The sequence below is a fragment of the Lycium ferocissimum genome, chromosome 10 (genome assembly GCF_029784015.1).
Source record: "Lycium ferocissimum isolate CSIRO_LF1 chromosome 10, AGI_CSIRO_Lferr_CH_V1, whole genome shotgun sequence".
NCBI classification, from domain to species: domain Eukaryota; kingdom Viridiplantae; phylum Streptophyta; class Magnoliopsida; order Solanales; family Solanaceae; genus Lycium; species Lycium ferocissimum.
Genome location: NC_081351.1, coordinates 887,484 through 959,572, shown reverse-complemented (window position 1 = coordinate 959,572; position 72,089 = coordinate 887,484). Strand labels below are relative to the sequence as shown.

Here is a 72,089-nt window from a genome sequence, read left to right as displayed (position 1 = left end):
AATTTTTGTGAAGTGGGGATTTTTTGTTTTCTGTATTTTGCATATAAGAAGGTATGCATATAATGATTATAGCGATTGATGATGCAGAGAAATTGATGCATTTCTTTTGTTCAAGTGAGTGCTACACATAATTACTCCTCTTCTATACGAATTAGTCTTTTGAATTACCCTATATATAAGGTTTAATCTCATATCCCTCAACGCTTAACTAAAAAAATTCACGTTAAAGCTCTGAGAATGAAGTCGTTTTTAATAAGAAATATATACATCACCTAAAGTGATATTACCCTGCATGAATTCAATTAACCCATCCAAATATAAGTATTAGTACTGGATGGATAAAAAAAGATAGTATATTCTCTAAACAATTTTAATTTGGTTCTAGTGTTACACCGCAACAATGCAAAAGTGATATTTCTAAATCAAGAGGCTACCAACAAGGTTTTACAGAGGCTCCAATAACACTCATATCTTTTTTGTTCCCCCTACTGTAAGGTTAATTCTCCATCTCTTACTATATAAAAATATCCTCATTATGGGACTTCGGTCTCACTTGTAAATAACGGTGGATTAAAGAGTTCAGATGAAGGTGCAACATTTTTTATGTTTGATTCTGCTTACATGGGCGCATTATGTTGAGACAAAAGCTTAAATACTAGGAGAGGAGCCAAAGATTCGAAGAAAGGCGGTGAAGGGTAAATTATGAGAAGGTGACGAGTGATTTGGAGGAGACATGAACGGAAAATGGTAAAAAGGGGGAAACACATGGAATAAAGAAGATAAGATAAGTTTTACAAAAAATCTTCTTTAATGAAGTGGTACAACATTTCTAATATTGTCGATAGGGAAAAAATTTAATTTTCTTTTCATAAGAATTCTGAAGTAAAAGAAAATAGTTATTGTGGTGATTGTAATGTCATGGCTACTTCTTTTTATTTTTCCTTAAGATTATGTTGGGTTTTATTTTTTAGTTTCGATTTTAAATATAAGTTTGTGAAATACTTTTGAGTTGAAATTATATACTTCACTTTTAGATAATGTGGCACCTTTCTATGGACAATATTGATATTTTTTCTTTTATAAAAATTATGATATTTATATTATTTAATAGATATTTATGTGTTTTTTAATTGGCGAGGACAAATACACTAGTGCATTATATAGTTTGAGAAGTTGTATACGCCTAGAGATGAAAGGCCCATCTATTTGACTCATAGTTTGCCGAGAAATTTGCATTCCTCGGGAATGGGACTATGAGTACCTTTATACTTTGTTTGCAGGTATGCTACCTTCGTTTTTCATATTTCTGGCACTTGATACTATTTTGTATTTCTGTTTTGCATGTAATCTTTCTCTTTTAACGGGGGTCTGGGGATGGGCACTAACGAGTTTTAAATAATTTCTAAAGAGTATACTATTGATCATATAGCTATAACTCAAACTTACATATATTTGAGTTTGTCAAACATTGTAAGACATGTAATTTTATTTTGGATTGTGGTTTAAGATGCCTTTTTATTGATAGATTTAATAGCCGGGTCTTTTGGGCTACTCTTTCGTTCTGGATGCATCATGCATATGATGTATTTCAAATACATATCGGAGTATGGGTTTTTGTTATTATTACACACAAGTAAATCAAGAAATCTTTCTTCAGTATTTAGTTGATTATGTTTGCCCTATATGTGACCATCTATTTCAATAAAACTATCTACCTCTTTTTTGCATTAATTTTTATGCTATATTAAATTTGTAACTTTTCATATCCAAGACTGAGTTCTAATGATTGATTGACCTTCACATATTGCTAGTTGTTTCATTTCTTTGGATTCATATGATTTGTACCTTATGGAAGCATATCATAGTGGGGTCAAAACTCAAATATGCATGGCCTGCGAGTTATTGGAAATTATTGATTTGCGTTCAGTCCATCCGCACAATCTTTAGCTTTCTTCATCATTTTTTGTAAAGGTTGTCGGTTCCTTTGTTCATCTTTCAATTTTATTACTCCCTTCGTTGTTCCTTTTACGTGACATCTTTCGGATTTTGAGATTTAAATAAGTCTTTTTTTACCGTAATTTTTTCATATATCTTTTAAATATTTTGAATTGTCAATTTTTGTGACTTATAGTACTTTTCCGTAGTTTTCAAATATATAAATTTTATTGTAAAAAACTTAAAGATTTCATGCCCCAATTTATGGTTAAAATTTAATTGTTTGACTCTTGAAATCTGAACCGTACCACATAAATTGGAACAAAGAGAGTAGTATGGTTTGAAGTCAGTCTTATCCTTCAGTGGCCATATTGTTTGACATCAAAGTACCTATATTACATATATTTACTATATTTTAAAACCTCACGCACTTATATTGAGAAGTGAAATGTTCCTCGAAATCTTTTTCTTAAACTTTTCCTCGAAAATCTTTTTCTTTTTTTCATTTAAAAGAATATATGATACAGTAAAAAATAGTGCAATTCATCTTAGCTCAAAATCTGAGATTTTTAATATATATTTTGTAATTTCATCGATCGATAGAATTAAATCAGATTTTGTATGCATACACATGATAATTTTATTATTTCTATGGCGGCTACTGAATTTACAATTTTTTTTTTTCTAAAACTCACTAATCTACCGTGTGGATAAATTCACTAATTGTCTATTAATTGTATAACAATTGGAACAAAAATAGGAAATACTACAAGCATGGGCGTTTCCTTTTTGTTTTCTTCACTTTTAGTAGACATGAGAACTGAGAAGGTCAAAGTCCAGATCTAGACTAAGCCGTAAATATTGAAGTCAATGAAAGCCCTAGATGAAGTGTCTGTCATTCTCTTAGAAGATCTGCAAGTGACATGCACATGAAGTTAAATGATGGCCTAAATTATATGAATACAACTTATCACTTCATATGCACATGAAGTTACACTAGATATGTGTTGAAGAATGAAAAACTCCCACATCGGTGGTTAATGAGATGGGTGGTCTCCTTACATGGATTTGGGCAATCTTCCCCTCATGAGTTAGTTTTTGGGATTAAGTTAGACCCATAATCCATTTCTTTACATGGTATCAGAGTAGAACCATTTCACGCGATGTTGGGCCCCCAAATTAAAGTTGCCCACACACCAGATGTCCAGTCTTGGGCGTGAGGCGGGATGTTGAAGAATGAAAAACTCTCACATCGGTGATTAATGAAATGGGTGGTCTCCGTACATGAACTTGGGCAATCCTGCCCCATGAGCTAGCTTTTGGGGTTCAGTTAGGCCCATGATCCATTTCTTTATGATATGAACATGACCTATCCATTCTACTGTAGGAATGGAAAAAGAAATAGTCAGCGTACACAATTAATTAGGAGTTTCAAAATCAATGATATTATGTTGAAATTTCACTTCTAAAATTCGAACTTCACTATACTGCTAAAAAAATTGTGTTTTAACCAGGACTCTTAAATTTAAAATTCTATTTTCATATTAAATAATAATTATATCCCACTACATTTCAAATGGTAAAAATATTAATAAGTGGACCAAAAATTGTTCATCCCAGACTACTTTTACTAGAAGACAATGGAAATGGAGTACACCGACCTACAGCCTTAAAAATGATGCATCCGTTCGCATCTTGTGACCAGAAAGAAACAAAAACGAATGAATATAGATTTTTATAGTGCAAATACAACAAAATAATTTTTTAAATATTTTTTGCATTTTATTTTTCATATCTTTTATATATAAAACTAAAAATTATTTACCCTAAAAAGAGAACAGTTAAATTTGTTTAGTCGTTTAAAGAATATGCGATTTGATTTTGTTATAAGCAGTGAAAATAAGCTAGTTAAAATGATAATAGATGAATTAATTGGCTAAAAGAAATTAAATATAAAGCAATTGAGCCTGGGCTTGAATGATCCTAAAAGCAAATCCTTTTGATAGGCTTGCACCGGTGGAACTGTAAAGCCCTTAAACTTTCTAAGAACAAGTATACAAATCCGGACCAAAAGAGCAATTCAAATGAATAAATGTGAACAGTAAAACTTGTAAGAATAGTGTGTAATTGGTGTTATTCGATGATTCTCCTTTTGGGCTGTTAAGGCCCATTTATAGTACAAAATACATGAACCTTTTAACCAGTAATTAAATCCTAATAATGAGTAATTAATATTGCCTTTAAAACTAAATCATAACGTCTGCTTGGGATTCGGTCCGGTCTTATAACGTTATTCCGCTATTAATTATCTGGTGTGACTTTCCCCGGTAACCTGACTCCTGATTCAACTGGGGCTTCTTACTCGTATTGAATGTTATAACTGGAAGCATTTCATCTTCCTCCGCCACGTGTCTTATTGCCATCTTGCCACGTGCCAGGTCATATTTTACCATGTATACAGTTAGTCCCCCCACTTTCCAGTGGAAAGAAGTGATACCGGGGAGCGGAACTGAAACATATCCGGAAACATTATCACCCAATGGCGGGAAAAAGGCTTCTCTTGACTTTTGATACGATGTACGTCTCTTCGATTCAGGCATTTCCACCCACATGTCTCATCTACATTGGCAGCACTGGGCGGTTCAGAAATTTGAAACGATTTAGTAATTATGTTGGTTCGTGCAATAAAACTTCAAGAATTTCATCATAATCTTTTTACTTAATCTACTCTTCTTTTGTCATGACCCAAACTAGAGGGGTCATGATGGGCACCCGGGCCTTACCTGTCGAGCACCGCTGAACATGCTTTTCTACCATGACCATAGATAAGAATGGACCTCGAGGGTCACTAGGTGTAAATCTGCTAAATCATACAGGAAATATGCTAAAAAGGAATGAGCCCAAGAAGATATGTTATACAACTATGCTGGACGCACTATACAAGCCAACTAGGCTGTCATGAAAAACTAATACATCAAAATATAGACCGAAAGGGCTATACCAAGCCTAACCAATACCATGACTGTCTATAAGCTTCTACTGGAGTATCTAATAACATAAAGAGGTCGGGACAGGGCCCCGACATACCCGTATGTACACAAAAGAATAACATACCAAAAGTACAATGGCAACTCCGGAACAAGAAGAGTGCTCCAATGTCAACTGAATGGCAACCTACGAGGGCGGTCACTAAGTTGTCTATCTGCACCTGCGGGCATGAAACGCAGCACCCCCAGAAAGGGACGTTAGTACGGATAAAGTACTGAGTATGTAAGGCATGAAAGTAACATGAAAGAGACATAAGAAAAAAATAGGATGAAATAAATGCAACCTGTATGTCTGAACTGCCTCTGTGGCCCAATGATGTACATAAACACTATGCATGAATGCCTGAGTTCATATACATATGTGTGTGTGTGTGTGTGTGTATTTATATATGTGTATATATATATATATATGTGTGTGTGTGTGTGTGTGTGTGTATTTATATATGTGTACATATATATATGTGTGTGTGTGTGTGTATGTGTGTGAGTGTGTGTATATATATGCGTATATATAACTTGTCAAGCCTACGTGGGCATCCCGTCATATCGGCCTTTGTGGGCATCATCATCATCATGTGACAAGTCGATCGGTGGTAGTGTGTATATAACGCCGTCACCCTCCCCATACCCCATATATATATATATATATATATATATATATATATATATATATATATATATAATACATAATATACGCGTATATAATACACGAGGGGTCTGGTCGATCCGTACATGCATATATATAAATGAAATGCAATGGATAAAAAAGATAAGAGTACATTCTGAATCTGTCGGAGTGACGTAAGGTCGTTATACCTCCAAACATCACTATAGGAAAGCATTTTCATCAACAAGTACTCTAGAGACCATACTGAAGCTAAAGAAAGGCTTTCTGAAGACAACATTATAGAACGGGAATCAAAATGAATTATCCCTAGCTTTTAAGAATAGAATCATTAGGGATTAACGTTATGGGTACGTCTTGTTCGTAAAGATCATGCCAAAAAGAAGGAAAGTTAACCTTAACATACCTCAAGTCTTCCAAATAATCCAACAATAAGCATATAACCTCTAGAGCGCCAATCCTATAACAAAGGAATACATATACAACTTAGAGGGCGCTAGTATATCACGTATATCAGTGATAACTCGATTCAAAAGTGAAACGGGCAGCATTTCCCCTATTCCTCAATCATTACCACAGAGTCCACAATCAACAATTAACACAACAACCTCATATGATCTTCTTTAAACTCATATTCACAACATTCAAAGATATACAATTAAGCAGCCCCATATACAATTATATACAATACTTTCCTTCATCCAAATACACCACGTATAGCAACTATTGACACCTAATTTTCACCTCATAAGATGCATATTTTAATTTTTCAAATTTCCCGAGTCAAAGACGGAGTAGGGATACACCCTCTAAAGCTTAAAATTTTAAAAATCCCGAGAAAACTGCAAAAAATGACGTTTAATTATTATTTCATGAAAAATTGACAACTACGAGAAATACTAGTTATTTTACTCTTATCCCGCTCCGTCTATTCTGGAAAAATTGTTAATTTAAAACGACGTACGAATTACGGCTCATTTTGACCACACTTTTCACATTTTGAATTATTGCTCGGAAGTATATCAATATTGTGCTCGTTTTGAAGCTTGTATTTTAAAACGACGAATTATAATTTTTATTTCGTCAAAATATTATTTTACGAGGGTGTTTTAAGCTAATTAACTTAAACTATATGTTATATTTTTAAAGTATGTGTTATATTTTATAAAGGGAGTGAGTAAATAATATACTTACACCCCCGCCCCCCCTCCTTCATTTTACGCGTCATTTACATTCACTTTTCCCTAACTTCATCTCTCTCTTTTGAGAGAAAACCATGGCCGCTAGGGTTTGTCTTCATCGCCAGCATGACACCACCACTTTCAGTGTTACCCCGACGATCTTTAGGGGAGGAACAACTGCGTCATTAGGCGGTGTGATATGCCATGGGCGGGGTTATGGAACCCTTAGCCATCTTGTGCTATCACTCCAAGATGCCAAAATGACGATTAAGGTTGTTATCCCTGTGTTGTCCTTTTTTCCCAATGTTTTGATTTGGTACAGTGTTGGTACGATTTATTTTGGATTTTTCTGGTTTGTACTATTTTGATCCTTGATGTTGTACGATTTAAAAAATTTAGGGATTTTAGTACGATTTAGTACGATGTGTTGTATTTATTTTGTCATTACTTGTTTGAATTTGATTTTTGTGATAAGATTGGGAATTTAGGGGGACATTCGGCTAGGGAAACCTAGAATCTTCCATTTTTATCCCTAAATTGATTTTTGCATGCTTTAACTAGAAAGAGGTTGTGATATTTTGGGGGTATGGATTTTTTTTATTGAACTTATACAACTCAACTGCTAGGTTGAGTTCTTCATAATAATTTGCCCAAAATTCTACTACTTATATACCTATACTACCAAGTTTATACATATACTACTATAATATATAAGATATTAGTCGAAAATACTATATTATATTTTGAAAATCAAGAAGAAGAAGGCTTTGCAAAAGATTTTTTGAGTGATTGTTGTTAGAGAACATTGATTCAATCTCTCCATTTGATCTTTGGGTTGCCTTTGCAAGAGGTAATATCACTACTATTCTCTTATTTTATTCAATTTCAGTACTTATATGAGCTTGAATAACTGTCTTATTATTTAAATATGTGCTTTGAGACTTTGGTTAGTTGATTTGAATACATTTTTGCCTTAGTCTAGTTGATAATATAGTTTTTATAATGTTTAAGTTGGTATAATGTGACTGAGTTGATTTGAATCATGTTTGAGGTTCTCTTTGTTTTTCTGGATTTCTGAAACTTAAAGGATAAGCCATGGTTGATTGTATTGTGAATTTAGTCTTGTTATAGTAGGTTGTTTGAGATTCTGGCTTTGTTATGTTGATTTTTGTTAGAACTTGGTCTTTGTTTCATTAGAAATTTAGGCACTTAGCTTTGTTCTTACTAATTTCTGCTCATTATGCTATGAAAATGATCTTGTCTTGTTAATTTTAGACTGAATCAGTTTTTTTTAGTTGCTTGTTTGGCATTGTTCTTGACCTAAATGATTTTCAAAAATCTAATACATGGCTTCCAACTTGGTTTCATTATATAGAACTTGAATTTTCCAGAAAGTTACTAAGCTTAAGTTTATAGAAATTGAAACTGATCCTGTGTCTCTTATTGTTCATGAATCACCTTAAGCAATCTAATATTTTTTTGGGAAAGGTAGTTTGAGTTCTCGAAACTTTCTTGCTAATTAGAGTTTTGAAATCTTGAAGCTTATTCCTAAATCTATATGTGTTGGTTAGTATTTATCTGAAAATTGCCTTAAAAAAAGAAAAAAAAGAAAAGAAAGGGAGGGTGTTTTACCTAAACTATTGTGTGTGGGTCTCATTCTTGTGATAACTTGCCTTCCTTGCTTTTACTAGTCCTTCACCTAGATTGTTATGAAAATTGTTTATGTCTTTGTTTAGAATTTGAAGTGTTAAATAGGCAGACTTCATGTATTCTTGTTGTTGAATAAGTAGAAGTGTAAAAAAGGTTTAAACTTAACCTAGAAAGGAAAAAAAAAAAAAAGGAACTTAGTAGTAGCTTAGTTTCTTTTTCTTTCCCACTGTGTGCTTGATTCTTGGAGACTTGATCTTTGATTAAAATTTCTTTTCTGAAACTGTGCTATGAGTTGATTAAGATTTGAACCTTGTTGAGCCTACTATCATGCTAAAACTGAGACCAAAATTTGCTTTTAAAAACAAATAGGGTGCTTGCTTGCTTATACTTGCCCTACTAGTTGTTTGTAATTTCAGACCTATAGATGCATATGGTTTTACTCTTTCTTATGTTGTCTAGCCTAAGTGTGATGTTTCTGTGACCTAGGATAGAATCATGATCCTTTACGGCCATAGTTCAATTTTCTTTGAACTTGTAAGTGTTTCCATGTGAACTCCCTATTGTCTGTGACTTACCGTGACCTTAATTGATCCATATTTACACCTAGGATAGACTCATACTCTCCTGATTCTTGTTTCTTTGTTTGATCTTGTCTTAATCACTCTTTGTAACTTAATAAGACCCCTGTTGATTGCTATCTTTTGTTTTGGACTTTTGTGTGTAAATTCTAAATAAGAACAAGTGTAAACCATCATTTGGGAATCTTGTTGATGCTTCATGAAACTGACTATGAACTAAAATGATCTTAGTGATTAGTTGACACCCCTCTAGACTTATGTGTGTATTAGTGTTTAGCTTGGTATATTGATACCCCTATAGACTTACGTGTGTATTAGTGTTAAGACCTCAAGATGAATCTAAGTAAATATAGCAGTCCTTTAGGTGTTGTATGGACACTGACTAGCAGGAATTTTCTATGCTTTAAAACCAATTGGTAGTCTAAAGTGCTTGCTTAAAAAATGAAGTTCTTGGGGATTTTACTCTAGTTTTGATTTCTGGAAATTGAAATGATTAAGTAGGATGTATATCAAGTATATTTGGAGGGTATGCCACCAAGATTTTGCTCTCCATAAAATATATTCTTGGTGTATATGAAGTGTATAACAACTCTCGACACTTAGAAAATTTCTGGGCATTTCTACTTGGGCCATTACTATTACTGATGGGCCAGTTTCAAATCCGGGCTACCTTATTATCCTTCTTAGCTACTGTAGTTGACCATCATATTTGGGCTAGGCCCAATAATGTTGCAATTAAATTTTTGGCCTTGTAATAATTATTGTAGCCTTTTAATTTTTGTACTTAGTTTAAAATCATTGATGTATCTAATGTTGTGTATACCCTTCATTGTCTTTGTCCACCTAAAATCCGTTAGTGGGCCCCAACGGGGTTCACCAACACATCTAGATCGAGTCACCTACTTCTTGGAGCATAAATATGGAGCGTATGCATTTTGGACCCGAGGTTACCCCGTTGCATAATACTTTTTCTATTGGGCTTGGTCGGCCCAATCTCTCTATCTCATATATTTGTGTACTTCAATTTATAATTATTTTCTTATAAAAATTGGGACTCCTTAAATTGGTTATTAATCAATTAAAGTCGTCAAAACTTGATTTTCATACTATGCAAAAAACGATTTTTGAAGAAAATTGATATAACGTGAAAGGGGACTGATTTTATAAATGTTGGACCAAAAATAAATGGTTTTCATAAATTATGGGACTAATTTGGGCTCTTTAAAAACTTTTGGACAGTTATAAAACTTGGACAATTTAAAAATTTAAAAGGACTAAATTGAGCTAAAGTATGGTTAATGGTGATGAAACGTGAAATATGATTAACAAACGGTTATTAATAGTATGCTTAAAACTATTTTCTACACTTAATAAAAAAAATTTTAAAAAAACTTTTTTCTAATCTCGGCTGGGCTTACATAGTGTTCTACTTAGGTTGATGCCTTTGGGTTTTAACATAGGTGTTCTAGTTCGAAACCCAAAACGCCCAATTTTGGACAAAACTCTACCATTTTTATTTCTTCAAAAATGAGTATTTCTTGCATAAATGACCAATCTTTATGTGCGAAAATATAAACAAAAGCAGTTTTATCCTAAAACAACTTATATCTACAAGGCATACTATTAGAACCTGTAGGTCAACCGTATTTTACGAATCCTTAATACCGGGGTGCCTAACACCTTTCCCGGGGGATCGCCAGAACCCTTACCTAGACTTTGGTATAGATTGGGTTCTTTTAAAACTTAGCCATTTTAAAAGAACCCTTTCGAACTGGTTTTCCTAACTTATCTATAAGTTCGGTGGTGACTCCAAAAGCGATGTCCATCTGGAGCACATCCACATAGAGGTATATTTTTTCCTTTTTCCCGATACGATTGATAACCGTACTTTTCCGGGACACTTTTCTTTTTAAATGAGGCAAGTGCAAATACGAATCGGAAAAAATAGAACCGCTACAGCAACCTCAACACATTCTCAGTACTAATTATTATCCTCCATAGCAAGATTTTGCTCACAGTACACTAACAATCCTAGCTTAAGTTAGATTACAACTCAAAATAACATCAAATTCATGTTTGAACCTTTCCTCCAATTTCTTTCCCTCAAACCTTAGTATAGCTCATCACATAAACTCTTAATCATTGAAATAAGATGAAATCTTACCTCAAGAACTCAAGAACACTTCAATTCCAAGACCACTTCACATTAAAATATCCTCCAAAACTCCTACAAGAAGGAGAGACAAGTTTCAACAATACTTTTAAAATCCTAGGCATTCAATTCTCACTTTGATCTTAGATTTTCACTTGGAAGAGTGATTGAATATGTTGAAGGAGGTTTCTAGAGCTTTCACGAACTTGAGTTTATGTTAAAATGACTTAAAAATGAAGAGGGTTCGTAATATATAAAATCAGAAAAATTCCACCGCCTCAGGAAATATGGTCGGCAATAACGGCCGTATAAAATTGTACGGCCAACTCACCGACCGTATAATTTATACGGACCGTATAGTGGTCCGTATTTTCCAACTCAAAAACTTGCCTTCTCTGTTAAATTTTTAGATCCTTAAATATGTCCAGTATTTTAAGATATGGTCCATATCTCAGAAATACGGTCTGTATAAAGCAATTCCAAATCCAAACTTTGTTGAAACATATTTTCTTCAATTCTCTTATTCTCAAATCCTTCCCTTATTTACCAAACATGAACTTAAACGCTTATAAACATAAGATAAGCATGCCCCACCTCGCATAACCTCGAAGAAAATCCCGGTGTCCAAGACTAGGGCTATTAACATATGACGAATCTCAAGGTATAAAACTACGAGGTGTAACATCTTCAAACGCAGACTGCTCTCCATCACAAAAATCACTATTGCCTTCAGTCCTTAATCCACTTTACCTTCTCCACCATTTTTAATTAAAACCTTTAATCACCAAGCATCATGGCTAAACCCAGACCTCCATCTTCTACTGCTTCTTCTCCTTCGTCTTCCTCACGACCATCGTTCGGCAGAAATGGTGACGGCGGCAACCATCCACAGGCTCCGGCTAAAGAAACTGCTTATCCTTTCATTCCTAGTATATTTAACTTTAATGACGACTTTACCCCTAAGAAAAAACTTACTGAAGCCGATAGGGGTGAGTTCGTCAAAAATTATCCTTCCTCCATCACTAATGCCAATATTAAGACAGTTATAGCCGATTGTAACTAGGGTCGCCTTTCTAACATCATCATCCCTACTCCTGAGGATGACATCACCATGCACCGGCTGGGTTTTTTCAAATGTTTACACATACCCATTTACATTTGGTTTAGACCCGGTGATTATTGAGATGTGTAAACGCTGAAACGTTTGCCTCGGATAGATTGGTCCGTCTATATGGACAATCTTGGCTTGTATCCATTTCCTAGCCAATAATGCCAACAAGCCTTTCACCTTGGATGACTTCATCAGGGTTTACGCCCCTAAAATATTCAGGGGTGGAGTTATGTCTGTGTCCAAGCGTGGTAAATCTTTGCTAATTACCAGCTTAGATGATGACAACGATCCAGGATGGATAGAGAGATTTATCGCTTTTCTACAACAAAAATCATTGATGGGGAGGATATGCCTATTCCCGAGACGTGGAATCCTACACGTAAGCCTCACTTCTTTTTCCTTTTGCTTTAACTCAGTGTTTGCTTACCCCCTCTTCTTTGTTTTATCTTGTGACTTGTGAAGCCAACAAAATCAGGCTTCCAGGCCACCACGGTAGCAGATTCGCCCTCTGTCCCGAGAATAAAGAAGAAGACTTTCGAGTCTTCTAAAAAATAAAAAATGACTGCTTCTGTTCCTGCTTCCTCTACTCCTCTAAAAAAAAAAAAGAGGAAATCTAGAGGAGAAACTGCTTGTGAGGCCAGAAACACCTCAAATTGCCTCATATCCTCGCTTCTGACCCCATCAATATTGATGACGATGAAGAAATTGAAGATGAAAACATTGTAGCAAAAAGAGTCAGGATAGGACCTATCCCGGAGACTCTCTCTGCTGATACGCCAACTTCCCTGCACTTGAGTGCTAACCACTTTGGCCATTATTACTCCGAAGTGGATGCTTCCATTGGTGGAAACCCCTTCGCAAGGAGTCCCTAAGTCATGACTTCAAGACCCTCGGAGCCGCGCATCCCACCAGACTTGTATCTCCCCGAGCAACCACTCACATATTCAGAGATCATTCCTCCTCTAGAGATCGGCTTACCAGCTCCAAGCTTGGATCCGGCTGCAATGAAAACCGTTACTATTACGGTTCCTAAGGATACCAAACCTTCTTCCGAGGCTAGTTGGTGTCTTCAATTACCTCAAGGTATTAGTCTCTGACAAGGAAAAAATGGTCGGCGTATCCTGGAAAGCCCTTATTAATGAAGGCTTGCATGCCTCTGCTCGGCTTAGCTCTTTTCCTCGATACTCATTCTTACTAATTTTTCTTCTATTAAAAAATCTTGATCTGGAATTTCTTCCTTGATTCAATCTAGTGTCTTAGTTGGGGAAGGTTTAAAACGCTGTACTGAGGATTTCGATAAGCTGACCGCTGAGTTAGAGGATAAAAATCGAGAGGCTGAATTCTATAAGTCTGAGCTCGATAGGAGACACTCCCAGCTCACTGGTGATATCCCATTTTAGTCTAAGCCGGAGTAAATGAAGGAATCCCTTCAAAAAGCTAATCAGGACCTTACTCAGCTAAAAGATGAAAAGAAAGCTTTCCAAAAACAAGCCAACGGACTCCAAGAGCATCTGGACTGGCTCAAGTTTGAGTTTGACACTCAGGATAAGGCCTTACATCTCAGTGTCCTAAATGAATCCTTCTTGGATGCTAAGGTTCGGAGACTGAATGCTGAGCTCTCAGCCATTGATGACAAAAGGATTGCATTGGAAAAAAAGCACAACCACCAACTTGCTATGTGGAAAGAACAGAGCTACCAGCAATCCTTGGAAATACAAAGGCTAAAAGCTGAAAGTGATACCCATGCAGAGGAAAACAAAGCCCTCCGAGTTGAGCATGATGAAGCCATTCTTCAGTGAGATGAAGCTCGTGCCTCAGTTAGAACTCAAGAATCTCCGGCCATTCTCCACTCCGAGTTTACCACTTAGAATGTTCGAAGGTAACCCTCGAACAAGTCGAGCAGGGGATGGATGATCTTAACGAGAAAATTGAAAAGGCCCGTAGACTCGAGCTTAAAGCTTCCGCCACATTGCCTCCAGCCCCAGACTTCAATTCCGAAGAACTTGGCGAAGAAGATAAAGATGAAGACACCGGAAGCAGTGATGAAGATATTTAGGCTGAAGAAAGTGTCCATTTAAGTCTAACTCTTTCTCCACCGCCAACAAATCTTGCTTTGCCTGCTGCAGTTGCACCCGGTGAGGGTAATGCCTCTCCAGAACTCTAAGTGTGGAATCTGTTGGTTTTAAAACAACAGTATTTTTGTTTGTTAATGATATTTTGGTTTAGCTAGTATAGTTTTAAAAACAATCTTAATTATGTTATTACCAAATCTCAACCTTTTTTAATGATTGTTTTCGACTTTGATTGATATTGATGCCTTAGTTGTATGAGATTTTCGAATTCATCCCTTAGTTTGCATTTTGTGCCGAGTAATTTACATCCAATTTTTATTCGGGTAAAAATTCTTCTGAATTATATTTATTGACAAAGACCTTATATTTATGCTTATGAAACAGGACATCTCCCATTCATCTCAGGCATTATAAACTTTACGCAAAAAATAAGCTGTGGTCAAGCTTCATTTTTTTCACAAAATCTTTATTCTAATCTGATTACTTCATTGTAATTTTCAATTCTGGTTACAACTGAAACTAGAATCATAAAGGGTGCCGCCGAGGTTTCCCCGGGAATTACAAAGATTTTTTTCTCTCAAAGTAATCCCTCAATTACAGCCCCCTGTCTTTTTACAAAAAATCAAAGCAAATACAAAAAGAAAACTCACTCAGCAATCCCCAGTGTAAGACAAATTCTTACCATTTCTAAGATGCAGCACGCTTCCTAATGTTACCTTATTAAAAACCTTGCCAGAAAAATTCTTTTTTGGAACAAAAAATGAACTAATGAAAAAAAGAGTGCAACTCGTGCCTTATGAGTTTAATGAGTGAGACCTTCCATCTTTCATCAATAATAATACCTTTTCAAATTACTAATGTTCCAATTATTGGGCAGCTTGGTCCCGTTATTCTTTTCTAACTGATACGAGCCTTTTCCTGTTATGCTCGCTATTCGGTAAGGCCCCTCCCAATTTGGACCGAGCTTCCCAGCATTTTGGTCATTGGTGTTACGGGTCACCTTCCGAAGGACCAAATCTCCCACCTGGAAATATCTGAGTTTTGTCCGACAATTATAATACTTGCTCATCCGTTGCTTTTGCTCCATGATCTTGATCAAAGCCATTTCTCTGTGCTCTTCCAATAGGTCTAGACTAACCAATATTGCTTCGTTATTTTCTTCTTCACTTGCATGGGTATACCTTAAAGATGGTTCCCCTATTTCCACCGGTATCAAAGGTTCAGCCTCGTATACCAGAGAAAATGGAGTTTCTCCTATACTGAGCTTCATAGTTGTCCGGTAAGCCCATAATATTTTTGAAAATAACTCCCTCCATTTTATTTTTGCGTCCTCCAATCGCTTCTTCAAAATGTGTGCGATCGTTTTGTTGGTTGACTCAACTTGTCCGTTCACATTTGGATGATAAGGAGTTGAAGTTATTCGCTTAATCTTCAATCCATCAAAAAATTCCATCACCTTCTTACCAACGAACTGTGGCCCGTTGTCACAGGTCACTTCTTTTGGAATTCTGAACCGGCATATGATATAATCATAAATGAAATCTATGACCTCCTTTTACGTTATTTTCTTATAAACTCCTGCTTCCATCCATTTGAAAAAATAATCTATCATGTTAAGAGGGAACTTTACTTGACCAGGAGTTGTAGGTAATGGGCCCACAATATCCATCCTCCACTTCATGAAAGGCCAAGGTGTAACGACCCGTTTGGTCGTTATAGTCTTTCCGACAATTTTGTCCTTTTTTGAGTATTGATTAGCTCACTTTTGACCCGAAGAGACCGTTGACGTGCTTTCCGAGGTGTCTAGATTGGATTAGGACAACTTTTTGTGAAATATAGGCTTAAAGTGAAAAAGAGTTGACCCAAAGTTGACTTTTAGAAAAACAGACCTTTTTTAAAATTTCGTCGATTCCGAGAGGTCCGGATGGTCGTTTATAACATGTGTATATATCTGGTTTGGTTCTGAATGCACTCAGATGCATTTTGGGACTTGGGTTGGGAATTGGAAATAAAACATCGGGGGTTGACTCGGTCAACGAGACCTCCATTGGAAATTTAGAGGTCACGAGTGCGTTCGTAGCGTATTTTTGTATGGGTCTGTGTATGTGGTTTGTGAGCATATGGCCTCGGGAGTGGTTCGGGATTTCGACCGAGACTTAGAAAAACTGGGGGATTTTTGGTACCTGGTGCCCGCATTGGCGGCACCAGTGCCTTCACAGCGGCGCCGCTGTTGGGCGATTAACCGCTGGGGCGACCAGGTATGTTTGGCCCAGACCGCTGGGGCGGCCTGCTGGGTGTTGCAGCAGCGCCGCCGTTTCGGTAACGGGCCTGTTATTTCATTAAGTGTGATTTAAATAAGCCTTTAGACCCTCATTTATTTCCATTTTGAAATTAGAGCTTTGGGAACTATTCTTGGAGATATTTTGGGACTACTCGTGGAAGTAAATCTTGCTAGCCCTTTTCTATTTCATTGATCCTAATCATCATAGATTACTCTTTTCCTTAGTAGTTCTTTAGTAATGGAAGATAAAAGTGGAGATAAAAAATGTTCTATCTAGGCTTATAAATGGTGAAATTGATGGGTTTTATGCTAACTTTTGATGAATCCAAGGTTGTTAATCATATATCTTCCATTATTAGTGTTGAATTTCGGAATCAAAGAGTTAGGGTTTATACCCAAATTGGAGGTTTTGCTTTAAATTCGAAATTGGGTAAATCTATGAGTTAAATGAGCAATTAGTTATTGGGTTCTAATCACCCAGTGCTTAATTTGATATTTTGCTTCCGAATTTCTCGTTTTGACCCTGTGGGCCCGGTTTTCCCAAATTCTAGGGTTGGTTTTGACCTAAATAGAATGATAGCAATATTAGTATCGTTCTTCATGATTTCTAATCTAAATTTTGATTATGCCTAGACTTTATTGATCTTGAGGCTCAGCGGAAGGGGAAGGCGATAGAGTGATTCGTTGGTATTGTTGTTCGGCTATCCAGGTAGGTTATGGCTTACCTTGTGAGACTTCGCATAGCGAAGCATATATTTAGATTATATCGTCGGAGAAAGCATGTGAATCTTCGGGTATGAAGTTGGGATAGATATTGTCTTAGGTTGGGCCCTGTTGTATGTTTGGGACTAGCCATCCTGTTGTGTTGTGATTGATTGTTCTATTGTGTTGGCTTGATGCTACGTATTGTTGGTAGATATTGATATCCTTGTTCCATCTTGATTATGATACTATTGGCGTACCCGCTATTGGTACTTGTGATTCAAATATATTGTTGGCGTACCCACTGTTGGTACTTGTGATTCGAATATATTGTTGGCGTACCCATTGTTGGTACTTGTGATATTGAGCATGATTATTATTGTGGATATATGCATTGCACGCACTCTCATTCTTCATAATATATTGTTGAGACACTGATGATACTTGATGAAACACTGTGATGAGCTAAGCTCGATTTTTACTTGATTGACGTGAGAGGCCGATATCCGATGTTAGTTCTGAAATTATTGATTGAGTGAGTGTATGGAATCTGTGGGTCCCCCTGAGTGGTGCCAGTGAGAACCCTCCATGGGCAAAGATCCGGGGTCCCGTCTGTCTGTTGGGTAAAGATCCGGGACGGGTGGCACTTAGACTTCGCGAGTCATACTGGGTTGTGCTACCGAGATGTCAATATTTTCGTCCGGAGTATATGTGTACACAGCATTTGCATGGCATTGCATTGTATCCATGCATTATTGCATTGCATTGTACCATGGTTTACCTTGAGATGTTTTGGTGTTGTACTTGTGATGTTGAATTCGGACTTGATATATTTAGACTTGGCACAATTGGGATTAGATGCTCTACTTAGGTGATGACGTGTACTTGGATTCGATTACATTTGATTTATACTTGTTGGTTTATCTGCTTATCTACTTTATTATCTGAATTGTGTTAGCTATGCTTAGTCGGTCGATTATGCTTGCCGGTACTGTTGTTTTGTACTGACCTGCAGTTGCTGCCTTCCTTTATGAATGTAGAGTATCAGGTTGGATCTGCTTCCGTTACACGTGGCTGATAGTCGCTTCAACATTATCCTCGAGTTTCCAGGGTAAGCAGGGCCGCTCGCTGCCTTGAAGACTTCTCTATCATTATGTCCTATTTCTATTCAGAGACATAGACAATTTATGTATTATTATTTCAGACTTGTATTATTTCCTTTTTAGACGCTCTTGTATTACTCAGACTAGACCCTAGGGGTATTTTTGTTATTCCGCATTATTCTTCTATATAAATTATCGTGAGACTTATGTATTTATTCTCTTTTCATTGCTTGATTTAATTACTCATGTCTTAATTATCGTTGGGTTAGGGGTTTGTTTACCGAGGTGGGAGAGGTAAGTGCCCGCACGGCTTATGCCAAAAATGGGTCGTGACACAAGGTGACACCACCGGATGTAAAAGCACAGCCAGTTGATTAATCATTGGGGCGTGGCGTTGGCACTTATCACATTTCTGAATGAATGTCTTTGTATCTTTCTCCATCTGGGACCAATAATATCTTGCTCGTATCAACTTTCTCACCAACAAATCTGCTCCGGAATGATTTCCGCAGACTCCTTCGTGCACCTCCCTCATTACATAATCCGTCTCTCCCAGTCCTAAGCAACTAGCCAATGGATCGTAGAAAGACCTTCTGTACAATTTCCCCTTTACCATACAATATCGAGCCGACTGCGTTCGTATTGCTCGGGATTTTTTTGCCTCATCGGGCAGCTTGCCATCGCGAAGATAATCTATAAACTTTTTGCGCCAATCCTAAGTCAGACTTGTTGAGTTCACCTCATCATGACTAGGATCTAACGCTGAATTTAGCAACAGCACAACCTTTCCCGAACTGATTCCTTCCGTATCAGTTGATGACCCCAAATTTTCTAAAGCATCTGCTTCCACATTTTTTTCTCGCGAAACGTGCTTCAGGGTCCACTTTTTGAAGCGCCGCAACAATACTTGGACTTTATCCAAGTATTTCTGCATCCTGTCATCCTTTACATCGAAAACACCATGCACTTGATTGACCACAAGAGGGAATCACTTTTGGACTCAATGACCTCAGCCCCCAGGCTCCAAGTTAACTCCAAACCTGCAATCACTACCTCATACTCCCAAACCTGCAATCACTGCCTCATACTAGGCTTCATTGTTAGTCAATTGCACGGTTCTAATAGCTTGTCTAATTGTATCCCTTGAGGGTGTTTATAAAACTATGCCCAGTCCGGACCCTTTCAGATTAGTCGCACCGTCTGTGAATAAGGTCTAGACTCCAGGTAATAACCCTGAAGAAATTATGTATTTTTTTTCAACTTCATGTATCATTCAGGGGCTAAAATCAGCTACAGAATTAGCCAATACTTGGAATTTTATTGCCGTTCTCGGCCTATACTATATGTCATAACCATTAATTCCAACAACCCTAGTCTAACAGAGAGCTCCGGTTTATGCAATATATTTCTCAATGGGTAGGTCGTTACGACACAAATAGAATGACACTAAAAATAAGGTCTCAATTTCCTAGAACCAGTTATTAAAGCTAAAGCTAATTTTCAAATTGAGGATACCTCGTTTCGGCACTTGCCAATGTTCTGCTAATGTAATAAATAGGAAATTGCGTACCTTTATCTTCCGAACCAGAACTGCACTCACCGCTACTTTGGACATAGCCAGATACACAAGAAGTTGCTCACCCTCCAGTGGTTTAGATAACAATGGTGCACTCGAAAGATATTTTTTCAATTTTCTCAAGGCTTGCTGGAATTCCAGTGTCCATTCAAAATCCTTTTTCTTTTTTAACAACGAGAAAAATCGGTGACTCTTTTCAGAGGAACGAGCTATAAAACGACTTAAAGCTGCCAACCTTCTGGTTAATCTTTGTACTGCCTTTACATCTTCTAACACCTCCGAAATTTCTTCTATTGCCTTTATCTTATCCGGATTGACCTCAATTCCATGGTTTGAAACTAAGAACCCCAGAAATTTTCCCGAGCCAACACCAAAAGCGCACTTCTCCGGATTCAACTTCATGTTGAACTTTCTGAGAACTTTAAACGTCTCCTGCAAATTACTTAAATGGTCCTCCGAACAAAGAGATTTGATCAGCATATCATCTATATATACTTCCATAGTTTTTCCAATTTAATTTTCAAGCATGCGATTAACCAAGCGTTGATAAGTTGCCCCCCGCATTATTTAAACCAAAAGGCATAACATTATAACAATAAGTACCATACTTAATAATAAACAAAGTTTTCTCTTGGTCATCTGGGTTCATTATTATCTGATTATACCCAGAATAAGCATCAAGGAAACTTAACATCCATGCCCCACCATTGCATCAATCATTCGATCAATATGCGGTAAAGGAAATGAATCATTTGGACATGCTTTGTTTGAATCTTTAAAATCTATACACATTCTTAATTTATTCCCCTTTTTGGGTACCATTACCACATTTGCTAACCAGTCAAGATAAGTTACTTCCCTTATAGACCCTATATTTAAGAGTTTAGCTACCTTTTCCTTAACAAACATGTAACCAACCTGTTCTTGTAATCAGCTATGGGTCTCCTCTTTTGCTTTACCGCAGTGAACCTTGGGTCCAGACTGAGTTTATGGGTCGTCACTTCCGGCGAAATCCCTGTCATATCTAAATGGGACTGAGCAAGACAATCGACATTATCTTTAAGAAATTTAATAATATTAAGCCTGAGCTCCAGAGACAACCCGGTGCCCAGGTATACCTTCTTTTCCGACTGCTGATCAAAGAGTGCAACTTGTTTCAGCTCCTCTATCGTGGACTTTGCGGCATCTGATTCATCTGGGACCACAAACGATCTTGGAACTCCATAGTTTTCTACCTCTTCAGGTTCCTCAGTGTTCGGCTCAGTAACTTCTGCTTCCTAAGAGTCCTTGGACTGAGCAGCTACTGATCCGACTTGCTGTAATTGCTATTTTGCCCTATTTTCATCATCTCCCTTTTCTGCCGAAGGCGCTCCCTCATTCAAATGATTTGGTTCTTTCTTCTTGCATGATTTTATGGCAAAAATTTCTCTTGCCACAGACTGTTCACCCCGAATTTGCTTTGCCCCATCAGGCGACGAGAATTTGAGCAACAAATGAAGGGTGGAAGGTACTGCCTTCATATCGTGTACCCATGGTCTTCTGAATATAGAGTTATAGCTCATATCACTATCAATGACATAAAACATGGTATGCCTGAGCATTCCTCCCGCACTAATTGGCAATATAATTTCTCTTTTCACTGTTTCACACGCCACATTGAACCCATTAAGCACCCGAGATGACGGTAACAGACTGTCCAGCATCAATAATTCATCTACCACTTTCCACTTAATGATGTTTGCTGAACTGCCCGAATCAATCAATATACGTTTAATCTGGCAATCTACAACCATGACAGAGATTACCAACGCGTCATTATGAGGAAGAGTAACGCCTTTCGCATCTTCATCGGTAAAGAAATTGCTTCTTCAAGGACGTAATTTCATGACCTCTTTTCCGGTGTTATTGTGAACTTGGTTATTTTAGTCACAAAAGGCGTCCCTGCGATATCGGATCCGCCCATTATCATATTGACCACCTAATTTGGTTCTTCCATATTGGAGTGTCTGACTAAATCCCTATCTTTACCATAACCATTCACAACTCTGTTATCCAAGAATTCCCTAAGATAACCATTTTTCAGCATCCGTGCAACCTCGTTCCTAAGATGCCTGCAATGTGCAGTCCGATGCCCATGAGTTTAGTGAAAATCAAAATTAAATTCAGATTTCTCTTACTGGGATCCGTTCGGATGGGCTCAGGCCACCTTGTGTCATCAATCTTCTCAAGTGCTGCAACCAGACCAGATGCATCGATATTGAAGCAATAATCCACTAGGCTTGGATTCTCCACCTTGTTGACTGAAGTATCTTTCAAACTAAAGTGAACGTTATCAGCACTGTTCTTCATTCCCTCAATCTAGACTTTACGGCCTCCTTCAGACACACGTCGGGGCCTATTGTCACGACCCAACCCCGTAGGCCGTGACTAGTGCCCGAGCTGGACACTCGTATGCGCCTGTTAACTATAATCGCCCCACAACTTGCATTATAAAGAACTTATATATAAAAAGGCAAGACGTCGTTTCAAAAGCGTCGCATATACGGACATATCATAGCAACTTTTGTCTCCGAGGAGTTACAACTTTCGATAGATAATATCACGTAAGCCGGCAAGGCTAACATAATACGTGGGAACGCCCCAACTATACGCATACGCAAGCCGCAAAGGGGCTGCTACGTACGGCATCCCAAGACATATATACATACGCAAGCCGACAAGGCTGCCACTACGAATGGGAACGTCCCAAAATATAAATTTTACAGACAGAACTGAACAGTAACTATATACAACCCACACATATGTTTACAGACCTCTAAAAGTAACAACAGTATCATATGACGGGACAGGGCCCCGCCGTACTCCTGGATAAACACTTATATACAACACAAGGATCTGTACCAAAAATATAGGCTCCGGAATAAGGGAGCACTCCAAGATAAGAGAATAGATATCCTAAGCTGGCGGATCACCGAAGCGAGTATCTGTACCTGCGGGCATGAAACGCGGCCTTGTAAAGAAAGGGGTCGATGCGGAATATGTACCGAGCATGTAAAGCATGAAATACGAACAGGATCATACTGAAATAAGGAGTATAGAAAACTAGTACAATAACCAGAAAACCACAAGGCTTGTCTTTGAAACATAAATCATGCGTGTCAATATCATACCCACTCATTATGGGACTTAGTGACATAATTAGATAATCATCCTGTACATATGCATATATATAACGTGTCCCGGCCCGCTAGTGAAGGACTCGGTGAATAGAATCATCATATGTCATCCTGGCCGCCATCCCTGTATCATCATATCATCATGTCATCATATCATCATATACATATACATATGCAGTGGATCTGTGCACGAAAACGTGTCCTGGCCCGGGACTCAGTGAAAGACATGCTGAGACTTGCACGAGTGGAGTAGTGAGCAACCATATGCAATTAAATCATCTTTTAAGACTCAATAGATAAGTAGACAAATTAACGCTCGAGTATCAAACGATAGTCATATTACATATTCTTTGAATGTCATTATAGAATCTTTCAGGAATAGGATCTTTTATGCATCGTTTACTATCCAATCATATAGAAAACTCGAGGGCAGTAGCTCGACTATTCTAAGAATTCTAATATCAAGAAGTGAATAAGAATCATAAAACATGCTCGGAACTTATGAATAGAATTACCTCAAAGCTAATATCGTATCATACTTACATCTAGGACATGCCAAAAGAAAGAAAGGATAGGCTTTACATACCTTTAGCGTTTACTCGCAACACAACACGTATACGCTGCCCAATGGCGTCTCAACCTATATTAAGACGTCAAGAACTATGGTTAAGCTACGGGGGAATTGAAAACGTATTCTAACGTTAGTGACTCCTTTCTAGATAATTAGACGACGTTTCGCTTACATTCAAACCAACTACATACAACCAAGCCAACATCACTAATCATGCATTCAAGTATCAACCCGAGATTATTCAACATGACTCGAGGACACTCCGGACAGCTCGTACAACACTCCAAAACAGCCCAACCAACACACAATACAACACATAACTTTCCAAGTTCAACAAGAATAACAACAACACATTCTTTTCTTCCAACTTCATGAACTATACCAACAACCACACGTTAACAACATCATTTACATAAATGCAACAAACTATATTAACATCATATTAGCTTCTACAACAGCCCACAAACAATTACAACTCCAACTTGAACCATTAAACCCTTCATTCTCATCATAATATCCATAACAACAACAACCAAAATAACAAGTAAGATCAATTCACCATATCCTACAAAAACAGCCCCTACACGGCTTCAACACCAACATACATAGTTCCATAAATTCCATTCATTTATACACAGTACAATACGTTCAAAACCACCCTTAATACATGCAAAAGAAAGTTAAACCTTACCTTAAACGCTTGACTTGTCAACTTGACTAGAATTTGTGCCTTGAATTTAATACTTGCTCTTGCTATCTAGGATCAATCCCACGTTGTTTTACACCTTCCAAGGAGTTGAAATACTTGGAGAAAATCAAATTTGATCAACAATTCACAAGCTTGAAGCTCGGCCAGCCATGGCCGAGAGCTTCTCTCTCCCTCTCTAGGTTTTCTTAAGTTGTGAAGATGAAATATGACTTTCCTTGTCATCAATTTGCTATTTATATCATGTCTATATGTTGGACACATGTCCCATTCATGGCTTGAGCCAATCAAATTTGGCTAAGCCATGGGTTGGACCCACACGGCCATTAGCACCTAATTAGAATTAATTTAACATTAAAATAATCACTAATCCCCACTTAATAATCTAATCATGGTTAATTAATCCCTAATCTCCATTAATATTTCCATGCCAATTAAAATCTATAAGCAACTTGTGCATTAAAACAAAATCGGAGGTTAAAAGTCTCTACCTCGTATCCCAACATTGTCTTGTCCTTAACTTGTCGCGATTGGCTTAAAATATCCCAATGTACAAAAATACGGGATATAACACCTATCTGGGTTGCTATAAGGCTGGAACCTTTATTTTCCCAATCTGGTGTTGTAATATGAATTTCTCTTTAATCTATTCCAACTACGGTTTCGGCTAGTGGACAACATCGTCAATCCGAACTAGTCATCCTCCACCCGGATATTGGATTCATATCGATTACGAACATCAACCCATGTTGTGGCAGGAAATTCCAATAGGTTTTCTTTCAACTTCAATGATGCATTCGAACTCATTGGGTTCAACCCATTAGCAAACGCCTCTGCTACCCATTTGTCCGGAACAGCTGGAAGCAACATACGCTTTTTTTGAAACCTAATTACGAATTCTCTGAGCAGCTCGTCATCTCCTTGAGCAATTTTAAATATATCAGCCTTCCTAGCTGATACCTTTTTTGCTCCAGCATGTACCTTGATAAAGGCATCCGCGAGCATCTCAAAAGAGAGAATGGAATGCTCTGGACGCAATGAATATCATGTCATTACTCCTTTGGACAAAGTCTCTCCAAATTTCTTGAGCAGCACAGACTCAATTTCGTCCGGCTACATATCATTTCCCTTGATAGAATACTTGTACGAAGTCACATGCTCCTGATGATCAGTTATCCCATCATACTTAGGCATGCCCGGCATTTTAAACCTCCTCGGGATCAACTTAGGTGCATCGCTTGGTCGATATGGCAACTGCACGTATCTTTTTGAATCCGTTCCCTTTGGGACTAGTGGTGCCCCAGGAATTTGATCTATATGAGAATTGAAGGCCTTGAACTCCTTCTCGCTCTTATCCAACTGCCTTTTTAGTTTTTTCTCATTTTTCTCTAACCAGTTGGAAAGAGCTTCCAAGTACTGCATTACTTCGGGTGCTGCCCCATTGCCACGGGATTCACCATTGCCTTCATCTTGTTGTACCTCTGTATTGGGTGGATTAACTCCAATATTGCTGCCTCTTCCTGTTTGTAAGTCAGCAATGGCTTTCTGTTGCTTTTTCTAATATCTCCAATATTTTCGCTATCCTTGGATCCACTTTTGCAACCCCTTATTCTTCATGATCATTATTTAGAATGAAGTCTTCTCTAGTGTGTTTGGATCCTCATGGTGAGATTTGGATCTTGCTCATTCCGGTTCCGATCTTCGCCACTCGTTTGACCCCTTTCATGAGTGCTTGAATTGTTTGAGATTCCATCACCTTGGTTCCCATTGTTGGCCATCTTTTAAGAATTATCTGGTGAAAAAAAATGTGAGAATTATAAGTTTGATGGTTAGAGCAACAAAACAATATCACTTTTATCCTTAGCCCCACGGTGGGCGCCAAACTGTTTACCCTAAAAAGAGAACAATTAAATTTGTTTAGTGGTTTAAAGGATACGCGATTTGATTTTATTATAAGCAGTGAAAATAAACTAGTTAAAATGATAATAGGTGAATTAATTAACTAAAATAAATTAAATATAAAGCAATTGAGCTTGGGCTTGAATGATCCTGAAAGCAAATCCTTTGATAGGCTTGCACTGGTGGAACTGTAAAGCCCTTAAACTTAATAAGAACAAGTATATAAATTTAGAGCAAAAGAGCAATTTAAAAGAATAAATGTGAACAATAAAGCTTGTAAGAATAGTGTGTAATTGGTGTTATTCGACGATCCTCCTTTTGGGCTGTTAAGTCCTTTTATAGTACAAATACATGGACCTTTTAACCGGTAATTAAATCCTCATAATGAATAATAATGAGAAATTAATATTGCCTTTAATACTAAATCATAACGTCTGCTTCGGATCTGGTCCGGTCTTATAATGTTATTCCACTATTAATTATCTGGTGTGACTTTCCCTTGTAATTTGACTCCGGATTCAACCGGGACTTCTTACTCGTATTGAATGTTGTAATTGGAAGTGTTTCATCTTCCTCCGCCACGTGTCCTATTGCCATCTTGCCACGTGCCAGGCCATATTTTACCATGTATACAAAAATCTCATATAAAATATAAATTTTTAAACAGTTATAAAATACTACAAAAACAATTGAAGAATTCATGACCCAAAATGTTTCAACAATTCTAATGCTAATCACTCGATTATTTCTCTTACGCAATGATTACTCCTTCCGTATCAATTTATGTAGCACGGTTGGAATTTCGAGAGTGAATTTTTTTGATCGAAATTTTTCGTATGCCTTTTAAATATTTTAAGTTGTTAATTTTTGATTTATAGTACTTTTTACGTACTTTAAAAATATATATAATTTTATTTTAAAAAAAATTAGAGCTTCTATATCCGAATTTACGATTAAAGTTTAGAAATTTGAATTTCGAAATTATAATTGTGGCATATAAAATGGGACAGAGGGAGTAATATCCAGCACAAAATATTACATCCACGTATCCATATTTTAATTTACATCTGCATAGTCAACTTTTTTTTTTTAGAACAGTGTTTATACACACGATATACAATATCATACACTTACCGTAAACAATATATCAACCTTGTATAAAAGTGTATAATAACGTATAAGAAGACCATTTTGGGTAAAATTAGAAAAATGGGCCATTGCAAATAAAGAACATTGTTGTCCCCTAAAAATAAAATAATTACCCGCTCATACCCCTCTTACTTTCAAGCCCCTGAAAATTATTTACCCGAAATGCCCCCAAAATTATGATACCAACATGGTATTTAAATATACTGAGATGGTATCATATTCATTTATTCAAAAGACACACTTTTCTAAAAAAAAACCTCTATGATACCATCATTTTATATACATATACTAATACTATGATGGTATCGCGGAGGACTGCTTCAGTCCTTCGATTAGACACTCTTCAGTCCTCGGTGATACCATTATGGTATATAAATATACTAAGACGATATCATGGAGGACTGCTTCAGTCCTTCTCTTAATCCTGCATGATTAAATCATGATATATAAATATACCGCGATGGTATCATGAACGAAAGATTTTAGTCCAGGGGGTATTCAGGTTAATATTCTCTGAGAGTTGGGTAAGAAGCGAAATTAGTTTAGGAGGGCACATAATCGGATAAATATTTTTACATTTTAAAGATATTTTGTATTGTTTTCTCTAAATATTTTCTCTAAATAGACATAGAGTGTTATTTTCCCTAATATAAAATCAAATGTAGAGCACGTGAGGAAGATGTTAGTTATAAGGGGGCGCCAAACATAACTGAAGTTCGTTATTCAAAGAATAATGACAGTGATGACTCCGAACCCCACTCTTTGCCCTCCCAACTTTTCCTCCATTAAAAAATAACCCAAAAAAAATAAAAATAAACTTTTTTTGCTCTTTTGGATCCTTCGATAAATTCATAATATTCCACCCAATTTTAAGGAAATTATGAACCCCAAGAAAGAATTATAGAAGTTGAAGAAGGATCACGAGAGAAAAATAGAATCTAAAATTCACTTACTAGGTAAAATATTTTAATTCAGACAATACACAATTTCTTACTTATTGGTCAATCGGGTTCTGCCTAGGTCTTTCTTTATTTGTGTTAAAATTGGATTCTTGATTTACTAATTAGGTGAAATGTTTTAATTCAAACAAATCCCACATTACAATACTCATTTTCCTACTTATTGATCAATAGGGTTCTGTCTAAAGCTTTCACATTTGGGTTAAAATTAGATTCTTGATTCACTAAATTAGGTGAAATGTTTAATGCAAACAAATCCCACATCAAAAAGTTCATTTTCTTACTTATTGGTAAATAGGGTTCTGCATAAATCTTTCTTATGTGGGTTAAAATTAGATTCTTGATTCACTAATTAGTGAAATCTTTTAATTTCAGATAAATCAATTCTTGTCTGACTTTTTTTGTCCTGCTTTCTCTTGAGTCGGGAGTCTTTCGGAAACAGCCTAACTCCAAGGTGGGGTAAGGTCTGCGTACACTCTACCCTCCACAACCCCATTTGTGGGAATGCACTGGGTATGTTATTGTTGTTTTAATTCAGATAAATCCCATATCAAAATTTTCATTTTCTTACTTATTAGTCAATGGGGTTCTGCCTAAATCTTTCTTATTTGGGTTAAAATTAGATTCTTGATTCACTAAATTAGGTGACATGTTTTAATTCAGATAAATCCCACATCAAAATTTTCATTTTCTTGCTTCTTTGGTCAATAAGGTTTTGGCTAAAGTTTTCATTTTTGGGTTAAACCTTGAATATTTCACTTATTAGGTAAGATGTTTTAATTTTAGACAAATCCCAGATATCTTGTTTTGCAGTCATTAGCCTCTGGCCTAAAGCCTCCACTTTTTTAGGTTATTTAACTGACATTAATCTTGCTGATAATTGTGATTTCTAGTTGTTTTATTTTTTTTTAATTTTTTATTATTATAGGGAAGCTTTATAAGGAGGCTCCATTTTATAGGAGGGCATTGGCATCAAACTGCTGTGTGCATAAGGTAGTGATTTTGTATTACTGATTAGTTTGTGAGCGATGATTTTCATTTCTTAATTGACTTATTTTGTGTGTTTGAAAACTGATTTTTGTTGCAGTAAAACAGAAGAAAAAATGGACTTAATTTGGATTTAGCCAAGATTAGGACGTAATGGAAGCGAAAGATCTATGAAGTAGATATTAACTAATTGGATTAAGAGTGCTAGTTGTTGTTGTCTCACTTACATTTAGTCTAGTCGCAGGATAAATGTAAGGTTAGTGAACCTCTAGCTTAATAGAATCTTAAATTTTGCAATAATCCGACAGATTATTTCACAGTGCTGAAATGACCCGGGATTCATATATCCGAACCCAATTATTTGGGATGGAGAAGCAGCTGATTGAAATAGAAAAATTTGATAGAATAAGCAGATAAGTATTATGAGATGTTTCTGTCCTTACTTGGTTACACTTTCTAGGAGCATTAGAAAGTTTAGGTCTGGATAAAGAAAGGTAGTCATGGTACAGCTTGGATTAGAAAAGGTAACACATTAAAATATATAAAAAAAAATGGGCAGCTCGGTGCACGAAGCATCCCCCGTTCATGCAAGATCTAGGCAAGGGTCGCAACCCAAAGGGGTGTGATGTAGGCAGCCTACCTTGACGCAAGTATCAAGTGGCTGATTCCATGACTCGAAGCTGTGACCATAACTCCAAGGTTCCTCTTCATAACACATTAAAATTTATAACCAATTTTGTAAGACAGCATTCCAGTATAGGAGGCCGAGTAAACATGCAAACTTTATGCCATGGGTCTTTCTAAACAAAGTTCACTTCCAAGTGCATTCTATTATGTTTGATTGTCAAGTCCTGGATCAAAATTTTCATTTTTTTGTTTTATGGTCATTAGCTTTGGCCTAAATCTTAGATTTTTGGGTAGATTTACATTCATGCCTCTTGTTGCTCATCATGATTTGCTAATTTCGAGAAACTTTTAGTGGGTGGTTGTAGATTCTGAGTTGGCCAAAGGGTGAAATATCCGGTTCCACTTCCGGCAATATTCATTTAAATTGTAGGAAACTAATGGCACTAGATGGAATTTCCATTAGGTAATGATCTGTGTTACAGATCATTGTTTGGAGATGATTTCCATTTCGTAAATGACTTCTGATCGTTAGATTTTATTTCAGTAAAATTAAAAAAAAAATGTAGATAGATGTAAAAGAGAAGCTTCTATCCATTCCTTCTTTCAACTTTCTTTTTATGTGACCGACCAAATGGAAGCATCCGGAGCTTTAGGACAAGAATATAAGCAGGTAGTAATGGTAGATTGTGAATTAATAATATGATCACATATTGAACTTAAAGCTTCTTGAATCTTTTTTTGTGAATAAAGACATTAGCACGGTCTAGCTAGTAGGCCAAGTAATTAAACCTGCAAACCTTGTTTCATGAGTCTTCTAATGAAGTTCACTCCATGAAGAGTCAGATGGAGCCTTTGTACAATAAGTTTAATTGATCTCACCACTCAAAATATGGATATGTGTGTCTATAGGTATGAAAAATGACTCAAATTTTGACAAATTTTAAATTTTGAACCCATAATTTAATAAGCACAATAAGTTCAGTCTAAAAGCCTTAGAGATTGATTCTGTCAAGCTTAAATCCTAGATCTGCCTCTCATGTGCATTCTATTTTCTACTTAACCTAGGAATAAGCAATCATTGAGAGACGGGAGTTTGACCTAGGTACTTCTTTTTGAGCCCGTTTGGATTGGCTTATAAGCTGTTTTCAGCTTTTTTGAGTGTTTGGCTGGCCAGCTTAAAGTCATTTTGTGCTTAAAATAAGCTCAAAAAAATAATTGGACCCATTTAACTTAATTTATCTAAAGCAGCTTATAAGCTGAAAACAGCTTATAAGCCAAAAAAAATAAGTTGGACTACCCCAACTTATTTTTTTCAGCTTATAAGCTGCAAACAGCTTTAAGTTATAAGCCAATCCAAACGGGCTCTTTGCATGATATGGTGCTCGTGGTGAGCGTTACATTGTTTCCTCAACCGATAACTTAATCTCATCTCTAATCCTTTTCTTATATTAACATTGACTGGACGCTGTTTGCATCTAAACAAGTTGATGGTTTTCTGCAGGTGAATTTTAGCTTTAATCCAGTCATGGGCCCTAAATATGAAATTGGAACCCGTAATCATTCTCGAACAGATGCAGTGGTTACTAAAAATGAACATGAGGCCAGTTCACCAATAATCTTTCTCCTGGATTCTGAACATGAGAGTGAAAGTAGAACAAGCTTGGGTTCTATCTTAAATGAAAGTGCTTCAGGGTCAAGTAAGAGTTCAGAACTTTCTTGTTCCATGTTTTCATCCTCGTCCGGTTATTCCTCGGATCATTTCATACTAGTGAATCCAAAAATAGCATCCAACTCTATCTCATTAAAAATACCATCTTCTAAATTTCTTCCGGATGACAAATTGGAATTGAATACATTAACAAGCTCTGCCTCGGAGGTTTTAGACATCACTGATGAATCATTATTGACAACCGTGCCAAGCACAAAATGTCCTTCTATCCAAGTGATGGAGAGGCAAGGAGGTTACGATCCCAACAGAGTTCCGTCTTCCATTTTCGAAAGTAAATCTTCAACACCTAATGAATGGAGTGCTGCCTCTGACGAGTCATTATTTAGTATCAACGTCAGTCTTTCGAGGGATCATAATTCTCGCGAACTAAGCAGGTGTGTGGAATTGGACAGATGTGAAGAACTTAGTAAGTCTGGCGAGCTAATTAGCTTTGGGCACTTACCAGCTGTAAAAGAAGAACATATGGAAACGAGCTTCGATGCAAAAAGAGGTGTGGTTACTGGAAACAACTTTATTGAAACAGGAACGCAACATAAACCAATTAAGAAAGAAGTCCATTTTGAAGGGGAAACAAAATTAAGAGGGAACAGGGACTTCTCAATTGCTGTGGGCCATTCCGAAGGAAACGGAGGGTTTAGAGACTCCTACAGCGCCCCTCACCATTCCGATGGTAATGATAAGTCTTTAGCTTCTCCAATGTGAGTACCAGTTCCTATCTTTTTTGCTATACAGTAAAAGAAACCATTCTTAATTATTAATTAATTAATTAGTTGTTTAGCTCATGTACATGTTTGTCCCTGCACTTTCCAAATCACACATAGCATCTCGCGTTCATTAATTATCACGCGGACGTGCATTTAGTTTTGTATAGAGGGAGAGTTACTCTAACTTTTCATTTGTAAAACTGTGTTTCAGCCTCATGTCTTCAACTCTACATGAAAACTTATTGGTGATTTTAGTGTTTAACTCCAGACCTGATTATACCAAATAATTCTGCAAAGCATTGAATGAAACCTGCGAATAAGCAAAAACCACGCAGTTCAGTTTGAGTGGTCCAAGTGAATGCTTTATTGCTATACTTTTGCATAACAAAACCTGTCTCCTCAGCATTCTATAAATGTGTGTATATGGTATCTGTACACACACACATGCATTGATGTTACTACTTTAACTGTACCCACAGAGATTTTTGTCTCTCTTTTTGTACAGTTTTTAATTTCCCCTCCCTCATCCAGTAGGTCTTTTATGAAAGTGTGTTTTAAGGCTATGTTTGGATTGAGTATTTGCAGGTTTCTTTGTTCACTTATTAACATCTCATACGCAAGGTGTTTTTTGGATTCTGTTGCACTTGAGTTCCAAACAACGTATTAATTTCTTTTGCTATCTTACGGAAGATCTTATTTCTTCCCAGATAAATGGAGCTCGCAATCATGTATTTTAGTGTTTACGGAGTCTAAATTGTTTATTGCAGAGATAAAAAGTCCGCAGAACCTTTTTGCCATGTTGTTTATTACACAAAAAAGAAGTCTAGATGGCCGTTATGCTTCTATTCCCATTGTAGCTGCGGGTCGTGTTGCTCTAGATGGCCAAGCTGTTGTTGTAAGAGTGCAAGTTGCTTGTCTTGTAAGTGGTCAAGCTGGATATGTTTCTCTTGTAAGTGGTTAAGCTGGTCTTGTTGTTTCCATAAGTGGCCAAGCAAACAGGGCTGCTGCTGCAAATGATCAAGATACTACCTTTCTTATCCAACTTGGCCCAGCAGAACTGTAGTGACGGAGTCAGGATTTTCACCAAGGAGATTCATTGTCTACTATACATACATAAAAACAGATTTTGACATGGATTTTGACCTTGTATATAAAGTGTGATTTTTGGCTAAGGGGGTTCAGCCCCTGCGCAAAAGCATAACTAAGGCGGGTATTACTTCTGGTCGAATCGTGTATATACATATATAACTTTTAAAGATACATATATACATATAATAAAATCGCACTTGTTTAGAATGAGTCCTCTGGCTCCTGGATTCCCCTTTGTAGCCAAAATGCACTGTTTCAGAGCAATTGGTTGCTGGTGACATTGTAAATGGATATAAATAATTTTGACCTTGTATATACAGTGTAATGTAATGTCCCGATGAAGAGGATTTGGATGAACCCCTTGCGCTCCCTGGCTTTATGATAGTCGATCACTCACTGAACAATATTTGATTTCTTGATCTTTCTAGTGTACATTTTAGGTGATTGGGTTTACATATCATATCTTGCCTCAGAAGACTTGGTCCACTGTGCATTCATTTCTTTCCTCTATTAACTTAGGAGAAGAAGAAGTGGAAAGAGAAGCTATATGGAGATACTAATTTAGGACAAAGTTGGGAAGTATGTAAATTATTCAAATGGAGCTTATCCCTTTACTTGCTATTTTTGTATATTAAACAGATTGTTGATTGCTAAGTTATTTAACTACTGATATGTTATGCTGGGTTAGTACTTTTAACTCTGTATTTTAAGAGTGATATAGTTCTAAAATAGCAACTTGATGTAGCATATTTCTTGTGAAAAGGGACTAAAAGGCGCATTTTAATTTAGTCAAATTTTGAATATGCTTAATCCGAAACTGTGATGACTAAAATCAAATTTTATCAATATAATAGCTAATAGACCAGAAATGTATCATCCCAAATTTACAGTATCAAACAATAGCCACTTTTCTTGATAGATTCAATACACTAATACTTGATTTATTTAACATGTTGTAACAGGTTAATTATCATTTTTATCAGGTTATCAATTAATACTTATAAATTTATCTGTAATTACCTTCTTAGTGACGTGATTGTGTAAATTATTATTACATAATCTGCACATAGAACTTTAAAATTCAACATTTCATAGTCAAACTAGTATTTACAAATATTAAAACTCATTATATTTATTTTTTGGTTTTTTAGTATTCGTTTTGAGACCCAACTAATCTAGATTCGCATAAAAAAAATCACTTTAGCGGTAAAATGCCCCTTGCCAAAGATGACTTCATCTAAAACTCAAACCCAAGACCTTTAATTAAGGATAAATGAGTACACAATAACTTTTTTGTGGTGAAACTCGTGCTTGCACATATGATATATTGATTAATGTAGTAGTTGGACTTTTCTTATAAAATCTTTCTGGGGCAATTAGCACTTTTAGTTCCTCAAATATCAATAAATTTGAATTTTGATCCTTGTAATTTCTGGTCAAGCACATTTTCAGTTTCAATTAATTAATATGTACATCTTTTAGTTCCTCTAACTGTGAATCTTCTCAAATTTCTTTAATCACTAAGAACCAAATGGTCAAATAATCGATGTATTATTTTAATTTTTTTAATTTTTGCTTCATATTTTAGGATAATATAATTCTAAAAATAGTCTAAAGATCACATATCTCTTATAAAAATGGAGCAAAAACACACATTTTAGCTAATTGAATGTTAAATGTTTAACCAAATATTATAAAGTTCAAAAGCCAAAATTTACCAATAAAAGTGCAATTACACCTATTTCCTAATTGTAAGGTCAACATTGTACTGCTCCACAGTAGGAACCATTTTCTCCTCGTGCGACTATTTCTACATTGACTTCAACTTTCAACTCCTTCACAGCCCCTTCCAAATCATTGTTCCAATTGACCAAATAGTTTCTTGGAAGTTTCTCTTCTCAAACATATAGTATAACCATTCATGTTGAAAACCATCTCTCTCATTAAACGTACAAAGAAAATAGGAAACAATAATAGAGCGAATTCATCATAGATTACTCCACCACGAGTTTGTAAAAACACGCTGAGTCAATTGTCAATCTCCGATTCAAAGCTGACCAGTAGAATGTACAAAGAAAGTAGGAGGCAATAATAGAGCGAATCCGTCAGAGCGTACTCCACCACCAACTGCCAAAGCACGCTAAGTCAGTCGTCAATCTCCAATCCAAAGCAGACTAGTACAACACACAAAGAAACTAGGAGGCAATAATAGAGCGAATCGTCAGAAAGTATTCTAATACGAGCTGTCAAAACGCTCTCAGTCAATCGTCAATCTTCGGCCCAAAGCTAACCAATACAACCATGGGGAATTCATTGGCATGTTTCTCTCAAAATCAAGCTACCAAAAGAAGCAAAACAAGATCATCATCAAATAGTCTTCCTCCATGTTTTTCTAACTCAACTAGCCAAAGATTGGATAAAATACATCCAAAGGAGACTAGTACTAGTACTCCTAGTATTGATCATGATTATATAAAAGAACAAGCTCGAGTGGCTGCAGCTTTGCTTCTCCAACACCATCAGCAAAATGGAACACTCACTCAGTTTGAACGTTCAGTTTCTCTAAGGGACCCTTTAGCATTTTCTAAGAAGCAAAAAAGGATTATTCCAAGAAGCTCAAGTTCTCGTCCGAGGTTATTGTCTGATTCTCTGCCCCAACACTTGGAGATTCCTAATCAGGTATTGCTACTAATTTCTTGCCCTCAAATTCTATAATAGTTTATACTTTTTATTTCATAAACAAGAGGATTAATATAATACTCCCTTTGTCCGTTTATGTAACACATTTTTCTTTTCGATCTAACTTAAAAGAAATGCCACTTTGCTATATTTACTATTCATTACTCCATCTGTTTCGGTTTATATGACACACTTTTTTCTTACTTTACCCAAAAAAGAACGGCACAATTCAAAACAATTAACATTATACTTTTCATTTTATCCTTAATAAGAAATTTTATAGTCATACAAATGTTATGGTGTTTAAGACCAAAAGTTATGTTATGACATTTTTAGACCATAAGTTCCAAAGTTTTAATTTCTTCTTTAAATTTCGTATCGATTCAAAATATGTGACATAAATTGGAACGTAGAGAATAACAATTTTCAATTTTAAACTTCTCATTTTACGTTTAATGAAATGATTTATATCCACAAAAATGTCTAAAACATGTTTTAGATCACAAACTTCAAAAGCCCTTATTTCTTTCTTAAATTTCGTACCCAATCAAATATCATCACGTAAATTGGAACGAAGGGAGTAGATATCTATCAATTGTTCTCATGAAGTAGCAACCTTCAGTAGTTCTTTTTAATATTAAAGACTTGTTTAAGTCTTAATAGATTGGAATTACATGTTTACTAAGAACTCACAGAGAAGCATTATTTAATTAGTATGCTAAAATACTTAAACCCCAAAAACTAATTCAATTCATTACCCTAAGGAGTGCTGTTTTTTTAGCTTTAGAGTAGACAAATGGCAGCTTCTTCATTTTCAAAACAGAGGCTAAATTGCAAATTAGCGTACAAGAAATTTAAAAAATGATGTTTTAAAGTAATTGCGCATAATTTATTTACAAATCAATACACTCATAAGAATATACAAATGTTAATATTGTACTTTTTCTCATTCTCGTTAAGTGAGCAATCTTGTCATTGTCCAAATAGTTATACTTTTATTGTTTGGCTCATTAACTTTTGTTGTAATTTCCAATAAAGATAATATAACTGTTACCTCTTCTTTGAAACAAATTAATTACTAATCTAAAGAGTAAGGATCGATTCCCTACAAGATTCTAATTAGTACTCTCTTTGTTTTATATGTTAAGTGACATGTTTTTTACCTTCTCAGGATACAGAACTTGGCAATTTAGAGACCAACCATTTTGTTCTTGTCCATGGAGGCGGTTTTGGTGCTTGGTGTTGGTACAAAACTACAACACTACTCAAGGAAAATGGATATCAAGTTGATGCTATAGATTTAACTGGTTCTGGTGCTCATTCTTTTGACTCCAACAACATTACCACATTGGCCGAATACGTGAAACCCCTCACTGATTTCCTTGACAAGCTCCCCGATGGCAATAAGGTTCGATCAATTGTACCTTGACTCATTCCAAATAAGAATTTTGTTGGTGCTTTCTCCAACTTAAATGTTGAAAGGCATGCTAATTGGTTTTTTCTTGATGCAGGTTATCTTGGTTGGCCACGATATTGGAGGTGCTTGTGTTTCTTATGCAATGGAGTTGCATCGATCAAAAGTCTTTAAGGTGGTTTTTATTGCTGCAGCAATGTTGAAGAATGGACAAAGCGTACTCGATATGTTCTCGATGCAGGTTGGTTATTGCATATTATAACTTTTGCAAGAACTGGTTTTGAAGGTTTAAGTTTCATTTGTACTTTCGCAAACCTAGTAAGAACAAGTAATTCAATATTCAATAGACATGACAGTGTTTAATTGCTTATGTTTGTGCAGACTGGCGCGGACGATCTTTGCCAGCGTTCTCAAAAATTTCTTTATGCAAATGGCAAGAATCATCATCCAACTGCAATCGATTTCGACAAATCATTGTTGAAAGATGTCTTGTTCAATCAAACCACTGCTAAGGTATTGTTGTAATCAACACAGTTGAACAGAGTCTTATTCTTGTAGTCATCATTCATTAACATTGTAGAATAGAGTTTTTTCTTGTCGGCGGCGGAGCTAGTGTACTAAGTATGGGTTCGGACAAAAGCAACTTTGCTTAGATCTTGTATTGGTATCAGAAAGTTCATCAAATATGCATAAATATTTAATTGCGAACCCAATAACTAAGACGAGCTATGGATCAGGTGGCAAGTTCGTAACCCATAAATTTCAAATCTAGCTCCGCCTCTGTTTGTTGTAGTCATCAACATTGTAGAACATAATTTTTTCAATTCTCAATAGCTATTTGAGAAATTGACATAAATAGCCGCCCACCAAATTAATAGCCAGCAAATAGATATTTTTTGTATATTAATGTATACTCCAATATACAAAAAATATAAATTTTTGATACATAATAGTGCATATTTTTGATATATTTGGCTAGCGAATGTAATATTTTTGTTGACCGGTCAAATGTGTAACTTGTCCTAGTTTTTTCTTATAGTCATCAGCATTGTAAAAAGAGTTTCTTCTTATGGTCCTCCACATTATAAAGCAGAGTTTTTTGCGTTCCAAGTTGTTAAGTTGCACTAGAGAAAGACATTTTTGACACTTTCTCTTGATTTTCAGGATGTTGAATTAGCATCAGTATTATTGAGGCCAATCCCCTTTGCACCACTAACAGAGAAGATTTCCCTTTCTGCAACAAATTATGGTTCTATCCCGAGATTCTACGTAAAAACGTTCGAAGATTTTGCGATTCCAGTGTCCCTTCAGGAGGCTATGATAGATTCGAATCCTCCCGAACAAGTTTTCCAGATGAAAGGCTCAGATCATTCGCCATTTCTGTCTAAACCTCAAGCACTACACAAGATTTTAGTGGAAATTTCAAAGATTCATCTAAAATGAACTCTGTAAAATCATGCAACAAAAGATGGACCTCAGCACGTGATGTTTTTTCAAGACAATGTCCTACTACATATGTACATATATAATCATTGGCCATTCATTACAAGGAGGCTCTCCTTTTATGTTTTGATTCTTATTTCATTATTTTCTTGTTAGAAAAGAGAGAAAAGTTTCATTGTTATGATATACGATCGAATGCGTTAAATTTCTACATCAGAAAGCCATCTTGATTTAAGATAAATATTCTCACATGTGGTTTAGCTAAATGATTCAGCATGGCAACAATAAAGCAATTAACCCGTATACATCATGCTACAGTGATGACTTCCTGGGGATTTAGTAAAATAATGACGTTTCTTTCTTTGTATACGGCTAAATAACTTCATAATCTGGCCAACTCTTTTACTGTAAAATATAGTGATGACTTCCCGGGGACTTAGTATAATAATGACCTTTCACTCTGGAACCTCATTAGAAGATGACCCTGAAATCTTAATGTGCGTGCCACATTAACAATGTGACGGTATTTTCTTTCGATTCTTCCATCCTGTTGTGGTGTCCCTGTGCAAGATGTTTGAAAAAGAATTCCATATTCGAAGAAGTAATTCTTCACACATGTGAGTTCAGTTCCGTTATCACTTCTAACTATCTTCACCTTCTTACCAAATTGCCTATCTACCAAGGCAAAGAAATTTTTCAAGGTTGGGACACTTCTTTCTTATTGATTAAGAGAAAAATACATACGGCTTGCAAACGATCATCTACAATAGTCAAAAAATATGAAGCACCAGAAGATGAAAGGGTTCTATATGGTCCCCATAAATCACAATGAATCATATCAAATATATCCGAAGCTATATTATAACACTTCTTGTTTGCTTTGCCCTTTGGCATACATCACATTCTTTATCTAATCTAATTCTACTCTCTTTTAGGCCTAATACCGTAATAGACTTCGTAACTTGTGCTGAAGGATGACGTAAGCATTTGTGCCAACGATCGAACCAATCGACTGCCTCCGCCTTCATAGCTCGTATCCACAGCACATTCCGGATGGACACTCACCCGTTCGAAGCAGCTTCCTCTTGGTGGGGTCCTGTATAGAACACATAATTTTGTTAAAATTTACATCACAATTTAAATGATCAACAAGTTGTGACACATAATCAATTTGAATGTCAAATCCAGATCATAAAGGACATCCTTCAACCAAATCCTATTATTTAGCTTGATTGTTCCTTCTCTCATGACCACCGAGTTACTTCCATCCGGAAGCCCAACCAAACACTTAGGAATGTCCCGTTGATCGCTCAGTTCCTCCGAATTATTTGTCACATGGTTGGTAGCTCCGGAGTCAATGATCCAGGATAAGTTTTTGGTCTTACTGTCCATCTTGCCATTTGGGTTTATTCCTTGAGGATTTAACACGTGATTCATAGTCTTCCGGATCTCTTCGCTCAAATTGTGAGGTCCTGTCCCGCCTGTGTTCACCTATCCTATCTCTGTCTGAGCTCTTTCCCTGGCAACTACTGCGTTAGCCCGGTAGTTGCCTCTTCCACGCCAGGATCTCGGTCCACCCCTTGCTGTTGCTGCTGTCCTCTTTCTCTTCCTTCGGTTTTTTCATCTCCTTTTTTATTTCCTGGCCCCCAATTCGGATAGCCAATTAGTTGACAACATTCGTCCAGGACTTGTCCGGATCTCTTACAGTGTGTGCAGAATGCACCCTCGTTTTCCCCTTCACTTTGGTCACTGTAAGGGTTTCTCTCTTGCATGGAAAAAGCCATGGTTTCACTATGGTCCTCCGTTTTTCGTGTGATTCCTCTCACACGCTCTTCTTGCACTAGCTTCGAGTAGACCTAGTTTAATGATGGCAAAGGTTCCTGGGCCAATATGCTCGACCTCACTATTCTATACATTGCTTTATCCAATCCTATAAGGAAAATATGTACTTTTTCTTCTTCTCTTTTAGTTTCTAGGACCGTCCCTAGATTGCACGTGCACTTTCCACACTTGCAAGTCGGAATCTGTTCGTAGTTTGCCAATTCCTCCCACAACTTAGTGAGCCTTCCATATTAATCCACTAAGGTCCTTCCCTTCTGCTTGCACTCCGCGAGTTGGTCCTTAAGTTGTTGCATCCGAGGGTCGTTGATAATGGCGAACCATTCTCGGATGCTCGTCCACAATTCTTCCGCTTCCTCTTTATGCGAAATCATTGAGTTAAGCATTGGTTCTATGGTGTTGCGAATCCACGACACTAATATTGAGTTTATAGTCCACCAATCTTCCAAATCTGGCGACTCTGCATCCGGCTTCTTGATACGAAGCCAAATTTCTTCCTAGCTCTTGGGGTTGTCCTCATGGATCTAGCCCATTCTTCATAATTTTCACCCTTCAATTGGACTTGTGTCACCACAATTCCAGGGTTATCATTCAACGTAATGTCATAAGCAGAGATTGTTTTTCTTTGGGGTTTGTTTTCTTCACCGGCGATTCCTTTGCTTTTAGCGCCGTTCTCTTTCTCCGTCACTTGTCATTGTTTTAGGGTTTATGTGTTCTTTCTAGCGTGACTCTGATACCATGTTAAATTTAAGACAGAGACGAAATTTAGAGAGACAGAATAATGGGGGAATTCTTTCTGTTTTTCATTCATCATGATGACCTCCTTATAGACAACTAAGGTTTCTCTTTGCCCTAATCTAATAAGGTAACTCATTCTAAAAGAACTAAAATCCCATTTTACCATAATTACAAATTCACCATAAATAACTATTACAATTATATTAGAATAAGATTCCTACCGACCTAAGAATTTTACCGACACACTGTCGTGTCCGGACCAACTGATCCGGTCACATTCGGTCTGAATATATATGATCGAATGCGTTAAATTTCTACATCAGAAAGCCATGTTGATTTAAGATAAAGATTCTCACTCATGATTCAGCTACATGATTCAGCATGGCAACAATAATGCAATTAACCCGTTTACATCATGCTATAGTGATGAGTTCCAGGGGACTCGGTATAATAATGACGTTTCTTTCTTTGTATACGGCTATAACTTCATAATCTTGGCCAACTCTTTCACTGTAAAATATAGGCCTTCATTGGCTTGCACCAAACTTTGTTCGACATACCAACACGTGTAGCTAATGCCCCCAGGGAGTCATCACTATATCATATGACTGTCAATTTTGAAAAATCTAATCTGATGTTGATCTCTACAAACTTTTGGATTCTTCCGTTTGTATGGTTTCTCTGAAGGGAATATTTTGAGTGTCACTTTTAAGTTTTAATGATGCACGAAATCAGGACAAATATATAGATCAAGAATCGTCAAATGGCAATATAAGCAAATATGAAATATGCGTAAAAAGATTTTGTACACACATTGTGTTATAGAAGTAATGAATATCAACATGTTTTATAATCCAAAAAAGAAAAAAACGTAGGACTTGTTTATTTGCTAAAATATTGCACAAAATCTATCTAGTAACTGTCATGAATTTGGTGAAGAAAGAATGAAAAAAAGAGTCAAATTTGCAAATTACAATCAGAAAAGTGAAAACTCAATATAAAATCTTTAGATTCTAAACTTATTTGTGGCCTTCTTGTCATCCTTAATTTTAATTACGGAAAAGGGCCAAAAATACCCTCAAACTATTGAAAATATATAATAAAAATACCTCCATCCACCTTTCAAAAAAAACTTAGCCAATACTATATCATGAAATGTTATTGTAAAATACTTATATACCTATTAGGTCTAAAATACCATATCACTAAGAATCTTTTCATTAAACACGTGTCATTTTTCTATTGTTTGGCTTATAAAATTAATTAAACTAATTAATTTTGCAATATTGTGGATAGCCCCCCCCCCCCGACCCCCTGTGTGGACCATTTGCAGCCCCCCTGAAAAAAATTTTTTTTGAAAAAAAAGTTGACTTTTTTTTTAACAACCCCACCAACGCACCCTACCCATCCCCCGCACCCCTACCCCCTCCCCCCCCCAATGCAAAAAAAAAATATTTTTGAAAAAAAAAAGTTTTGACGTTTTTTTTGGTTTTTTTTTAGTCGGGAGGGGACGGGCGTAGGGTGCGGGGTGGAAAAAAAAAGTCAACTTTTTTTTTTCAGGCGGAAGGAGGGGGGGCTTAGTAGGGTGTGGGGTTTGACGAGGGGGGGTGCAAAAAACTGAAAAAAAAACGTCAAAACTTTGTTTTTCAAAAATATTAATTTTTTTGCTGTCGGGGTGGGGGAGGTGTAGGGGTGCGGGGTGGGGTGCAAAAAATATTGTTACGCTTCTCAACTTCCTAGTAAAAAGGACAAGTCATTGTAAAATGTCTTGATAAATTAAAATGTATAATGTAATTGAGTTAAAAAAAAAAATATATCTCACCTAAAAAACATGGTATATTTTCAACCAAAAATCTAAAAGGCACAAGTGTAACTACAATTTTTTTTTTTTTGCACCCCACCCCGCATTCCACACCTCCCCGCACCCCCTACCCCCTCCCCCCCGACGTAAAAAAAATTAATATTTTTGAAAAAAAAGTTTTGACGTTTTTTATATTTTGCACCCCCCCTCAAACCCCCGCAAATTGCCCCCCTCCAAAAAAAAAAAAAAGTTGACTTTTTTTTTACCCCGACCTCCCCTCCCCAACCCCCAAACCCCGGACTTGTTGTTCCCTCCCCATGACCCCCCAAACCCCGCGCCCCCTACGCCCCCTCCCCCTCCCAAAAAAAAAAAAAAAAAAACGTTGAACTTTTTTTTTTAAAAATATAATTTTTTTTAAAGTCGGGGGGGGGGGGAGGGTAGGGGTGAGGGGTGCGAATTCCAAGCAAAAAACCCAACTTTTTTTTTCAAAAAAAAAAAATTCACGGGGTGGGAGGGGGGGGAGGGGGTATCGGGGGGCGGGGGGCTCGTACTTCTTCATGTTACCTGGTCAATTAGTTTAATTAATTTTATAAGCCAATTAATAAAATATGCCATGTGTCTAATGAGAATATTCTCATAGGAATAAGGGTATTTTAATTCACACCTATAGGTATCAAGGATATTTGGGCCGAAAGTGGATGGAGGATTTTCTTAATTTAAATTTTTAGATCTGATTGAGGGTATTTGGCCCTTTTCCGTTTTAATTAAGAGATCTTTTTTTTTTCTTTGACCATAAAAAATAAGCAAAATGAGTGATGCTTTCCCACTAACTTACGTGACTGCAACTCTTTATCTTTGATTAAGAATAAGAATATTTAGCTTTTATCTTTGATTAAGAATAAGAATACATGATTTTCCCTTTTCTTAGGGCCCGTTTGGCCATGAAAATTGTGAGAATTTGAAACAAGTACTAATTTTTGTTTTCAAAGTGAAAAATGATAGTTGGAGCTGTGTTTCGCCATGAATACAAATTGAAGTTGTTTTGAAGTGAAAACAGTTTTTGTTGTAGTCTTCAAATTCAGGAAATTTCAAAATTTTCAAAATTTTTATGGCCAAACATGGTTTTTAGAATTAAAAAAGAAGAAGGTAAAAGTACATGTCCTAATTTATATGACACTCTTTCGTTTTAAGTCAGTCTAATGATACATTTCTATATTTAATACTTGCTCCGTTCGAATTTAAATGTGTTAGTTTGATTGGGCACACAAATTAAGGAATAAAAGGAGGCGTTTGAATCATGTGATCCTAAAATAAAAGATGTATATCCATTTTACTCTTAATAAAATGATCTGTGCTTTCACAAATATATGCTATTATGGTTCATTATAGATCAAAGCCTAGAATTTCCTTCATTTTTTTTTCTTTAAACTTCTTACCTACCAAATATCTCGTATAAATTGGAAAGGAAAGAGTGTGGTTATTCATGACAAACGGCTACTTATTTTTTTCCTTCTGTATGCCTGTCCCACAATAACCTTTAATTTCAACACCCATTTGCTTGCAATAATATCACCAAAATTACTTGTCGGTGAATGGAGCAATTATAAAACTTGTGACTATATATCTATATCACATTTCATTTACTACCTTCTTTCATCAACACGAGAACAAAAGGTAACTCCCAATTTCTAAACCCTAGTTCTCCATTCCCCTTTACAAATATATTGAAATTCATGTTTATATGTGTATATTATGCTGTAGTTTTGACGAAATTCACTAAGCTAAGCTATCCATTTCTCATTTTTTTTTTTGGGATTTTTTTTAAAAGGACTGAATCTCAGTGGCAGCAAGGCCACTCTGACACTCACAATACCCCGTCGCGTATTTACTGAATTATTGGTGTTTAAGTCTACTGATTTGGTCGTGGATAATGTTCTATTTCTTTTTTGTTTGTGATAAAAAGTTGTTTAGTTATTATTATGAAATTCATGTTTATATGTGTATATTATGCTGTAGTTTTTGAGGAAATTCACTAAGCTAAGCTGTCGATTTCTCTTTTTTTTTTGGGGAATTTATGGTGTTTAAGGTTTTTTTTTGGACGAATCGGAAACGACAAATGACTGAATCTCAGTGGCAGCAAGGCCACTCTCACACTTATAATACCCGTCGCGTATTTAAGTCTATTGATTTGGTTGTGGATAATGATTTTTTGTTGTTATTTGTTATAAAAAGTTGTTTAGTTATTATTATGAGATTTTGATTCACTTTAATGAGCGGTTTTCACGTCACTAAGAACAATTAAGGAAGCTTTCATGTGTATATATGCTGTAGCTTTGAGGAAAGTCGCTAAGCTAAGCTGTCGATTTTTTTTTTTAAGAGATTTATGGTGTTTTTTTGTTTGATGATTTGGTTGTGGATTTTGATTTTTTTTTTCCTCTTTGTGATAAAAAGTTTTTCTGTCATAATTATGAGATTTTGATTCACTATTTAACTTTAGGGTGTGTCCGGTATGAAGGAAAATGTTTTCCCGGAAATACGTGGTTTTTTTTACTTATTTTCTTGTGTTCACTATGAAAGCAAAAAATATTATCCTAAATGCATTTAAATATAATCTAGACAAATACTATGGGTGGTGGGTGTGGGGTGAAATTGGGGGTGGGTGGTGAGTGGTGGTGGCGGTTGGTCGGGGTGGGGGGTGAAGATGAGATGCGAGGGTGGGAGGAGACAATCAATGTGGAATGCCACTTGTGGAACTTGTTCTCCTTACTTTCATTAGGGAAGTCATTTTTCTCATTTTTAAGGAACTTGTTTTTCTGAAAAAAACGTTTTTCAAAATATTCTGACCAACCGAACATGAGAAAATTGGAAAAACACATCCTTAATTCTGGCTTATTTGAATCCAAAAGCTTGAATCAACTACTGATGATGACAACAGAAGCAGTGTCAATTTAATGGCTAACGTTTGCTTCAAAATTGAAAATGGCAGTACCTTATCCAAAAAAAAAAATAAAAAATGTAAATGGCAGTGGTTGTAGATTCTTTGTCTAGGGGGCCCGGTGCACTAAGCTCGTGCTATGCGCGGGGTTCGGGGAAGGGCCGGACCACAAGGGTCCAATGTAATTTGGTGGTTTCCTGGTCAACTCTCAGATTGGACTACAGAGGAACAGATAGAAAGGATTTCATATAATTGGAATTTAGGTTTGAGGCGCAGTGGATGGATTTTATAGTTATCGAATTTCTGAGTTTGAAAGGGAGATGTGAGTGATGAGGATCCTATGGATTTGGGAAGAGTTTGGGGTTATGGGACTTAAAGGGTGTTTAGGTGTGAAGGGAAGGTGGGCTTCCTCCAGTTGTTGGTTTCGTTGAGGTTATGTTAACGCATAGATCTTAAGGAAGGTGTTGACGAATTTTATCGGTGTCAAAGACTGGAGAAGTCCAAGTAGTTTGATATGTACTGGGGTCTCTCTTTTGCAATTTTAATGGGAAAGTTGTCAAGACGTTTTGCGGTTGTTTTAGAGAAGATGTTGAGCCTAGAGGGAGCTTAACAACTGCCGAAGCACTGAGGAGAAGGGTAGTAATCTCTAAAGCAGTGCAACTTACTGGTTTAAGGACTAGTATATAGTGTGGTGCTACCTCTTCTCTCTGCTTGATTGAATCCAAAGGAGGGAAAGATGATTGATAAAGTGGCATGTGAGGTGTTACTCGCCGTTCTGACTGGGAGCCTATCTTTTGTAAAAATCATCAACATAACTTACCTAGCACTTCCTTATAGTGTTCAATGCCTCCTCTGAACACTTGGAAGCTAAGAGATATAGTGGATTAAAAAAAAGAGATACAGTGGATTAGACCAGCAAGATAGTTAAACTAAAACCCAATAATCCTTGGAAAAAAGGTAAGCGCTTGTGATGGGTAATGAATGGTAGGCGGAGGTGAGGGTAGAGTAACTAAAGGAGCACAAGGAAGCTCAATTTGTTATTCTTTTTCTTCTTGTGGCTGTGACTGTGCTTCAAATAAGGTGCTCTGAGCCTCCTAAAAATGTGCCTGAACTTCCTGTTACCAACAAAAATACTTCACTCTATCATAATACACCCTGATCCCCATTTCCATAGTGATATAGCTGTGAAATTCCACTCTCCAGACACTATGCTTTTGAGGCACAGTGTCGCTGTTGTCTAAATGATTCATGCCTTTTCTGATGAGGGGTTAAAGCATAAGCATCTTTCTTGGAAGTGGCTCTAGATGATATTTAGATGCATGTGGACTTCCGAAGCCTGTAACCAGCATGATGGTTGAGTTTTATATAGTTGCAGTTAGATTTTCTAGTATCTTTGATGCTTTTTCTTTGTGATAGATTGATCAGCTCTATGCAACAGTGTCATATTTATTGGTGTACTCTATTTCTGTGCTTTGACTGTCTGCTCTGCTTGCACTAGTTCTCCTTGTGGTGTGCTGCTTTTCATCTTCTATGTGCTTCTTTGAGGATCTTAATGTTATCCTTGACGTTCATGGTTCATTTCTATCATCCGGCTTGAATTAGGTATTAGTGGATCTAACAGGAAAGACACAAAGATATGGGTCGTGGAGTTAGCAGTGGAGGAGGACAGAGTTCATTAGGATACTTGTTTGGGGACGGTGAGGCTCCAAAATCAACCACAAAAACTACCCAGGGTGTTCAAAGTGAAGCTCAGCCAATAAATAAAGAGCCATCTCCAAAGCCTGTTGCTGCTGCTCCTGCTCCTCCTGCTGATGCTACTAAGCAGGTTCCAGCAGGTATTCAGAGTGTCAGGGCAGATGGTCAAAACACAGGCAACTTTATCACGGTATGTATATATGCGCAATTATTATAATGTCCTCTGAAATGCTCGAAAAATTCATTGCTATGCTTGTGTAATTGCTTGTTTGGTCAAGTTTCTGGGAAACTAGTATTGCTTAAAGAATTTACTCAAAAAAAAAAAACTAGTATTGCTTAAAGAAAGTACTTATTGCACAAAGTTGAGGTGTTTAGCCAAGCTTTGATAAATGATTCCGAGTAGTAACATAATTTGTTTTTCTGCTTCGCGTAGGAAGCAACAGTTTGTAGCTTTTCCTTGGAAGAAGAAAAAAAAAAAATTTTTTTGGACAAAAGTACCTACCAAGAGTTTATAATTGCTAAACTATTCCTCAAGACCCAACATATGTTGGATGATGTATTTTTGATATTATTAAGTAATTAATTAAGAATTAAGCAATGATATAAAAAGTAAGTAATACTATAACTAATGACATAAAAATTAAGTAGTGACAGAAGTAAGGATTGTAAAAATTAAGTAGTGATATAAAAAAGTAATGAATGACATATGGTGTCCAATGATATCGCTTTGAGTTTATATTGATTAAGATATAAAATTGAAAAGCTTAATTAAATTTTTTATTTAATATTTAAAATCATTTATGTATTTAGATAATACTAATCATGAAGTGAATCTTTGTCCTTTTTCATAGTTTGACAATTGAAAGTACTTCCGGAAAAGATCAGTCAACAGACATTGTTTGTATAATACTAACAAAAATGCTTTTCAAATGAGTTGGCCGAACATGAACATGCTACTATAATTCTCCGAAAATCTATTTTAACATTCGACATAAATGCGTATCAAAATAAGCAAAGTTTAGAAGCTAGGCCAAACGGGTAAGGAAAGGATCACATGTGAGGTAGGACCAGATTGAAAACTCCTCAAATTTGGTATCAGTTCCTTCCCCAAGAGGTATTTAGTACCTATTCCTTAGAGGTATTTGCTTATGAGAGTAGAGGGTTATAAGGCTCGAGGCGTCCCTCATAACAGTCTTAGTTAAACCCATGCATTACTAAGTTTTCAAGGTTGCTTATGTGACTAGATAGAGATATCTATAGATTAGCAAGGGTTAACTATGTGAAATAAGTGTAACTCTTGATGTCCATCCATTTTCTGAAATGAAGGCGGCTATCTGGGTGTAAATTCAACAATGCTTCAATATCTATGATAGACTTAGAGTGATCGCATCGTAAACTATAGAGATCTAAACCTGGAGTGCTATATGCTTTTGTAGGCTTGATTTGATTATCAAATTTGACCCCATTTAAATTTCGTTATTTGTTGGTCCCGTTGTTTAAAAAGGAAAAGGTGGGGAAGCCGGCTAGATGTTGCTTGCTGTTGTTGGTGACAGTGTTAAACTTGATTCTGCAATGTTTATAGGCACCTAGTTTACAAACTGATCAGTTGCTGCGGCAGTTTCAACCCATCTGTTGTGGATCCGATCAAATTTAATCTAATCCATCCATTTGCTCGCCATAAAAATCTTAGAGGTGTCAAATGGGAGGGTTGTGATGAACTTGGACGGGTCAAGTCTATAAAGAGTTGTGAATGTAAATGATTTGTTTTTTTTCCTCCAAAAGTACTAGACTAATGTGTAAAAAAAAGACTTATCTACCTATAGTGCATGAAATTGTGGCCCATATAGCGCATGATATGCATGTGTCATAGTTAGTTAAGTCTGTTTTTTTACACATTAATCTGGTATTTTTGAACCCATTTCTTCTATTCCTATGATTGTTCAGTGATGGGTATTTTCCTTTTAGGATTAGGTTTCTATCCTGTGTTGTGCTAAGCTCATTTCTCTTTTTAGGTCTTATTTTTTGTACTTAAGATCTTGCATATCCTGCTAGTCATTTATTATCCACACGTCATACATCTTTCATATAGGATGATCTTAGAAAGCATCTAAGTGTTGGGCATTTGCATGATACAGGTTAAAAACCAAACGACTTTCTCAAACTAATACTGCAGATCGACATCGGGGTGACTGTGAGTCTGTGATGCTTCCTGTTGAGTACTGTACACAATTCAGACTTGATGTTCGTTTGCACAGTATGGAAGAAAATTATGAAGAATGGGACTAAGTAACTTTTTTTAGATTCATTCTTTAATATAACATCAACATAACAATAACATTATAAAGCAATATAGGCATTACATCCACCGAGAAAAACACATGCCTTACACTAAAAGTTCACGCGCTTTATTCAAAACAAAAAAACATTTTGAAATGAACCCATATATATAAGTGGGCTAGTCTGCTCATTATTTGTGTTCGTACATTTTTTCATGATTTTTATACAAGACCTCCGCTATACCAGTTATGGATAGGATTCGCGCCGGATGGAACACGCGCTTCGAACCATAGACTACTGTTGCTTGAATCAAACGAAGCTTTGGAACAGAATTACGCTTCTTGCTAGGCCCTGATGCGGAACTGGCATTTTGGGTGGGAAGAAAGCGGCCCCCTTTTGCGGTAGAGTAGAAAGCTGAGCTTTCCCTCGCGTAGCTCCATTCAGAAAAACACAAAAAGAAGAAAGAACATCATTTTGCGGATTCTTGCTATCACTGCCGGATTTTTTTTTTTCCTGTAGGCATCCATAGGGTCCGAGATTATATACTGCTGCAGAAATTGAATGGAGGAGTTGGTTGAAAGTTAAAGATAGCGTGATTGGCTAATTGGTTAGAAGGTAAGCATAGCATGATTAACTAGTTCCAGGTTTCTTGGATCCTAGGCTGGAGCTACGTGGGTTTAGCCCGCTGAACATCATTTGGATGGGCTCGGATCCTTTGCATGATTTCATATGCCTTTGGCGGGGGGCCTTCTTGAATGAACTTGGGCTTGCTTTGATGATGGGTAGGCATTTTCTTCGCATAGGCTTCCCTGTAGTATGGGGCTAATGCGCTTGCTCGTTAGTATAAAACTAACAAAACCTCAAAACCAACCAATATCAAGACTACTCGGGCATACTTAGCTTTTCCTCCTAAGATAAGAGCTTTCCACCAAGCTTGTCACCTTTATAAACCTCTTCACTAATTACCTAGTAACTTTTAATAATGAATTTCCACTAGGGTAAAGTAAAATAAAGGGAAAATGAAAAAACTACCATCCTAGCCTAGTAAGTAGTTGTCTATGAGCCTGTTTGGCTTAGCTTATAAGTTGCTGAAAACAGCTTATAAGCTGTAAGCTGTTTTCAGCTTTTTTGAGTGTTTGACTGGCCAACTTATAAGCCATTTTGTGCTTAAAATAAGCCCAAAAAAATAAGTTGGCCCGTTTAGCTTAGCTTAAAAAAAAGCAGCTTTTCAGCTTATAAGCCCAAAAAAATAAGTTGGGCTACCCCAACTTTTTTTTCTTTTCTAGCTTATAAGTTGAACTGTTTTTTTTTAAGCCCTATCCAGCTGTGCTCTATTTCGCGTGCCTTCCCGTATCGACTTATCTTTTGATACCTTTCTTTTAATGGACTGACAACGTCAGCTGGAAAGGGCCTTTTCTGGATAAAAGGAAAACTTGATTCATGTAAGAGGAGAAAGATTTTCATTCCGTAGCCGGAAAGAAATGTTACCATGAAAGAGGGATTAAGTGGAACATAATTGACTGGAGAGTTGTGAAAACACTTCTTTCTTTCATATTTTTGGCCTTAGCTCCATGGAACAATATTTTAGCAATAAAATATCGAAATATTTCAATCTTAGATTAAAAGACTATGTATGGATGATCTGAGTTTTCTAAACAAGAATTCTTGAACAGTGAACAACCAAGAGCAACCAGATCAAATATTCACGACAAAGAAATAATGGATTCTCTTTCGGATAGGAAGGCTGAAATGCCAACATGCGTATATTATTGAATTCGTATATTATTGGATTCACCTGATCCTTGACTCATTGTACTAGTTACTTCTATAGCTAGTGCTAGCGTTGTATTAGTGTATTGCTAGTGAACTTACTGAGCGAGCTGTAAAGGTAGAAAAAAACAGAACAATCAAGAGATAATGGTTTGGTTTTCTCCTAAGCAAGGACAGACGACTGAGGATTGGCTGGGGAAAGTCGTCTCAAATGTTGATACCACCATTACCACCACCAACATACCAGTATAATCCCACAAGTGTGGTATGGGGAGGGTAGAGTGTATGTAGACCTTACCCTTACCTTGGAAGGTAGGGAGGCTGTTTCCGAAAGACTCTCGGCTCAAGAAAAAGTAGGGCAAAAGGTCAGATAAGAATTGGTGAAAGTAAAGAAGCCATGACACAATACTATAAATAAGCCAATAAAAAAAGGACAAGTAGAGAAGCGTTGAAAGTGAAAAAGGAGGGTAGAGTGTACGTAGACCTTACCCTTACCTTGGAAGGTAGGGAGGCTGTTTTCGAAAGACCCTCGACTCAAGAAAAAGTAGGGCAAAAGGTCAGATAAGAATTGGTGAAAGTAAAGAAGCCATGACACAATACTATAAATAAGCCAATAAAAAAAGGACAAGTAGAGAAGCCAGTGAAAGTGAAAGAGGAGTAAGTAGGGTACGGCGAAGCCCTAAGCCTAAGGGGCAGTACGTAAACAAGTACATATCATATGATTTTGTACTAATCCGCTTTCGAGTTGTCGAGTGTACGATTGGCCGAGGGGCCTTTTTTTTCTTTTATAAGGGAAGAGATTGTAAATGGTTACAAATAGTAGGTGGAAAGACGGTAGGCAAGCACGCGGGTTGTCGGTCGACTTTACTGAAAGTGACGATTACTCCATCTTTTAAGAAAGGACGCGGGGGGCCTCTCTTCTATTAAAGGGGGTACTCTCTTTTCTGATGTGCGCTATATTATTGTGTCTTATTTCTTAACGAGCGATCCAGGATTAAGCCACGTGGCGATACCCGCGAAAAGAAAGGTGGCCTTTCGTACGGATTGGAGTACGATTATGCAGCACAGTAAATCTAGTGGATGGGTTCCATATTCATGAAAGTCGGGGTTGAAACATGTTATGAAACTAAGACAACAATTATTTCTAATAATAAGAAAGAGTTAAGCGTCTCCAAGGCTTATAAATAGAAGCTTCTTAAAGTCTATATTTTCAAAGGAAGATGTAGAAGTAAAAAAGAAACACTTTCAGTAACACTTATTCCAACAACACTGAAATGGATATCGACTGAAGACTTGCAACAATTCAAGAATCAATTCAAGTCGTTAAAACTTAAAAGAACAAAGGACAGAACACGCGGATTTGGGATCACTCGCCTCCCATCGATCCTGCACTTGTGGTTGCAGCCATGCAACGGATCCGGGACCGCATTAGCTCCTGAAAGACGAGAATCGGGTCCTCTTCCAAGAACAAGAAGACCTAATTATGGGTGTTGTCATCCGTGGTCGCCAGAGAGACTAGAATAGAATAGTCCGTCGATTCTTTTTAGTTTTAGAAGGTTTAAATAAGCGTCTGTAGACGCAAAGTAGTGTGTTTCTTCTTTTCTTTGTTTGGTGGAGATGTACTCCTATCTTAAGTAGATTGTTTTTTTGGGTGTGTGTGCGTATCCTTAGTAGTCTTGATGCTCAAGTTATTAACTTTGTAATGTTGTGTTTAGTTGTGTGGCTGGTCTCTGTGTGTAAGCTTCCTATTTGATGTATTCACATGTAACAGCTATTAATGAATAAAAAATGTTGGTCTGCTTTGTTAAATATTCTTTTTATATACGTAATTGATAATCACAGAGAGAATTCAAATCTTGAGTGAACCTCAAAGCCATGCCAGCCAGAACATGTCTTGGTCCCGGGACATGGAAACCAAAATTAAGCTATAGAACTAGATACGTGAGAGAGAGAGGAGAGCAGAGCTTTACTTCTCTGCTGAGGCATAAGCAATAGCAAACAATCTCGAACTGAGTAGTTTAAGTGGTCCGCTGTCTATAACATCTTTCATATCTTGTTCGTGTTCGGTGACCTTCGCTGAGGTTTTTGTTCTACCTCGGAAACCTAAATCCATCTTTTTAAATGGCTAATGCTTAGATTAGGTCTTAATATAAAAGCTTTCCATAGAAAGAAATAACTCCAGGCTGGCATGACTTTGAGGTTCACTCAAGATCCGGACTCCCTCTAGGATTATTAATTACGTATACATAAGGAATTAATCTCAAGATCCGGATTCCCTCTGGGATTATTAATTACGTATACATACGGAATATTTAACAAAGCAGATCAATACTTTTTATTCATTAATAGCCGTTACATGGGAATACATCAAATAGGGAAGCATACACACATAGACCAGCCACGCAACTAAACACATCATTACAAAGTTAACAACGAAAGCATTGAAGACTACTAGTGATACATGCAAACACACCCAAAAAAAGCAATCTTTTTAGGATAGGAGTAGATCTCCACCAAACAAAGAAAAAGAAGAAACACATTACTTTGCGTCAATAGACACTTATTTAAACCTTATAAAACTAAAAAGAGTCGACGAACTCTTCTATTCTAGTCTCCCTGGCGACCACGGATGACAACACCCACAATTAGGTCTTCCTGTTATTGCAGGAGGGCCTGTTTCCAGTCTTCCAGGATGCTAATGCGGTCCCGGATCTGCTGCATGGATGCAGCCACAAGTGCAGGATTGATGGGAGGTAGGTGTTGCCTTTGTTCTTTTTCGTTTTCGACGGATTTGAATTGATTCTTGAATTATTGCAAGTCTTCCGACGATATCCATTTTAGTGTTGTTGGAATAAGTGTTACCGAAAGCATTTCTTTTTTGACTTCTACGTTTCTCTTTGAAAATATAGACTTCAAGAAGTTTCTATTTATAGGCCTTGGAGGCGCTTAACTCTTTCTTATTATTAGAAATAATTGTTGCCTTAGTTTCATAACATGTTTCAACCTTGGCTTTTCATGAATATGGAACCCTATCGACTAGATTTTAGTGTGCTGAATAATTATCTTTGTACGAAAGGCCCCCTTTCTTTTGGCGGGTTATCGCCACGTGGCTTAATCCCGGATCACTCCGTAAGGAATAGGACACAATAATATAGCGCACATCAGAGAAGAGAGTACCCCCTTTATTATAAGCCAGCCCCTCACGTCCTTTCTTAAGAGATGGAGTAATCGTTACTCGACAACTCAAAGCTGACCGGTACAACCCGTGTGCTTGCCTTCTCGTTTTTCCCTATTTGTACCCAGCTACAATCTCTTCCCTTGTAAAAGCAAAAAGGACCCCTTGGCCAATTGTCACTCGACAGCTCGAAAGCGGATCAGTACAAAACTATGTGATCTGTACTTGTTCACATACTTCCCCTTAGGCCTAGGGCTTCGTCTTACCTTGCTTACTCCTCCTTCACTTTCACTGGCTTCTACTTGTCTTTTTTTACTAACTTATTTATAAAATGGTATCAGCATTTCAGACGACTCTCCCCGGCCAATCCTCAGTCGTCCGTCCTTGCTTAAGAGAAAATCGAGCCACTATCTCTTGATTGATATGTTTTTTTTTTCTACCTTTACAGCTCGCTCTGTAAGTTCACTAGCAATACAACACTAGCTATAGCAGTAACTAGTACAATGAGTCAGGGTTGGGTGAATTCAATAATATACGCTTGTTGGAATTCTAGCCTTCCTAGCCAAAAGAGAATCCATTATTTCTTGGTTGTGAATATCTAAACTGGTTGTTCACTATTCAAAATTCTTGTTTAGACAATTCAGACCATCCATCAGACCATCCATACATAATCTTTTAATTTAAGATTGAAATTCTTCCATATTTTATTGCTAAAATAATGTTCCAGGGAGCTAAGGTCCAAAATATGGAAGAACGAAGTGTTTTCACGACTCTCCAGTCAATTATGCTCCACTTAATCCCTATTTCATGGCAACATCTCTTTTCGGCTAAGGAATGGGAAATCTTTGAATCAAGTTTTCATTTTATCCCGAAAAGCTCCTTTCCAGCTGACGCTGTCAGTCCGTTAACAACCGTATAGGTCAGTACAGGAAGGGCACGCGAAATAGACAAGTACTTCCTAGCCTAGTGTAGTAGTTTTTTCATCTTCCTTTTATTTTACTTTACCTTAGTGGAAATTCATTTTTAAAAGTTACTAGGTAATTTGTGAAGAGGTTTATAAAGGTGACAAGCTTGGCTGAAAGCTTTTATCTTAGGAGAAAAAACTAAATATGCCTGAGCAGTCGTGATATTGGTTGGTTTGAGGTTTCGTTAGTTTTATACTAACAAGCAAGCTTTGGCGATTGCTCGGCCTAGCGTGTTAGTCCTAGTACTATAGGGAAGGCCTATGCGAAGAAAAGGCTTACCTATCATCAAAGCAAGCCCAAGGCTTTCCAGATCTGTCCAAATTCAAAGCCCGTCAAAGGCCTATGAAATCATGCAAAGGATCCAAGCCCATCCAAATGATGTTCAGTGGGCGTTTAGCTCTGGCCCATCATCCAAGAGACCCAGAACTAGTTAATCATGCTATCATTACCTTCTAACCAATCGGCCAATCACGCTATCCCTACCTTTCAACCAACCCCTTCGATTCAGTTTCTGCAGCTGTACATAATCTTGGACCCGATGGATGCCTACAGAAAAATTTGTTTTCCAGCAGTGATGGCGAGAATCCGCGAAATGATTTTCTTTCTTCTTTTTGTGTTCTTTCTAAATCGAGCTATGCGAGGGAAAGCTCAGCTTCTATTCTGTCGCAAAAGGGGGCGCTTTCTTCCCCCTAAAATGCCAGTTCCGCCATCAGGGCCTAGCAAGAAGCACGATTCTGTTCCAAAGCTTTGTTTCATTCCAGCAATAGTATTCTATGGTTCGAAGCGTCGTGTTCCATCCGGCGCGAAGCTTCTCCATATCTAGTATAGTGGAGGTCTTACATGTATTGCAATAATGAAAAAATGTACGAACACAAATAATGAGCAGACCAGCCCACTTTTATATGTGGGTTCATTTCAGAATGTTTTTTTGTTTTGAATAAAGAAGTGAGTGAACTTTTACTTTAAGGCAGGTGTGTTTCTCTGTGGATGGATGGGATAAACGCCTATATTGCTTTATAATGTTATTGTTATGTTGATGTTATATTGAAGAATGAAATATAAAAAAGTTGCTTAGTCCCATTCTTTATAGTTGTCTTTCTCATACTGTGTAAACGAACTTCAAGTCGGAATTGTGTCCTGTACTCAACAGGAAGCATCACAACCACCTCGATGTTGATCTGCAGTATTAGTTTAAGAAAGTCGTTTAGTTTTTAACCTAGAGCGATTGGTTTACTTGTATCGTGCAAATGTTCAACACTTAGGTGCTTTCTAAGATCATCCTATATGAAAGATGTATGACGTGTGGATAATGAATAACTTGTAGGGTATGCAATATCTTAAGTACAAAAGGTAAGACCTAAAAAGAGAAACGAGCTTAGCACAACACGGGATAGAAACCTAATTTTAAAAGGGGAAAACCCATCACTAAACAATCATAGGCATAGAAGAAATGGGTTCAGATCAAGTGACAAAACTCTTTATGGGTTGGGTTACATAAAAGATCCTTTTCTACTAAAATGGATGTGGGCTTAACTAAAGCTGAATGCAAGTTGAATTTATAGAATCTAAGCCGCACTACCCTTACCCTCTTAGAGGGTTACAAGGAATTTTTGGCCGGCCGCATATAGATTCAGCTTCGGGGTTTATGAGAGATTGATTGATGGACCTAAGCTAGATAACTAACCAAAACCTATAGACTGAATTAGGAGTGCAGAGGTTTAATTCAAACCCCTTCCTGTTTTTTGTACTGATAGAAATAAAATTAGACCCCAAAGAGTTATTCTTTACCACTTTTCAGATAGAGGGGGTAGTTTACATACAACCGAGGCAAAGTGGTTTACATACAATGTTCTGTTAAAGGGCCCAGGGGGAAGGGGGGGGGGGGGGTTCGAGTTGGCTTGTAGGAGATCTCTTCCATTTTGTCGATTTAATCAACTGTCTTCTAGTATGAGGGTCCTTAGTAGATGTATACTTTTCACCACTTTCTTTTTCCCATGCTTTTAGTTTCACAGTTTAGTTGCTCTTCTTTTATGTACCTCTCTCGATTGATAGAAAGGCACGTTTGGGAGCTGGGAGGGCCTCTCGTGATAGGGGAATCTCTTTTCACGGTAGGCAAAGGTAAAGCGGGATCAGCGGTGGGCTTACCTTCCCCCTTTAAGGTGTTGTGTGGGGGGGGGGCGGAGGAGTGATGGAGAACCAGAATGGGGTGAACTATATCTCGATTCCATCCTCTGTTATAAAAGAATAATATATTAAATTCTGAAATCAATATAACAATTACTATGGCTCCTTAAACTAGCTAGCATTATTTCAATATCCCAAATAGAGAGTATTAACTTCTGTTTGCAGTTATTGTAGTTGCAATGTTGAGCTTGAGCCATGTTGTTGATAGCTGATGTTAACCATTGGCTGGTTTCACGTCATGTGTTTCGTGTTATGAATAAGTTGCAAGCATACTCCATCGATGTAACTCTCATGTTGTGAAGTTTCTGTTAGCTTTGGATTTTAGCAATTGATCTTTGCGACTGATTTCTTAAGGAATTGTTGAGGGATTTAAGGTGCATATCTGTGTGACAGTTGATTGCTACTTTAGAATTCCTTTCCACCTAGAAAACTATACAAGTGCTTTGGCTAGAAAACTAATTGAATAATTTGCTCTTCAAGGAGCTGCCGTCCCATACCTTCTCATATATATGCGTGGAACCTGATCTTTCTGGGTTCCATTGTCTCTTTTAATCATATATCATTTGTTAGGGAAAATTGTTTGGTTTTAACTAGGGTTATTGCGTTGTTGTAGGACCGGCCATCTACCAAAATCCAGGCAGCCCCTGGTGGTGGATCTTCTCTGGGATATCTCTTTGGTGGTGGCAGCAGTTGATAAAGAATTTCCAATCACCCACGATCCTTTTATTATTTCTTTACCTTGTCTTTCAACTATCTTGTCAACGTAATTGTGAGTATTGCAGAATGTCGTGTTGTTTTATGTTTGCTACCTGGTGGGTGAGGGAGGTTTTTTAAGCCAAGGATAAGTGGTTCAATTGCACAAAACTTCTGTCCATAATCGCAGTTGACAGATATGATCTACGTTACTCTCGTCGTTGTTATATATGGCTTCTGTTAATTGACTATTGGTCGAAGAGCTCTTTCATTATATTGTAGTTTGAGGTATAGTTTGGGAAGTGAATAAGAATATACTCCCTCCATCCCAATTTTAGTGTTTGATAGGCACGGAGCTTAAGAAAGCAAGAGACACCTTTGAAAGTTGTGGTAAAAACAAGTCGAGACATTTGTGTGCTATAAATTATCTCAGTAAGGATAAAATGAGAATTTTGAAGTTAAACCGTTTTAAATAAAAAACTGACTTGTTTGGGGAATGAATAAAAAAAGGTACGCTATATAAGTTGGGATTTGGTATCCTAATTTGATCAGGTCATACGTTTACCAAAATATGCTTATAATAGAATGATTCTTTAACTCTTTTCAGTGGATATAACAAAAAAGAAGAAAATAACAAAGAAATTAAGAAAGACGAACCAAAACATAAGAAACATTGGAATCCCTCGATGTAAAATGGACCTCGAAGAAGAACAAAAGAGACTAATGTTGGACCACTTCATTCTGATATATTTTTAAAGCTGAAACCATTCGAATGAAGTAAAGTCCTCAACACCAACATTTCTTTGTACTTGCTACCAACTTTCAATAAATCCCTTTGTCATTCTTTGATCTTTCTCAACTACTTGGTCATTGTAATTTATCACAGATCGCGAAAGAATCATCGTATGTCCAAAAGATAGATGGTTACGAGTAGATAACATTGAATATATATATATAGATTTTTAAAAAATCATCATTGTTACGCTAATTACCTCTCTCGGCAAGATAGCATTTGTGAGGTGTAAGGTCAACCATGAATTGATTACACCAAAGATGTCAAGTACATAAAAGTGAAGTGAAACAGAAACTAATATATCTCCGATAATAACATTGTCACATTCGTTTTGGTGAACTGGAAAAACAAACTAAATAAAGACCTTAAAAACTTATATAAGCAACATAACTTAAGTCTGCTAGGAGAAGAAGCTCCATATCCTTAGTACTTTACTCCAGAGTATCAAGACCTCTTCGTGATCGTGTTCCTTCATTTGCTAGACAATTGGTACACTGGTTTGCCTCCCTCCAAACATGAAACGTGATCTTATTGGCCGTCGACAAATATCGACAATCTTCAATAATAAATCTAAACGGATAATGTTGTTGATGTAAATGGATTCAGCCTAGTCACTGGAATACAAACCAAAGGATGAACTCTAGGAATAGGAAGAACAATGCCAGGTGCTTCATCCATATCAACTTTACCTACCACTCCACCATGAACCTTCCATTCGAAGCACTGTATCATGGCAGCAAGGCTTGTTTGAACTACTTGTAATGCTAACGAAATTCCAGGGCAACCTCTTCTCCCAGTGCCAAATGGCAAAAAGTGATAGTGTTGTCCCCTTACGTCCAATTGGGATTTCGCGTTCCCCTCCCCCACTTGGGTCAAAAATCTTTCTGGTATAAATTCAAGTGGATTTTTCCAATATTCGGGATCCCTATTAATCGCCCACGTGTTGACTATTAGCCTAGTGTTTTTCGCTACGTGATAACCTCCAATGCAACAATCTTCAGTCGATTGTCTTACGATCATAGGCCCAGCAGGGTTTAGTCGAAGAGTTTCTCTAACAATGGCTTGGAGGTAAGGGAGGTTTGAGATATCCGATTCTTCCACAAGTCGATTCTTACCAATGACAAAATCAATTTCTTGGACAGCTTTTTGCATAATGTTTGGATGGTTGATAAGCTCTACTAGTGCCCACTCTACTGTAATAGCGGCGTTATCCGTCCCAGCAAGAAACATGTTCTGTAAAATATTAGTTGCAACAGTAACTATTCAAACTATCATAATAATTCTCAGATGGGTCATTTTCTCTTCAACAGACTGAGACTAATCCTCAAATATTTTATCTATTGTAAAAGAATTGATTTGATTTTTTTTTTTTTTTTTTTTTTTTTTTTTTTTGTGTTTTATGAACTTTCTAAATATTTAACTATAACAGACAAATTAATAATGAAGTTATAATTTAATGTTCATGTTAATTTTCGCTTAAAAACTTTTGACAAACAAGTTTCAACATTGTGTTAATACTATTGACTCTCAGAAAATGTAGAGCACCAAAGCATTTGGGGTGGGAGGAAGTACTTAATTTTGTGCCTTTTCTTTTGAAATAAGCATTTTCCTAGTAAGCTACAGACGACTACAACTTATTTACATAAATGTTCCCTTTTTAGGTCAATCACTTAGATTTTGTCTCTATTTTTAAAGTTGTGCAACTATAGTTCTTGGGACAAACAAAATATTAGACTGTCATTTAACGTATACGAAATTTAGAAGTAGTCTAACGTTTTCGCATGAGATTTTCGGATTGCTCAAAAGAAATCTTTAGACCGTGGTCTAAAAGATCTATAAGTTACAAGAGAGATAAAAAAGTCATTCACTAAACAGTTATCCAAAAAGGATCAGCGTAACCGACGAAATTATGAGAAACTTACCAGGATGAAAGCTTTGATATTCTCTCTGGTCAATTTCATCTCTGAGCATTCGTCCTCTGATATATCAAGTAGAATATCAAGCAAATCTTTGATCACTACAGTTTCACCCCCATCCTTACTTTGACTATTTCTCTTCCTTCTTGTTTCTTCATGTTCATTTATGATCCTCTCCATCATCTTATCAAACCTGGGTAATTATATTTTTGGATCGCTCAAAAGAATAATAGCCAGCAAATGCATATGATTTGTATATTAAGTATAAATATACATATAATATGTACGTTATATACACAAAATATACATGAATATACATATAATATACATAATCAGTGTATAAGTTTTGTATATTTTGGCTAGCGCCCATAATTAATTTCGGCCGACGGGCAAAAAAAGAAAAAGAAAAAGACCTACCTTTTATGTACATCCTTTGTCCTCTTTCCAAACCCTTGCAAATCCAAATTTTTACAAAACCAAATATAATCCGACAAATTAAATTTCCCAGTTAGTTCAGCAATATCGTGAACCAATTTCCTAATACTCCCAGCTTCACGGTTGTCCTCCGAACACCTTTCACTCATTATCATTCTTGAAATAACATTATTAGAAACCCTGAGAAGCTCAGCTTCAATATCTATTGCTTCACCAATTTTCGCTTTTTGTAAGAGTAGTTCGATGAAACACTTTATTTCATCGCGTCTTACAGGAAGAAGCATGTCCAATGTTCGTGCACCGAGGAGTTCGTTCATGCATATGTTCTTCATGAACTTCCAATAAAGCCCGTAAGGCGCAAAGGAAAAGTCTTGTGAACCATATGTTAAGTAATCGACCACTGATGTTTGCGGTCTGTTTAGAAAAGTTTGATGAGTTTTGAGTACTTCTTTGGCCATTTGGGGTGATGAAACTACTAGACAAGGGACGGATCCAAGATTTATGTGGATTAAAGGCCCATAACGCGCCGAGAGCCCATGAAGGGCCTGGCGAGGTGTTGGAGATAGGAGGTGTAAGTGACCGATGATCGGTAAACCAAACGGGCTTGGTGGAAGATGACAAGTGGTTCGTTAACGGAACACAACATGTTTAAGAAATAAGGTAGAAAATAGCCCAATAAGGAATAGTATCAAGTAGCCTTGAATATCCACCATTTTTGGAAACAAAAATAAAACTGTTCGACGAGAGCTTTTTGGTTGTTAAGTTATAGTAGGATTAAGCAATACAACATAATTTCCGTGTTGGTTCTGCACCTATTTATACAAGAGTACCAAATCATGTTGATCGAAACTACTTTTTTTTTCTTTTTTTTTTTTTCTTCTTTTTCCCATTCATATTGTGTAATTTTTAGAAACTGTCAACTGCATATACATCCAGCATGTCTTCATCATGATTATAAAAGTAAAAGTAGAAATCAGGGCCGCCATTGATACATTTTTTAAGATGAATGAACTGACAAAATTTTATGAGGAATAACGTTATTTAATTCCATATTACATTACCTAAGCAAGACCATGCCTTGTGAACCTGGACAAAGAATTGCCGGACAACATGATTAATTTTATTAAAAAAAGAAAGTAATAAAGACACTGTAAATAAGTAAAGTAAGGCCAGCAAAAAAATCAAATTATTCTGTATGTCCACTTTCAAATATCAATTGATCAAATGGCAATCAGGCAGTCAATTTCTTGTCTGTGGAATATAAACGAGTTAGTTCATATATATATAAAACCCAAGTCCATCGACAACTCTACTCTATTTGTAGTAACTGGATAGCATAACCGAAGAGGTGCAAATTAATTAATTCTACAGTAAGTACGAGTTATGTTGGTGCATTCGTTTGATCATATATTTGAGCCATGACCAATTTTTACAATAATATATACTTGTTGGGCAATATAAGAGTAAAATAGTAAGCAAAAATGGCCTTCCGTATATTTTGTTTGATTTCTTTAATTATGAATTGTTTAAACTTGTATGGATTAAGTCGGAAATACTGTACTTTTTAAATAAGCTGAGTTGTTGAACTCGAAAGGCAATTCAATATGAAACTCATCTTAAATAAATCTCCCATCAGAATGAGAAAAAATAATAGAAATTATATAAATGTGAATTGAGAATTTAAGTGTTATCGAGACGTTTTTTAGGTTAAACCAAAATAAGATAAAATCGGGTGACTCGAAAGTCTTGAAGTAGCTCAGAGAGTTTGGACCAAAGCCAATAATACGTTAATTAATTAATTAAATACAGAAAAGAAAATACTAGTCTATGGCCTTTGTGAGGTGACATTAATGTAAAAAAAAACTCAATAATTCATGGTCCCCAATTTGGGTCTGACAACAACTTCTCTAACTGCTTTAACTCTACGACGACATAATATATTTATACGAACTTTCATTTCATCATGCTCAATTTGGTGTCCTTTAATCTTTTTTGTTATTGTGATGTGCATATGTTGTGGCAGGTAGTGTTTGCAAAATGAATAAAATTTTCAAGTATCCGACAAACTCGTCCAATTTTAAATAGTTGTGATGAGGAATTTATTAAAATCGAATCAAATATGAATCAATCCATATAACCCTCTCTAGAAATGGATAGGCTACGGTTCACAAGTGGGTTTCATGTTATTCGTCACTCAACTCGTTTTTGGTTCGTACTAAATATGAGAGGATCGATTTTATTATTTTTAAACTCATTTTCAACTACTCATATCCCTATCGATTCGCTAATTTATCAGCACACCAACGGTAAAATACCATAATGATAATCACTATGTTACTATACTAAATATTACCTATTTCAGGGCGAAGTGCTCGTATAACTGATTTTGGAGTAGACTTAGGGGTGTCAATGGTTTTTCAAAAACCAATTGAACCGACCGAATCGTATCATACCGTATCGAACCGATTTTTAGGTTCTCTTTAACGAAATCGAAGGTTTCAATATAAATTTATAATCGTATCGAATAATTAGGGCGAGTTATTTGTTTTATAAAAAATACCGAACCGAACCAAATAAATGTAGAACATACATTTTATATATCAAAATTTATTATACATAGCATTAGATTTTTTAACCTTTATACTTTGCCTTGGGGTGAATTTAAATAGAGAGGGCTATAATTTAAACTTAAACCTACTCTACCCTATTGAAATAAAATACATAAAGTCTCAAACACTACTACACGACAATATCATCAGTTACTCCAGAAGAAGGGAATGGTTTGTTTTTTCTCCTCTTCTTTTTGTTCCCTCTATATTTTTTCTAAATTTTTAAAGTTCTTATTCCAATTAGCAACGGCAGCATGTACATATAACTTCATATTGCAAAATCTTAAACTAAAAGTTTAATACAATTACCATTTCCCCCTGCACTAGAACTTATATGAAAATTAATTTATGTAGTTTTAGCTTTCAATAAGTTTTGTAATAAAAATATTCTTTAAACACCAATTATATGTCTTGATACAATCGTTGGCTTGCTGCATGCCTAGCTTTCTTGTTAGGATTAAATTGAACAGGTTGAAAGCTGAAGACAAAGATAAATTGAATCACAGCTCAATTTGCATCAAGCTAGTATAATTGAGTCATCCGTCGTATAAGGTGTAGATAAGCAATTTTTTAGAATAGTATAGTATGTTATTAAAGTTAATTATAAATTGTAAATTTAAAAAGTACTTATAAACTTAAGTGCATAACTCTGAAAAAAAAAAAAAAGGAACAAAGAAACTAGAAAGATTAACGAACACATAATTAATTAGCATTTGGAATCCAATTCCAGACACATTGGAATCCCCCAATGTGAAAATGGACCTCGAAGAAGAACAAGAACAGACTAATGTTAGACTACTTCATTCTGATATTTTTTAGCTGAAACTATTCGATGTAAACATTTCAGAAATTCTCAACTACTAATACCAAACATTTCTTTGTTCTTGCTACCATCTTTCACTAAATTTGTATACGGGAAAACCGGATATGATCCCGACCGGTTGTAAGGTTCACCGGTGATGGAAGAGGGACGAGAACACACCGGATGCTACCCGGCCCTTTTCTGGGAAAACGCCTATACCAGAGTTGAACGAGTCCGTCTTCCCGTGATCGAAACGGCCGCATCCTCCGATTCGAGCATTCGTGGCCGATGACCCGAATAGCCGTTGGTCCGAATAACGGTGAATGGGAACTACGCGCCAGCTGACGTCTTTGTCACGGTCACTCCGCCAAACGTGTGTCGATGGCGCCGTCGTCCAATCCCACCAAATCCAGTGCGCATCTGTCCTTGAAATTGTTAGTTTATTGGTTCACAATTGCATGGGACTTGAAGAAGTTACACTATAAATATGGGCATATCCTCACCCTCGAGGGGGTTGCTTCCTTGACTTCTCCAAGAACACTTGTAATAGAATAGATCATATATATACAATCTTTCCTTCAGTTTCTAATTCGGCCAAGGCTGTTTTGTTCAAGTTTATAGTGTGATTTAATCCATCAAGTACTCCATACTGTCCATACGCGATTATATTCGCAAACAAATCGCCACTATTAGCCATTTCACTAGAGAACTCTTGAATATATACTCTCTCCATTTCATACATACCAAGATCCAAGCACATATCCTATACCCACTTACAAATTTAATTGATTATCCGATTTCGGGATAAAGAGTTTGGCGCCCACCGTGGGGCTAGGATAATAGTTCTTAGTCTTGATTTTTATCAAACTCATCTAAATCGTAACGCCTATGGCTGACGTCGGACAATCCGGTCACGTTAATAACACCGAAATTGTGGCAGAAAATGAGGGGAGCGAACCACGGGGATTACCAAATCCCCGCCGACCCGAACCACATTAACTCGAGGGAGGGGCTCAATCGACAAAACACCGTGGATCAAGAGAATGCCGCCCCTACCAGCCATCGATCCTCTAAGAACCCATAACTCCGTCACATTGTCTCGGACCCAAAGCCGAGGAACCTAGGAGGCACCAAATGACGACATTAATTTGCGTCGATTTTCGAGATGTGCGTAGAACAAAGAGCAAAGAATCGCCGAGCAAGGAATGGCGATTACCCGGTTGCAAAGTGGACAAGGGGAAGCCGGGGCTTAAAAGGCTAAGGGTACAAAGTGGAAATTGGAAGGAACGAGCCACGGATGGTCGAGAGTAATGATTCTCGGGCCGGTTCCTCCACCGAGGTCCCGAAGATGCTTGGAGACTTTGGCAAAACGGGTGGATTCGACCGAGAAGAGAGTCGAGACACAATTCTGGGTGGACCGTATACCGGGAGCTCCACCTCTTGAAGGGGCCGACCCGAAAAGGTACATCCAAAGGCCTTTTCCACGAGCGCGGCCCCGAAACCGATCCCCGAAGAGAGGTTCAAAATGCCCGACATCCGAAGTACAATGGCACCACGGACCGACGAGCACGTGACCTCATATACTTGCGCCCGATAAAAGGCAATGATATGGAAGAAGATGAAATTGAGTCGGTATTGCCGAAAAAAAATTTGGGGAAACTCGTCGAAGTGAGCGCCGACATGGTACGACCATCTACCCGAGCACTCGATCACTTCATTCGAAATGCCGGGCCGACGCCGTAAAGGCACATGCCGGTGTTATCAAGGTGCAGGCCCGTAAGGCCGACATCTTCCGGATAACTCAAAGGGACGATGAGTTACTAAGGGAGTTCGTGACCCCGGTTCAGGGAACGGATGGAATTACCCGTGCTGCAGGAACGGGCCGCACAAGCGACAAAAAGGGCTCAACATGCTAAGCTCGGTTGCCTCGGCCAAGTTGAAGGAGAATTTCCGGAATACGAGGCCGTAACATGGGCCGATGTCCACAATCGGTATGAATCAAAGATTCGGGTAGAGGATGATCGGCCCGAGCTCTCCCCGGAATTTAAAGGCGGACAAAGAGGTTTCGAGAAGCCGAGGGGGTTATGAAGCAAAGTCCGAATCATCTAAAGAAAGGTTTCGGCCATACTCGCACCGGAGGATCAAATTCTGTGTCGGAAAGCCAGGCGGAAGGCCCGAGTCACTTCTCGGTGTCGAGGTAGCAGCCGGGACGCGCGCCGGATTAACCGGGGCTCGCCGTGTTGACACCGGAAAGTTCACGCAAGAATAAAGGCCCTCCAAGGATTTCGGAGTACAACTTCAACGTCGTACCTCGGATCTTGTCTCGGCCATCGGTCGTGTCCCGGTGTGCGGTGGCCGAAACCCTGGGGCATGACGCATCCGGCAACGGGATCCGAGCATGGTTTGTGAATATCACGGGACCCACGGTCACAAGACCGAGGATTGCCGCCGGTTGAGAGAGGAGGTAGCCCGTTGTTGAAAACGGCCACCTCCGAGGTCTATTGAGCGAGTGAGCCAAAAACCATTATAAGGAAAGGAAGTTCATCGAGAGGTCGAACCGGCTTGAACACCAAGATATAATCAATATGATAGTCGGGGGGTATTGACATCCTCGGTTTCGGTAATGAAGCGAACAAAGATTTCCATTGTTCGGGAAAAACGTACCCGAGATCATTTACCCGGGAGGTTCCATCTTTTCGACGACGGGGACGCGGAGGGCATCATTCAACCGCACAATGATGCGTTGGTAATTTCGTACTTATCTTTAAAACTAAGGTTAAACGTATCTTGATCGACCTGTGTAGCTCGTGCAACATCATTCGATGGAGAGTGGTCGAACGAATTGGGGCCAGGATCGGCTCGATCGGATCGCCCGGCAACCCGGCACTCGGCGGTTCAATATGGCAAGCGAAACCACGAAAGCGGGGAGATCTCACCGCCGTGAACATTGAAGCCGCCATTAAACAAACTTTGTTCTACGTGATCGAAGGGGACATGAAGTACAACGCGCTATTGGGCGAGACCTTGGATACATAGCATGAGGCGGTACCTTCAACGCCGCATCAATTCTTCGAAATTCCCCACCCTGAGGGAGTGAAAACCATCCGCGGTGAGCGCCCCGCGACAAGGAGATGTTCGTTGTGAGGAATCGCCGCCCGCCTAAAGAACCAGAGCTCGCGAAGAAAGGGGTATAACCGGAAGGGAAGCCCCCCAATAGCAATCAAAGAATACGGGCGGATCCGGTGTACGGAGAGGATGACTTCGGGATACCTGTGTCTTTTGTCATGCGGACGACTCGGACGCAACCAAATCGACCATGAGGAACCGGAGCGCATCATCCCGTTCGAGTTCTTACCAGACAGAAGGTATACTCCGGGCACGGGGCTTACCCCGAGCTCGTGCGCAAATTAATTGAGTTTCTTCGAGCTAACGCCGATTGCTTTGCATGGTCGCATATAGATACGAGGTATATCACCTTAAATAGCATCACACAAACTCAAATTTTGATGGGAAGTTTTCCCGGTGAAGCAAAAAAGGAGGCCCGGCGTGCGGAGACAAAACACGCCTTCATCAAAGACGAGGTAACAAAGCTTTTAAATATGCCAGTTCCATCCGGAGGTAAAATACCGGATTGGCTTGCTAACGTGGTGGTGGTGCCCAAAAAAGGTAATAAACTTCGGATGTGTGTCGATTATAAAGATTTAAACAATGCGTGCCCGAAGGATTCATTTCCGTTGCCGCACATCGATAGAATGATCGATGCCACTACGGACATGAAATGTTAAGTTTTCTCGACGCTTACTCCGGTATAACCAACCGATGCACCGTGAGGATCAAGAGAAAACATCCTTCATTACCCGTTATAGGACTTATCGTTATAACGTCATGCCTTTCGGACAAAAATGCCGTGCAACTTACCAACGCCTAGTTAACGAAATGTTCGAAGAACAAATAGGAAAACGATGGAAGTTTATATCGACGATATGGTTGTTAAGTCCCCGGAAACAAGAGACCATTTAAAGCATTTGCGAGTAGAAACCTTCGATGTGCTCCGTATACAACATGAAGCTTAACCCGAAAAAAAATGTGCCTTCGGGGTAAGGTCCGGCAAATTTTTAGTTTAGTGTCAAACGGGGGGAATCGAAATCAACCCGACAAAATCAAAGCCATCGAGGACATCGAGGTTGTGAACAACATAAAAGGGGTGCAAAGGCTCACCGGAAGAATAGTGGCGCCGAGTCGCTTCATATCGAGGTCCTCCGACAAGTGTCACCGTTTCTTCTCCTTGCTCGTAAAAAGAACGACTTCGTTTGGACCCGAGTGTCAAGAGGCTGCAGGAGTCGAAAAGGTATTTGACTCCCCCCACACAGACACACCGAAGGCCGACGACGAACCGCTTTTCCTCTACCTGTTGTCTCCAAAGTAGCGGTAAGTGGCGTTTTGTCCGAGAAGAATCGATGCACGCAATTCCACGTCTATTATGTGAGTAGAACTTTTGGGGGATACGGAAAGCCCGTATCTCATTTGGAAAAGTTGGCATTAGCATTGGTAAGCGCCTCCCGTAAAACTCAAACCTTATTTTCAATGCCATCTATACGTGTTAAAGTGACCACTTACCCTTTGAAAAATATCATGCACAAACCGAGTCTGTCCGTAGGTTAACAAAATGGCCGGAGAAATTAGCGGTTACGACATCGAATATAAATCCGAACGGCCATCAAATCCCAAATCTTGGCCGACTTAGAGTGGCCGACTGCCCTCAGTTTATGGTCCCCGAGGTCGAAAAGGAACTTCTGGCCGACCTCGGGAGAAATCACGGGCATTTGGACTTCGTATACGAACGGAGCCCTCGAACCTTAAAGGTTCGGCCGGGAATCGTCCTTAAGAGTCCAGCCGGGGATATCATTCGACGGTCAATTAGAACCGGCTAAATTGACTAACAATGAAAGCCGAGTATGAGGCTATGATTGCGGAGTTTGGAGGCGCTCGGAGTATGGGAGCCGAATTCATCGAAGCTCGACGCGACTCGCTCTTGGTCGCAAACCCGGAGGTGAACGGGGTGTTTTCGAGGTCAAGGACGAACGGATGCAGAGGTACCTCGAGAAAGCCCAAGTGGTACTTCACCGATTTAGCAGAATGAGCCGTGCAGCACATCCGAGGAGCACGGCGAATGCCGATCGCCTTGGCAAATTTAGGATCCTCGGTCGACGGGAGGAAATCAACTTAAGTAGTCCACGGTCGCTATCAAACACGGCCTTACAGAAAACGGACATGCCGAGATAAACACAATGGGCCTAACTTGGGATTGGCGCAACGTGCACATCGACTACTTGGGTGATGGCAAGCTCCGAATGACCCAAAGGAATCGCGGTCATTAAGGACAAAGGCGACCGATTTTTGCTTGGTAGATGGTCGGTGTATCGACGATCTTTTTATTTGGCTAAATGTTTGGGCCCGGCCAAAATGAGAATATGTATTGAGAGAACCACGAAGGAACTGTGGCAACCACTCGGTCTTCGAAGCTCGGTCCGCAAAATCATCGTATTTCGGTTATTATTGGAATCGGATGGATGAAGACTAAGAATTTCGTCCGAAAGCGTGACAAAGTTCGTAAACACGCCCTCATGATTCACCGGCCTCGGGAATTACCGCACTCGGTGGTCTCACCCCGGCCTTTCATGAAATGGGGAATGGACATCGTGGGCCCGTTACCACGGGCACCAGTGTAAGTCTGCTTTTTATTTTGTTTATATGACATTTCTCTAAGTGGGTTGAAAGCGCAGCCTTTGAAAAAATCGAGAGAAAAAGAAGTCATCAACAGTATGGGATCACATCTGCCGTTTCGGCATCCTGCCGAGATACCCTTGTGATAACGCCCCCGTTCGTGGGCGACAAGGTCAACGGTTTCTCGAAGGTTTGAAGATCAAGAAAATCGTATCAACCCCGTATCACCCATGCGCGAACGGACGGGCGAATCCACGAACAAAACAATAATCCAAAATGCGAGGAAAAGACTCAAGCATCGAAGCACCATTGGAGAGACGTATTGCGGAGGTGCCGTGGGCTTACGAGAACCACATCCAAATCGAGCACCGGTGAAACTCCATTCTCGTTGGTTTACGGGCCGAAGCCCTTATCCCCGCAAGTCGGCGAACCGACTCTCCGTTTCGGTATACCAGGGGGAGTCGAACGAGGAAGCCATGGCTGTGAAGCTTGACCTCGCGGATGAGCTACGCGAATGCGCGTCTGTCCGCGCGTAACAAAAACAGAGAATGGAAAGATACTACAACCGGAGATCGAGCTTTCGCACATTTCCA

The 72,089-nt window shown here is 37.7% G+C and overlaps 4 protein-coding genes across 6 annotated transcripts; 3 read left to right on the top strand and 1 right to left on the bottom strand.

Moving 5' to 3' along the window:
- The first annotated feature begins 28,209 nt into the window (after positions 1 to 28,209).
- LOC132035396 (uncharacterized) lies at positions 28,210 to 33,816 on the top strand. Of its 3 annotated transcripts, none has more exons than XM_059425654.1 (3): positions 28,210 to 28,470; positions 31,589 to 32,514; positions 33,288 to 33,816. In XM_059425654.1, the coding sequence occupies exons 2-3, from the start codon at positions 31,613 to 31,615 to the stop codon at positions 33,535 to 33,537; spliced, it is 1,152 nt and encodes a 383-aa protein (XP_059281637.1). In that variant the 5' UTR covers positions 28,210 to 28,470; positions 31,589 to 31,612; the 3' UTR covers positions 33,538 to 33,816. The 3 variants fall into 3 exon arrangements, with proteins under 3 accessions (XP_059281637.1, XP_059281638.1, XP_059281636.1); XM_059425655.1 differs by lacking the exon at positions 28,210 to 28,470 and adding an exon at positions 31,190 to 31,474 and having other exon boundaries at positions 31,589 to 32,486; XM_059425653.1 differs by lacking the exon at positions 28,210 to 28,470 and adding an exon at positions 31,190 to 31,474.
- A 1,728-nt stretch (positions 33,817 to 35,544) lies between these two features.
- LOC132034527 (putative methylesterase 11, chloroplastic) lies at positions 35,545 to 39,365 on the top strand. Its single transcript, XM_059424937.1, has 5 exons — positions 35,545 to 36,288; positions 37,460 to 37,696; positions 37,800 to 37,943; positions 38,084 to 38,215; positions 38,867 to 39,365. Exons 1-5 carry the CDS (start codon positions 35,911 to 35,913, stop codon positions 39,143 to 39,145), a joined length of 1,170 nt encoding a protein of 389 aa, XP_059280920.1. The 5' UTR covers positions 35,545 to 35,910; the 3' UTR covers positions 39,146 to 39,365.
- A 5,678-nt stretch (positions 39,366 to 45,043) lies between these two features.
- Positions 45,044 to 59,470, top strand: LOC132035395 (protein SPIRAL1-like 1). The gene is made up of 3 exons (XM_059425651.1): positions 45,044 to 45,197; positions 48,061 to 48,343; positions 59,138 to 59,470. Exons 2-3 carry the CDS (start codon positions 48,095 to 48,097, stop codon positions 59,216 to 59,218), a joined length of 330 nt encoding a protein of 109 aa, XP_059281634.1. The 5' UTR covers positions 45,044 to 45,197; positions 48,061 to 48,094; the 3' UTR covers positions 59,219 to 59,470.
- Positions 59,471 to 60,228: 758 nt separating this feature from the next.
- Positions 60,229 to 63,224, bottom strand: LOC132035394 (cytochrome P450 93A3-like). Its single transcript, XM_059425650.1, has 3 exons — positions 62,344 to 63,224; positions 61,933 to 62,119; positions 60,229 to 61,243 (listed from the first exon to the last, which is right to left on the bottom strand). Exons 1-3 carry the CDS (start codon positions 62,817 to 62,819, stop codon positions 60,581 to 60,583), a joined length of 1,326 nt encoding a protein of 441 aa, XP_059281633.1. The 5' UTR covers positions 62,820 to 63,224; the 3' UTR covers positions 60,229 to 60,580.
- Positions 63,225 to 72,089: the final 8,865 nt, after the last annotated feature.

Excerpts from the sequence above, each read along its gene's own strand:
- LOC132035396 (XM_059425653.1), top strand. Across the intron at positions 32,515-33,287 it reads AAGTCTTTAGCTTCTCCAAT|AGATAAAAAGTCCGCAGAAC; the intron begins GTGAGTACCAGT and ends TGTTTATTGCAG.
- LOC132034527 (XM_059424937.1), top strand. The coding sequence starts at position 35,911 with ATGGGGAATTCATTGGCATGTTTCTCTCAAAATCAAGCTACCAAAAGA. Across the intron at positions 37,944-38,083 it reads TCGATATGTTCTCGATGCAG|ACTGGCGCGGACGATCTTTG; the intron begins GTTGGTTATTGC and ends ATGTTTGTGCAG. Across the intron at positions 38,216-38,866 it reads TCAATCAAACCACTGCTAAG|GATGTTGAATTAGCATCAGT; the intron begins GTATTGTTGTAA and ends CTTGATTTTCAG.
- LOC132035395 (XM_059425651.1), top strand. The coding sequence starts at position 48,095 with ATGGGTCGTGGAGTTAGCAGTGGAGGAGGACAGAGTTCATTAGGATAC. Across the intron at positions 48,344-59,137 it reads ACACAGGCAACTTTATCACG|GACCGGCCATCTACCAAAAT; the intron begins GTATGTATATAT and ends GCGTTGTTGTAG.
- LOC132035394 (XM_059425650.1), bottom strand. The coding sequence starts at position 62,819 with ATGGCCAAAGAAGTACTCAAAACTCATCAAACTTTTCTAAACAGACCG. Across the intron at positions 62,120-62,343 it reads ACAAAGGATGTACATAAAAG|GTTTGATAAGATGATGGAGA; the intron begins GTAGGTCTTTTT and ends ATAATTACCCAG. Across the intron at positions 61,244-61,932 it reads ATATCAAAGCTTTCATCCTG|AACATGTTTCTTGCTGGGAC; the intron begins GTAAGTTTCTCA and ends AATATTTTACAG.